Genomic DNA, 71905 nt, shown 5'->3' on the forward strand with positions numbered 1-71905 from the left:
TCTCATATCTAAAATATACTTGGAACTCAAAAAATTAAACCACCCAACAACAAATCCTCAAAGAAACAACTGCCCAATAAATAAGTGGGCGAAAGACTTAAAGAGAAGCTTCTCTGAAGAAGAAAGAAGGATGGCCAATAGACACATGAAGAAATGTTCAACATCCCTAGCCATAAAAGAAATGCAAATCAAAACAACATTGAGATATCACCTCCAGTTAGAACAGCAAAAATCAAGAACTCTAATAACAACAGATGCTGGAGGGGATGTGGACAGAAAGGAACCTTACTTCATTGTTGGTGGGAATGTAAACTTGTTCAACCACTTTGGAAAGCAGTATGGAGGTTCCTCAAAAGACTTCACATAGATCTCCCCTATGATCCAGCAATCCCACTTTTGGGCATTTACCCAAATGTTTACAAACAAGACCACACTAAAGCTACCAGCACAACTATGTTTATTGCAGCATTATTTACCATAGCTAAGATATGGAACCAACCCAGATGCCCCTCAGTAGATGAATGGATCAAGAAAATGTGGTATATATACACAATGGAATTCTATGCCTCCATCAGAAAGAATGACATTTCCCCATTTGTTAGGAAATGGAAAGGTTTGGAAAAAATTATATTAAGTGAAGTAAGCCAGGCCCAAAGAAGCATAGGTCCCATGGTTTCCCTTATTTGCAATATATAGTATAGGTATGAGTCAAGCAGAAAAGGCCAGCTAATGTGATGTTAGGAAAATGAACCCTTAAATATGTATTTTAATGTTTGCGTTTCTTTCATGCATGTGTTTCTAATGCATTTATAAGATTATTTCTTTGTTGCTTTGTATGTCCCTCCCCCACAGTGTAACCCCGCTTTCACTATATTTGATGTCAGTATATCATGTGGAGGAGATGGGGACAAACAAGTCGTTTAAGGATTCAGGTGGACCTGTTGCAACAATGAGAAGTACAAAATGTCATGTCAAAACCAGCTTTACAATTTCGGTGTGGGGGGGGGGGAGGGGGATATAATTGGGTGGGGGGAGGGGGGTAAAATTGGGTGGGGGGAGGGGGGAGGCAGGGAAGGGAAGTGAAGTGTAAACAAAGGAGGAGGCTGCAATGCTTGGTAAGAAATGTATGCATTATCCTGCCCATGTAATTGTAGCCCCTCTGTACAGTATGTTGTCAAATAAAATAAAATACAATTTAAAAAAAAAAAAATAAAACCAGTAGCAAGCAAGAAAAAAAAGTTGTGCCCCTATCTTGGGGTTCCTTTCACTTACCATCATCTTATCTGGTCATATGTACATAGCTTTTAACCTTTTCTGCTTGTCCTCAACTTATGCTAGTTATCACAAATAAGGGAAACCATGGGGCCTATGTTTCTTTGGGCCTGGCTTACTTCACTTAATATAATTTTTTCCAATCTTTCCATTTCCTAACAAATAGGGCAGTGTCATTCTTTCTGATGGAGGCATAGAATTCCATTATGTATGTATATATATATGTATATATATATACATATATATATACATATATATACATATATATGGCACATTTTCTTGATCCATTCATCTACTGAGGGGCATCTGGGTTGGTTCCATATCTTAACTGTGGAAAATAATGCTGCAGTAAACATAGTTGTGCTGGTAGCTTTAGTATAGCCTTGTTTGTAATAGTTTGGGTAAATGCCCAAAAGTGGGATTGCTGGGTCATAGGGGAGCTCTATGTGGAGTCTTTTGAGGAACCTACATATTGCTTTCCAAAGTGGTTGAACAGGTTTACACTCCCACCAACAATGCAATAGAGTTTCCTTTTGGCCATGTCCCCTCCAGCATCTGTTGTTACTGGATGTCTTGATTATAGCCATTCTAACTGGGGTGAGGTGGAATCTCAATGTTGTCTTGATTTGCTTTTCTTTTGTGGCTAGAGAAGTTGAGCATTTCTTCATGTGTCTATTGGCCATTCTTAGTTCCTCTTCAGAGAAGTTTCACTTTAAGACTTTAGCCTACTTATTTATTGGGCAGTTGTTTCTTTGAGGAATTTTTGTTGGTGGATTTAGTTTTTTGAGTTCTAAGTATATTTTAGATATGAGACTCTTGTCCATTGTGTGACTAGTGAAGATCTTCTCCCAATTCATGGATTTTCTATTGATCTTGCTAGCTATGCCCTTTGTCATGCAGAAACTATGCAATTTCATGCAATCCCATTTGTCAACTTTCCTTTGATTTGTTGTGTTTCTGGGTCTTTATTAAGAAAATTTTGGCCTGTGCCAAAGAGCCTTAGAATTTCTCCTATTCCTTCCTGTAATGTTTTCAGGGTGTCTGCTTTGACATAAAGTTCTTTGATCCATTTGAAGTTGATTCTGGTACAGGATGATATATGGGGATCTAGCTTTAGTTTTCTACAGGTGTTTAACCAATTTTGCCATCACCATTTACTAAAGAAATAGCCACATTTTTCTTTGGCCTAACATTACCTTTGCTTATTTTCTGGCCAAACTACACTACTACTACTACTTCACCTTGCTCTTTTTCTCCTTCTTATTTAAAAATATTTTTGACTTTAAATTTTTTATATATTTTTATTGTAAAGGTACTGTATAGAGAGTTACAGTTACATGAGTAGGGTAATGAGTAAATTTCCTATCGAGCATTGTTACCTCCTCCTTTGATTTTCCCCCACCATGACTTCCCTCCTCACCTCCCCAACTCCTCCCTGCCCCAACATTGTAAAGTTTGTTTTCAACATAGTATCTTGTATATCTCCTTGTCACAATGGGTCAACCTGCATCCCCAATTAAGCATTCACTATAACCCTTCCCCTCCTCAAATTACAAAAATGTATATACAAGATGCAGAACACCGGAATCAAATACAGTAAAAACAGGTCATACTGTGGGGGAAGAACTTACAAAAGCAACAAAAGAATCACATAGTGCATTATAAGTACATTAAAAACAAATAGCAAGAAATTAAAAAACCCCTTGTGTCCCTGTCTTGGGGTACATTTTGGTTAACATCATCTCATATGGTCATATATACATAGCCTTGGACCTTCTCTGCTTGTCGTAGACAAGTACTAGTTATTGCAAAGAAGGGAAACCATGGCACCTATGTTTCTTTGGGCCTGGCTTACTTCATTTAATATAATTTTTTTCCAAGTCTTTCCATTTCCTAACAAATAGGGCAGTGTCATTCTTTCTGATGGAGGCATAGAATTCCATTGTATATATATTATTATAAAAGTGTTGTACAAAGAGGTTACAGTTGTATAAGTCAAATAAAGAGTACATTTCTTTTTGAACAACGTCACTCCTTCCATTGTTCTAAGTTCTCCTTCCCATTCCCACTGACAAACAATATAGTTCATTTTCAACTTAGTGTCCAGTGAGTACTACTGCTGCATTTGTTCACTCATTATCCCTCCATTTCTGTGCCTCCCCTTGTACTCCCAAAGCCATATAAAATAACAAACAACAACAAACCCCCAAAAACAGCTAAAGGGAAAAAAACCTCTTGTTTTCAGTTCCTGGACTTCATTTCAATAAATATTATTTTGTATGATTAGATGCACCTAGGCATTGAGCCTTTCTGTTCCTCTCCTAAGAATTCCTCCTTTGATCTCACTGTGTATGAGTGCATTACTGTAAATTGGCCAGAAGCAGCTATGAGTGACCATGCCACAGATGGAACACTGGGCTTTCTTCTGATTTCCTTACCAGGTTTATCTGTCTATCTTGTGAAGTGGAAGGGAGGGCAGTCAATGGGGACTGGAGTGCAGTGACCAAGTGGAGAAGGAGAGAAGTTACCTTTGGCTTTTGAATCCTGGGTGGGGTTGGTGTGTGTTAGGCTTTGCTCTCAAGAGTTGAAGACAATAATTAATTGAAATCTGAAACACAAATGGTTCTTTTCTATATCATCATTTTTTCTATATCATCATTCACTGAGATCATGGTTGTGTCACCAGAGATGACAGTCTGAGGAGGTCTGTGAGAGTAAGAGATCCTGTTAGTGTCCAACTACTGGGTACTCGTGCCAGTTTTCCCCAGTCACTGATGCAGAAAAGAATTTCAGACCCAGACATGCAGTAAATATGCTAAGGCCCTAGCAGAGCTGTATTCTGCAAGCACAGGAGAAAGCAGACACATTTCTTGGCAAAGTGGCAGCACCGGACAGAATGCAATGAGCCTGCTAGCATCAGGGGTAAACGCTAACGTTGGGGAGTGGCTTAGCTTTAACATTCCTTTAGATAAGGAATGGTCCCTTATTTTGAGAAAAGGATAAGCATCTTGTTGTTACAATGCACCCATGTTGCCACTCTGGCGCCAACACATTAAGTCTTGGTCAGTTCCTACTAGATCTGGGTCTTTGGAACATACATGTCTGATTTTTCCTTTGCAAGCATTTCTTTCATAGAAGGAGACATTTTTCTAAAGGTTTGTCTCATGTGAAAGATGTGCTCATTCTAGGCCCAATAATGTTTTAAGCAAGTTCAGCAGTGTTGGTTTCCTACTATATGCTAGCACTCAATGCTTCTTGAGGACCAATGAGAAAGTTGTTACTGCTCCCATCACGTTATTCATTAATGTGTGTTTTGAAAAATATTGTTGCCATATATTACTTTTAAAAGCAATTTCACAATTGCATTTCCTTTTCTTTCTTTCTTTTCCTTTTGTGCTGGTACTGAGGATTGAACTCAGGGCCTGGACACTGACCCTGAGCTTTTTTGTTCTAGGCTAACATTCTATCATTTGAATCACAACTTCACTTCTAGCTTTTCTAGTTTTTAATTGGAAATAAGAGTCTCACGGACATTCCTGCCAGGGTTAGCTTTGAACTGTAATCCTCAGATCTCAGCCTTCTGAGTGTGTGGGATTACAGGTGGGAGTCACTAGCATACAGAACACAGTGGCATTTACACATATGCATATACTATACTTGATTATATTGTTCACTTTTATCACAATTTTTCACTTTCTACCCCAAAAAACATTTTAAATGGCTGTGTGTGTGTGTGTGTGTGTGTGTGTGTGTGTGTGTGTGTGTGTGTGTGTGTGTGTGTGTGTGTGTGTGTGTGTGTGTGTGTGTGTGTATGATCATGGGGCTTAAACATAGGACCCGGGTGCTATTCCTAAGCATTTTTTTTTGTTGAAGGCTAGTACTCTATCACTTGATCCAGAGCTCCACTTCTGGCTTTTTGGTAGTTTATTGGAGATAGGACTCTCCCAGACTTTCTCCTGTCAGGGCTGGCTTTGAGTTGCAATCCTCAGGCCTTAGCCTTCTGAGTAGCTAGGATTACAGGTATGAGCCACCAGCACCTGGCATCATTCTCCTATTAACAAAACTTCAGTTCACACCCACCATGTGACATGTGCTGTTGGAGGAACAAAGAAGGAAGTGATAGCAGGACATTCATGGCTCCTTTTCTTAAAAAGCCCCGTTTAGTGTGGGGGAGACAAGCAGTGAATCAGCAGGGCTAATGTTACATGTTGAGTCCTGCGATCCGGCAAGAGTGACATAGGATGATAAAACAGCATGGGGCCCTGCTACCTAAGCCTAATGGAGGACATGGAACCACTTTCCAAAGGAGGAGAACTCTCAACTAAGACTAAGATACCATCTCCAAGCAGCCTTCTTCTCCACCTCTCTTCTGACTCCAAGAATCGATTCCAAATCCCAAATACACAACTGAGCCAACAAAAAAGCCAAGTCCAGCATGGATAGCAGGAAAGGCTCACATCCCCTACTTCTTTCCTTGTTCTGATTGAGAAACACAGAGAGCCAGATGCTCTGTGCATCAGCAAACTGCAGCTTCACATTTTTCCTTTCACTGGAATCCAAGAAGTTCCCTTCATGAGTTCTAGGCACTGACTAACTATTTTAGGTTTAAACACTCAAAGAACAAACATGGAGATAAGGTTGTAGGAAGTGTTTTTGCCCCTGAGCCAATTCCCACAGCCCTCACTTAAAGCTCATAAAAGCAGTCCCCACTTGTGCACAAACCTGGGTAGACTCTCCTTTCTCTCTGTCTATCCTGAGGATACTGATGCCTTCCTTCTGTGAGGAATTTTCCCTAATGGATGCTTTGGCTAGATCCTTGGAATCTCAACCAGCTCCACACTGCAATCTCTTGTGAGGATTCCCTGCCTCCACTTCTGGGGCAGCTTCTTCTGATATTGGTTTGGATAAAAAAAATAGCCAAGATAAACCCTTTATTTTCTATTTATAAGCCTTTCACACTCCCCAAGCACATATGCCCATAGCTATGTCTTTATTCTCAAACACCTGCAATGCCTGTTTTCATTTGCATGGGACAGAGAGGGCTCCAGCTTAGCACCTAGGAACATGAGTCTTGGCTCTACAAGGCAGGAATCTTGCCATCTCCTAGACATCTTTGAGATGCTGTTGTCTCACCTGTACCTGTTATTGTCTCCTTGGTCTGTGAGAGCCAGGGAGGCTGTTCATGCAGCAGCTCTGGTCCTGGGCATGCAACAACCAGCAGAGGTTCATTCATAACTCTAGAGCTGCAAGGCAGCAACCTGTCTATGGATGGGGAATCTGAGGGCTCAAGTGAGATCAGACAGAACCTAGACTCAAATATGAGTGCTGACATTTGAGCTTTCAGAATCTCTCTGGGTCTCAACTCTTCTCCAAGAGTTCCCTGATCAGGTGAGGATGGGTCTCATTCAGGGCTTGGTACAGTTGATCTTTGCAGATCCAGTCCCAGGACCGGCTGAAGCTGAACAGCTTCCGCATCTGGTCTGGCCTGGTGGCCTGAGCCCGCACCTGCTCATACTGCTCCTCACTCAGCATGTGTCCATGCAGCAGGTCCAAGACAGGATCCACAGATGTCACTCGGGCCACCAGCTGCTCCCGATGCCTGTCCACAAAATGTGGCAAGGCCAGAGCATCTCGAGGTGAAGGTAAGTCTGGGAATGAGCAAAGAAAGACTAGTACAATAACCTCTGTCTGTGGTTCCTACATCTAACTTTTTAATTCATCTCATTTGTATCTATGGCAATCTTCTCCTGGAAGTAGTTGCACATCAGAAAACCACTACTGTCCTGACTTATAGCAGCAAACACCCTGGAATTTTTCCCAAGCAGGAGGTAGGGCTTAGGACAGGGCACTGAGACTGTGAGTGGTGGCATGCTAGGACCTTAAGATGAGCTCCCAACAATGAGCAGACAGTGCAACCAAGACTTTCACTGTCTTGGAGAACTGTTACTGACCTGCTGGAGGTGGTGTGACCACATTGGCTGCACCTCTGATGTCTCCTGGAGGGAAAGAGAGATGAAGACAAATTCATAACAGCTAGTTACACACAACACAGCACAAAACTTCCACCTTGTTGAGATTCTTAGATTTGGAGAAAAAATTACAGACAACTTGCGATCGAATCTGGATTAAGGACTGGGGGGCCTAAGACAAAATTCTGAGGGTTTCTTCTTTATGCACTTGTGAAAACTGAGGGACTGAAGCTGTGCTTGTAGGCTAGTAAAGACAAAGGATAAATCTAATGGGCAATGAGAAAATGGTCCTATAATATCTTATTTTGGGTTTTATCTTGTCAAAGCCTGAGCTGGATCTCTGGTGGAAAATTACTAAAGTCTCTTGGCAGATATCCTTAGCTATTTGAAATCCTTTTCTGAATAGAAATCTATTTCCTTGTCCTTCCTTGTCCTTCTATACTCACACCACATATACATATATTGACTTTGATGACAAAATCAAGCTCAAATGTAGCTTAGCATATTGGGAAATATCAATCAATTTTTTATATCAATCAATTTTATCACAACATGCACAAAAAAGCAAATGGATATGCATAGTGGTCACTGCTCCTCATGTAGACAAAAGCCTGAAAATGTGTTTAGTGTCATCTAACAGTGCAGGGGAAGTAGACACAAGGTCTCCTTCCTATGTGGTGCTGGGAGCCTTGGTTTCATTAAGGCAGAGGGATGGGCTGTTCTTCAAATTCTTCTTCATTAGACAATACTATCCAATTTCAATTCATCCACAGGCTAGAGCATCTAGTGACTGAGTGGCCTAGAATTTCAAAGTAAAAATAGGATAAACTGCAGATGACTCAGATGCTTATGGGACTGCATATGAAGGGTCATGATTCCAGTTTTGGGTATCTGTAGTCTTTCCAAAGAGGAAGGAAATAGACTTGGGGGAGCCCTGAGGGACAGAATGAAGACAGAGAAGGAAGAAGTTGGCTTAACACAAGGAACAAGAACAATATTGCTAGTAATTGTTAATGTGCTAGTGTTTATGAAGGGTCATTGCCTATGGTATGCATCAACAACATTTTATTTAACATTTTCAACAACCCTATCATACTTATTTTATAGACAAAGAATCCTATATTCATTGAGGTTTAGTAATTTTCCCAACATGATGTGGTGGGTTCAAACCCAGGTTGGATGAATCTGGCTGGTTATTTACCCACCTACCTGTGGCTACAAGCCAAGACTACAACTAGCCTATCTTCCTCTTACCACACAGTGAAGGATAAGCTTGCTGCAGCAGCTCAGGAGGGCTACCACTGTTTGACTGGGGGCAGGGGCTGGTTGTCCAGAGAAGCACTGAGTAGGAAATCTAGTGTTGTGGGTAAACTAAAAGATTAGATTTCTTTGCTTCTGAAAATTCATTATGGGATTTCCTTTTATCCTTGAAATCCCTGTCTGATCCAGGAGTGAGAATCTGATATTGGTAAAGTAGTTTAGCCCATAAACCACTGAACCATTCAGTACCTCCTTTTTCATTGCACAGCCTAGCCCATGTGAGAAATTGTGCCAAAGATCTTATGAATCTGTTCATTCAAGGCCAATGCGGAGACACCAGGCTACAAGGGAAGGAAAAGGGAGCTTAGAGCCAGATTGATTTGAGTTTAAACTCTGATTCTATCAGTTGTTTTATAACTCAAGACAATCATACAGATTCTCTGAGGTATTTCTTCTCATCAATGAATTGTAATCATGCACACAGCATCCTGGTACCTCCCATTCACTGACTTTATTTCTCCCGCTTCCGTGCTTTCTGGTCTTGTCTTGTCTTACCTGGCTTCACCTTGGCCTCCCATAGGACAGCTCCATCTTTCTTGTCACTTATTTGTAGCCTGATCCCAGGACCCAAGTGGGCAACAGAGATCTCAGAGAAGAGTTGAGATTCTTCAGGGCTCCGGTAGCAGAATTTCAGTTCCTGAGCAGAGAAAGGGTTGCCAGAAGAAAATCCACTGTTCATCCAAGCCCCTTCTTGGCCCTACAGGGACCCTGGATATCTCCTGTGCTGAATTCAGGCACCACCTCCAGACTACATGTCCTGACATACATAGCTGGATCTCCCACTGAAGAGTTGGGGCCCATCCTATTAACGGTACTCAAACACCCTAGACCAGATCTTTCCCCCTTCATCTTCAAATGATTCTTCTTCATTTCCCACATCTTGAAGAACCCTTGGTTCTTCACCTTCATAGTAACCTTCATTACTAAAGCGTTCTAACCTCTACACATTCCTAGTCAACAGAAAACTTACGTTCATTACTTTTCCCAAATCAAATCCAAGGCAGGAATCTTGATTCCCAAACATTCTCCTCTCTGCCTGATTCCTGAACCAAAGTGACAAAAGAAGATCTCAGAGAAGAGCTGGGATTTTTCAGAATCCCAATTCTTCACTTTCTTCAAACTCGGTCAATCCCAGTACCATCTCATGAACACGCAGGTTCCAAATCTTGGCATTATCTTTAACTCCTTCCTTCTTTTCTCTCCTGATAATGGCCAATCCACCAAGTCCTATTGCTCATACTTTCATGATAGCTTTGTAGAGCTGTTACAGAGAACTATAGTCCTTTGCTTTTGGTAATTGCGTGTGTTGTCTGGCAATTGCTTGTTGTTCAGAGTCCATCAACAGTCCTCCATCTCCACTGTACCTCCCCTGGTCAAGTCACCTTGAACTCTCCCCTGTGGTCTTGGAACAGCCATTTGTCTTGTTACTCTACTATCTTTTGTTGTAGCCAGAGACATCTTTATGAGAGAAAATCAGCTGCTGTATTACCATGTTTAAGATCCTCCAAGGACCTGGCTTATGCCTGTAATTCTAGTTACTCAGGAGGTTGAGATTTGAGGAACAATTTGAAACCAGCCTGGGCAGAAAAATCCATGAGACTCTCATTTCCAATTAACTACCAAAAAGCCAGAAATGGAGGTCTGGCCCTAGTGGTAGAATGCCAGCCTTGAGTGAAAAGGCCAAGTGAGAGCATGAGGCTTTGAGTTCAAGTCCAATACTGGCACAAAAAATTTTAAAAAAGACTCTCTAAGCACATATCGTTGGAATTAGAGCAAAATGCAAATTCTGCATCAAATCCAACTGGAACAATGAGTCTGGAGAAACTCTGTCACTGGTCTGACTCCACTTTTTGCTCCTTGTGCTAAGCTGTCATGCTGGCCTCCTTTGTCACCTAGAGTTATCAAACTTGCTCTCATCTCTGCCTCAGAGCACATTCCTTTTCTCTGGAACATTCCACTACAAATTTCCTTATGCTCAAACCCATTCCTGTGATTTAGGCCTCAACCCAAGTGGCATCTTCTCAGACACCTCTGACAAATCAGCCTATGTCAGTCACAGTACTATGTCACCTCAGGGCACTTAGCATTACTATGTTTTGTTAGTGTTTATTTGTCTGCAGATTCCACCTGGTATGATGCTAATTTCCCAAAGGAAGGGATCTACCCCTATGCCAGGTCCATGGCTCTCTCTTCACTGAAACCCGCCATTAGCACTGGACTAATGTCTGTGGAGTGACTGAATTGGGCCCTTCTCTCATTCCTTGTTATCAACTGACACCGCAGGGCAAATCCCAGATAGTCACCTGTGGATAGATGTGTCCCAACTAAAAAGGCAAACATGACTTGCTCCTAACTACTAGATGTAGATTTGATATGTTCTATCTGAGGAAAATAAATTGGATCATCAGAAATCCCTTAGAGGCATCAGCCCTCAAGAATGGATGGCTTCTGCCTGAGATGTTATAGCAAGGTTTATTTTTTCTGGTTGTTTAACACCATTTCTCACCCTTTTATTCTACTTTTCATCTTGGTCGAGTATTTCACTTCAAAGTCTTCTACGACACTGCTATGATCTCTTTTGATCTTCCTCCTGCTATCTGTGGTTACCTATGCTTTCCTTCTAGCATTAAAGAAAACATAAAACTCTCTGGTGTATTTCATCAGAGCTTCACGGCTCCATGATGACAACTAGCTGTTGGAGCTGTCTTCTTTGGAATTAAAATATCTAACAGCTAGTTACAGGGGAAGTTTCATTAGCATGAGTATTTCTTGTACTTATCCTTGTTGTAAGTGGAATAATTTATGGCTGGAGTGAGCAAAAATCAGGCTACTTGAGTTTCTTCAATAGACCTAGAGAGATTCTTGGAAATGATTTTATTGATCAATTTCATTAACTAGACCCCTAGTTTTGAGATCTATTACAAGACTACTAGTCCTTTTGGGTGGCCATTGCCTATGTTAACATTGTGGGATATGTCCTTCCTGAACCACTGTCATGTCAGGTGTGTCAGAATCCTCACAGCCATGTGCCCCATCCCCCCACCCCCACCCCGGTTCATACACAGATGACCATCTAGTGATGCTGCTCTTCCTAACCAGTAAACCCGAGCAATGTTGAAAATCTGGATATTATAAGCAAAAACTCAGCAGCCCAACCCCCATCTGTCTTTGTGCAAAGCAAGTACATGTCGGGAGAGATACTGAAAAAGAACAAAATGTACTCTCTCATGTCCAGGCATTAATCTGAGTTTCACAGCTTGACCTCAGTGCCAAGTGTGTCTGGATGCAGGTGAGGGAGAAGACCAGCCAGACCTGCTGTACACAGAACATCTATGACAGACAGGTCACCAGCAACCTAGAAAATGTCCATCCCCTCCCCCTCTCCACCACAGGCTCATGGGAGGCCATGTCTTTAACAAGCACAGCTTACTGCTTCAGTGTGCAGGATTTGCTAAGATGTTCCGTTTACTTTCTGAGAAACCTCAATCTAGAGCACAACGGTCTCATCAGAGCTTCTTCTACATTCCCCAGCCAAGGTCTAAATCCTGCAGTAGTTTCTAACACCCTCTGCCAAGAGGCCTGAGAGGTCCTTCTGCTATGTTTCCCTCTACTAAGGAGTACTAAACATAGTGTGGCCTAGTACAGGTGTGGGCTTGGTTCATTGACACCTTGTAGCCCCCAAACTTTCCAGTGTCCTCAAGACAAACACATCTGTTCTCTCATTTTTAAGTTTTCTTTTATCCTGATATTGGGACTTGAGCTCAGAGCCTGAGTGTTGTCCCTTGCTTGGCTTTTTTTGCTCAAGGCTAGTGCTCCACCACTTCGAGTGACAGTTCTACTTCCCATTTTTTATGCTGCTTCCTTGGTGATCAGAGTCTCTCAGACTTTCTGAGTTGGGTTGGCTTCAAACAGCTATCCTTTTATCCCAGCCTCCAGAGAAGCTGGAGGTGATCCTACCTGTTCTCTTATTCTTGAATGTGATCCTTCTGCACCCAGCACCCTTTTCTCCAATCTTTGAAGTATACATGCTTATTTCAATTGCCCCTCACTTTGACCCAGTTCCTGGGAGGCCCTGGGTCCTACCCCCAATGTTTGCCCAGGCATGCCTACAATCCTGGCAAGGTGTAGACCTCTCACTGCTCACCTGGGGGATGATTTCCAGCGACTCAGAACCAGACACAATATAGCGAGAGCTCAGGTAAAGGGGATCCAGTGGCGGGGGCTTGTGTATGTGCACAAACTGGAACTTTTCTTCTTTACCATCTATGGCCTAAGGAGCATAAGGAACAATGATGTCAGGAGATTCCTGCCCCACAGAATCTCCTGTGGATTACTCACTCACATCAGAGCTCCTAATTACAAGAAGCCCATTTTTATTCCCATTGAAGATACCCCTCCTGGTCTCTCTGTGAGCCCTTCCTGCCCAAGCTTTCAAGTTGTCAGTGTCACCTTCTGAATGGTGCAGTCATTGGGGATCAGGTAGAGGTGGAAGGTGAGGTCCTCAGGTTGGCAACGATAATAGAGCAAGGTTGTGGAGGTGATGCGGATGAGGCGCCGGGCCTTGGGGATAATCCTTAGCAGAAGTCCCACTGGAGAGAAGCTGGGGTTCTCTAGGACTGCACAATGCGACTCCACCCTGGCTGGCTTCTCCAGCAGCATCCCCTCCTCTTTAAAGTGGGCCACATGGAACCAGGAGATGTCCACATGTTCATCTGTCAAAAGAATGCATTTGAGAAGTATGGTTTCTGTGCCCCTTCTGACTCAGGTTCGTTTGGAGCAGTAGGACCCCAGGGTTAGGCTCAGAGACCTTCCTGGAGAGAAGCAGTGCTTGGTTCCGAATGGTCATGTCCTTACTAAATTCGTGTTGAAATGGTAAACCCTTGGTGCTGCTGTTAGGAGGTGAAGTTTTCTGGGACTTACTGGGGTGTGGTGCCACGCTGACTCCAGTGGAGTCTGCTTAGCATGGGAAACCATCTATCAGACCATGATAGGGGCTTCAGAGACCTATCTCCAAGTTTTGGGACTTCACCGAAGTCTACCTCGGAGAATAGGGCTTCTAAGAGGCCTACTCCTGGAAAAAGGCTGGCAAACCCCTGGGAAAAGATGTGTTTCTGTCTTTCTTCCCTCATAAGAGTGCCTGTTAATCTTTTACTGCTTCTACTGCTTTTTGTACTTGCTCATTGTCAATGTCCCCTTATTCAAAGCTCTTTCTTAAGAGTGTTGACGACTCCAATATCTGATGAGTGTCTTAAAAAATATGACGGACTCACCAGAGTTAAGTGCTAACCTGAAACCCCTCTTATGGAGGCTAGGAGATAAGTTATAAGTAAATATAAAAGTATTGGGGGTTTCACAAAGTCACTTCAGCAGAAGGAATTGTTTGTAAGGGACTTACAAGAAGCATTAGGCTCAGCTAAAACAGAAAGAATGTATGGCAATTGCTGAGATAATTATTTAGGAGAGAGAATTTCCTGCTATTTACTAAGAGAATTGCTAGGTCTCCTTAAAGTTTACTATTAAAGAAGAGACAGGAAAGATCTTATGGGAAAGTTAAGGCCTCTATAAAAATAGGTAATGGTTAATTGGTGACAAACATCGAAACCCAAACCCATTGTATTCCTTAGAGATAAGCCGGAGACAAATGCCTATCAGGTGCCCAGCTGGTGACCACCCAAGAATGAAGCCATGCAGCAAGATTGTGTAACCTTTTGCCCTTTCTCATGAGACTTCTGTTATAAAAGTTTGCTATCCTCTGCATTAAATCGCACTCAGCACTCAGCACTCAGCACTCAGCACTCAGCATTCACTCCTCTTGTGTGTGAGTTGTCTGTTTGCCATCTCCCCACCTATTCCAGGTTCCTCCCTTAGGTGTCCTCCGTCGCCCCGACAGAACCCGGTCCGCGGCAGTATGGGAGGTAGAATCCTCATGAAAGGGATGAGTGCTCTTACGAATGAAAGATGCAGAAAGAAGAAGGAAAAGCTGGTGGCCAATAGACACATGAAGAAATACTCAACCTCGCTAGCCATAAAAGAAATGCAAATCAAAACAACATTGAGATACCACCTCACTCCAGTTAGAATGGCTAAAATCAAGAACTCTGAAAACAACAGATGCTGGAGGGGATGTGGACAGAAGGGAACCCTACTGCATTGTTGGTGGGAGTGTAAACTTGTTCAACCACTTTGGAAAGTAGTATGGAGGTTCCTCAAAAGACTCCACATAAAGCTCCCCTATGACCCAGCAATCCCACTTTTGGGCATTTACCCAAAGGATCACAAACAAGGCCACACTAAAGCTACCAGCACGATTATGTTTATTGCAGCACTACTTACTATAGCTAAGATATGGAACCAACCCAGATGCCCCTCAGTAGATGAATGGATCAAGAAAATGTGGTATATATACACAATGGAATTCTATGCCTCCATCAGAAAGAATGACATTGCCCTATTTGTTAGGAATTGGAAAGGCTTGGAAAAAATTATATTAAGTGAAGTAAGCCAGGCCCAAAGAAACATAGGTCCCATGGTTTCCCTTATTTGCAATATCTAGTATATGTCTGAGACAAGCAGAAAAGATCAGATAAGTTGATGTTAGGGAAATGAACCCTAAGATATGTATTCAAATGTTTTTTTTCCTTTCATGCGATTGTTTATAACATTTATAAGATTATTTCTTTGTTGCTTTGTATGTCCCTCCCCCACAGTATAACCCCTGCTTTCACTGTATTTGATGTCGGTATAATTTGTGGAGGGGAAGGGGAAAAACAAATCGTTTAAATTGGGATACAGGTGGATCCATTGCAACAATGAAATGTACAAGTCGTTATGTCAAAAATGAACTTTACAACTTTGGTGGGGGGGGGGAAGCGGAGAGGTTGGGTGAGGGGTGGAGGGAAGGGATGGGAAGGGGAAACAAAGGAGGAGTCTACAATGCTTGATAAGAAATGTACTCATTATCTTGCCCATGTAATTGTAACCTCTCTGTACAGTATTTTCACAATAAAAATAAGTTAAAAAAAAGAAAAAATAAAAAAATGATAAAAAGGCGTAAAAAAAGGCAGAAGGAAAGAAAGAAGAGACCTATAGAGTTGCACTGAATGTGAGAAAGGAGATTCTTACTAAACAATCTCTAGGCACCTTCATCTGGGACCTCCTAGCTTCTAGAAGTATGAGAAAATAGTGTTCTTCATATACTATCCGGTCAGCATATTGTAATTTAGTAGCCCAAATAGACAAGGCATCAGCATAGGATAGAGGCCATGCAGGAGTGGGGTTTTATGAGCCCTGGACAATCAAGTCTCCAGAGTGGGAGGCCCACAGGAACCTTAAGCCTTGAGCAAACTGAGACCCATGACCAGAACCTGGCCATAGAACTTGGAAAGACACAGAACTTTTGACTAGTGTGCTGCTGTGGAGCCGAAAACTTGCTGGCAGGTTTGATTTCAGGTAGGTAGAGAACAAGCAGGAGAAAGGGGCTTTGGGAAAATGGAGTGACGAATGGCAGATTCCACTGGCCAAGGGTTTGGCCACCATTGAAACCTTCATATTGGGAAGAACCCAGGCCTCTCCCACTGTGTGGTCTGGGCAGAAGGTCAGATCTGTCCCCCTCTCAGGAAGCTTCTGCTCCCCACTGTGGCAACAGATGTGCAGTTCAGGCTTGACTAAGTGGGTCACCCCATACAAGACCTTGAGTCTAGAGTGGGGAAGCTCAGGTTAAGAGACAAATGGAGAAAATTTTGGCAGTGACCCAGGAATCATTTGACATCCTATAGTGAAAAGATCAATGTCTGTGTCTTCAGCAAGTCTCTCAGTCTCTCTCTGTCTCTCTGTCTCTCTGTCTCCTCCTGTCCCATCCCTCCCTCCCTCTCCCCCCCCCCCGTGGGTTATTGGGGCTTGATCTCAGGGCTTGGGTGCTATCCCTGTGCTCTTTTTGCTAGCACTCTATCACTTTAAACCACATCACCACTTCCAGTTTTCTGGTGGTTAATTGGAGATAAGAGTCTCACAGACTTTCCTGCCTGGACTGGCTTTGAACCACAATCTTCAGATCTCAATCTCCTAAGTAGTTAGGATGACAGGCATGAGTCACTGGTGCCCAGCTCTTTCTATCTTTCTATTGATGTGAACTTGGCTGCATCCTTGGGTATTAGCATCAGCATAATTAGTTCATGACCTCACTTTCCTCAAACTTGTTGTTAACCCTAGGACTAATGAGGATGCTTCCAATCCATTCCTTTTCTGCCTCATTCAGGAAAAACCAGGTTCTTTCATCTCAGCATCTGACCAGGGCACCTGGTGGGAACACTGATGCTACAAGAGAGGGAGGAGGAAGGCTTGTAGTGGTAGAGACACTGGCCCAGAGATCAGGAGTGGCTCTATCCCTGTGTTGCCTGGCAGCCAGTAGGCTGTTGGAGTGGGGGTTCCTCTCATAGCTGTGTGTTTAGGTTTCATCTGATCTCATCTGGGCCCGCACGACCTGGTGTTGGCAGCCTGAGTTCCAGCTCCACCCAACAATATGGTTTGTATTCCCTGTCCTACTGTCTGTCAGGCTTACACATTCAAGCCTTTCTTTGGCTAGTGCAGATCAATGTTATTGTCTTAGTCATTTCATTCATTGCCCACCGTATGCAGCCACAGTGGATCAGATCTAATTCTAGACAAGGGAGTTTTAGGAAAATGTTTGTTCTCAAAGCCAAAATGGCTTCAACCTAGAATAATCTATAATATATATTTTATGTTCTCATAACAATATAAGCTAACATTTTGGAGCTTAATTGGTTTATACCTTGCAAGATGGAGAGCATCATTTATTAGTAATATCCATATTCTGAAAAGTGATGTAATATGTAAATAGTTGGTGAATGCTGGAAATGCGTAGATGGAAATGATTGGTAAATGTGTGATTTTTGGAACACATTCAGATACTCTTTTTTTTTTAACAAGGGTTTTTCAAAGACTTTTAAAAGCCTAAGAGAAATTTACAAGTTTTTAAAAAAAGTCAGCTGGGTACCTGTGTGTAGCTCACAATTCTCAGTAAAGCTGAGCTCTGAGAATAAAGTTCATGAGACTCTTATCTCCAAGTAATCAAAAGAAAAGCCAGAAGTGAAGCTGTGGCTTAAATACTACCCTTGAGCAAAAATGCAAAGGGACAGCACCCAGGCCCCAAGTTTAAGCCCCAACACACACACACACACACACACACACACACACACACACACACACACACACACACACACACACACACCACATACACACATGCCAATCACAGATGCATCACCAATTATTCATCAAATCATTCTCTATCATCAATTAAATGAAACCTGTGCCTAGTCCATCATTCGTATGGAAAAACCACATCCAGTTTTCTTAACAGTCTCATTAAACTGGTAGACAGGAGGTGCCTGGTCTTTGGCAGTGGCAGAACTTCATCTGATGCCAGCTGTTTTGTGGAGCTCCTGCTGCCAACAATATGGCTTGGAGTCCTGCCTGCTTACCTCAGCCTGTTCACCCATGCTAGAGACTTAGGGTGCATTCTGTTGCTCTTCACATGGGACCTTTCCCTACAGCCAGCCTGATCTTTCTTCTTTTTTAATAAGTTTTTTTATTGTGAAAATACCATACAGAAGGGTTATAATTACATGAGCAAGGTAGTGAGTACATTTCTTATGAAGCATTGTTGCTTCCTCCTTTGTTTTTCAAGCCTGCTCTTTCATGCAGGAAAAGAAAGAGACTTTGATAGCTGCCCATGCGGCGTGTGTGTGTGTGTGTGTGTGTGTGTGTGTGTGTGTGTGTGTGTGTGTGTGTGTGTGCATGTGTGTGTGTGTGTGTGTGTGTGTGTGTGTGTGTGTACTGGAACTGAATCCATGACATCCCTCTGTTCACAGACCTTGGGCACTAAATATTTTTTGTTAGTTCACTCAGCCTTAATTTATACAGTCCTATATTCGGATATTTCTACTTAATACCACAGCTGAGCATTTTACATGTTTTCCAATGCGCTTCTAAGTGATGCTGTTTATACAAACAGCATTAGTAAATCCCAGATAATACTGTTATTGAAGTGATTACTTTCTATTTAGGGACCCATTAAGGTAAGCTAGGCAAAAGTAATAATAAGGCTGAGAGCTGTATGCTGCAAATGAGAAGAATATTAGTCTTGATTCTCACTTCCATAGCCCTCTGCACTTGCTCAGGAAGCCATGAAGCCTTTCCATATCACCAATTCAGGCCCCTTGTCACCACCTCCCTCCTCCCTGTCCTTCCCTCCTTTACCTTGGAGGGCCAAAAAATGAGGGAGGTGCACAGCAGCTACAGCTCCCTGCTCAGCTGTGATGTCAAACAGAGGCCCTGCCACCATCCAGGTGTGCTGCAGGGAAGTCTTGTCTAGGAACGTGTCCCAGGAACAGAATTCAATACTGATGGTCACTTCCCTGATTACTACAAAGCTGAGACCCATGTTGGGACAGTGGTAGAAGCCGGCCACAGGGAAGTGAACCCTGGAAAGAAGAGGGAGACAGATACCAAGTCACACAAAGTCAGGAGCACTTGCTGATACCAGACCCAGTGCAGGGGCTGTGGGTGCAGTGCATGGTCACACTTGATTCCAGTCAGAGATTTAGGGCTTGAGTGCTGGCTCCTTTGATTTCTGACTGTGGTCCCTTGAGCAAGTCATTTAACTCTTAAATTTCAGCTTCCTCATCTGTAACTAGGGGACATGCCATGCCCATCCCACGGAGTTGTGAGTGTAAGTGCAAACCTACAGGGTAATAAACACATGCCTGGGAGCTGTGGGCTGTTTCTACTATGATTACAGAGACAAGGAAAGAGGCAGTGTTCTTATTTTAAATGTCATGTGGTCAAAGAATATGCTTATAAGTTCCTAAAAATGGATTGATAGATGTCCTTTACAGGGGAAATAAACCAATATTAGATTAAGAAAACAAACAGCATATGTAATTAGTAAGAATAAACATGTATGTAAATGATAAACCCTTGGAGTGGAACATAGTGCTTTGGAGAGATAATAAGTGGTTTTTCTCAAGGATCTTCATTTGGTTTGTAGTGGGAGGGACAGGTGATGGTTCTGTTGTTTTGTTTTTTGATTTGGTAGCCTTTTATTTTTTGCATTTCTAGAAGTCAGTGGTGAACTATTCTTAAACAAATAATAGAAAAATAAATTTCAGGATAAAAAAACTGATCATGTTAAGTTGCTGACAATAACCTCATTCTAATTGTTTCAGATTTGATTATCAAGGCTAAGATGGACATGAAGAAAACCAATTCTGACTTTTTTTTCTTTCTTTTTTTGTTCTTTCTTTCTTTCTTTCTTTTGTTCTTTCTTTCTTTCTTTGTCTTTTTCTCTTTCTTTCTTTCTCTCTTCCTTCTCTTTCTTTCATGGTAATGGTGTGGACCTTGAGCTCAGGGCCTGAGAGCTGTCCCTGAGTTTTTTAAAATTATTATTATTTTTTTTATTGTGAAAATACCGTATAGAGGGGTTACAATTACATGGGCAAGGTAATGAGTACATTTCTTATCAAGCATTGTTGCCTCCTCCTTTGTTTCCCCTTCTCATCCCTTCCCATTTCCCACCCCCCTGTGACCCCTCTCTCCTCCCTGGTTTTTGTTTTTATGTGTTCATGTTTTTGCTAGTACTAAGGCTTAAATTCAGGACCAAGGTACTATCCTTCAGCTTTTTCATTCAAGTCTGGTACTCAGCCACTTGGACCACAGCACCACACTTCTGGCTTTATGGTGGGTAGTGGGTGGGTGTTGATTGTGGGGCCAGGTGTTGGGAGTGGATGGGTGGCAGCTTGAGTTGGTAGAACCCCTTGCTCATGGATACAGGCTTCAGGCAGAGCCTCACTCACCTGTAAAGGCTCTTCTGCTTCTCAACTGCTTGAATGGCCACAGGCCCCATGGGGCCCCAGAAGTCATATTTCTTCCCTACATGCTCCATTTTCAGGTCATCTAGAGAGATAGGAGAAACCACATGGAATTTTTTCATGTGCACTGCTTTTTCTTCTGAAAGAAGAGGACAGGGGCAGCTCTATGCTCTCAAGAAATGAGTAAATGAGAAAATCCAGCCCATAGATGGATCATGGTTGGGACCTTGCAGACTAAAGCCTACTTTGGTGTGTTCAGAGTATATCTTCAGCCCGTCTCTGCTCTTGGGCTACCTGTCTGATTTCTGAGGATACCTACTGCACTGCCCCTAACCTAGTCTCAGCCGTCCTCCCCTCCCACTCATCTAGAAATGCAGTTCTTCCCAGCCTGTCCTCCATGGACAGGTTAAGAGAGAAACCTTGCTGTAAAATGGAAGAGCCCCTGAATAAGGAAAATATTCCCAGGCCTCCACAACCCATAATGCAAGTCAAGGGCGTGGGGCAGAGTCTGATGGATGCCAGAGATATTGGAGTTAGAGAGGAAAGCAGAAATCCTTCCAGAGTCTAGGAGAGGACATGCCCTGTTTTACATCAGAGGAAAGGAGATAGATGGAAGCCCTCCCACCATGGCCACCCCCACCCACTATGTTTCTTTAAATACCTGGAGATTGTCTCTGCCACTTGAGTGAGCTGATGCTCTTACTCATCTCTCCTCTGTCTTGGCCTTCAGTAGGGCTCATCACACTTGGATTCCTAAACACAAAGATGCTCATCCTCCCACAGATGTCCACAGGACATCCCCCATTAAAGTTAAATGCACATGAGTCTGTTTTTATCTGAGCCTCTCTTGTTGGCCCTGTGTCTTTGAATGGCTCCCATCCATTCATGCATCCACACCAGCACAGGTTGCCATGCTGATTCCTTCCTCACTGCTGGGAATTGATTGTATCCCTAGTGTTCATGCATTGAAAATTTAGTTCCTCTGTAACTTGGGGGTGGGGGAGAGGGAGGTAGGTTGGGAGGGAAAAATCTGGAGAAAATGAGAGAAAGGGTGACACTGTTAAAAAGAAATGTGCTTAATACCTGAACAATGTAACTAATCCTCTGTACATCACTGTTAGAATAAAAAAATTAGTCCCAAATGGGACCTTTAAGAGGTGAAGAGAGAGTGAGGGCTCTACCGGCTTGAGCATATTGTTGTAAGAGTGGATTGATTATGGACAGAATGACTTGGGTATAAAATTGGGTTTGCATCCTCTCGCTCTCTCACATGTGCTCCTTAGCCTTTCTGTCTTTGCTCATGGATGACAGAGACACACAGAGCCAGGAAGAAACCAAGAAGCTACAACAACTAGAGAGAGGTAGGACAACATACTGTGCCTCCTGGTCCTCAAAGAAATTGAGCTTTCTCCTTTCTCATTGTACGTCCCAGATTCTAGAGCTATAAGACATAATTTATAATTACATTTTATAATTCTGTTAGAGCATCACAAAATGAACTAAAACAATCACTATTCCTGAGAACTGATCACCCGGACAGCCTCCATAGCAGCTTTCTTTCTTTTTTTTATTTTGGTCTGGTCGTGGGGCCTGAACTCTGGGCCTGGGCGCTGTCCCTCAGCTCTTCAGCTCAAGGCTAGCACTCTACCACTTGAGCCACAGCAGCACTGCTTTTCTGGTGGTTTACTGGAGACAAGAATCTCACTGATTTTCCTGCCTGGGATGGCTCTGCCTCGATCCTCAGATCTTAGCTTCCTGAGTAGCTAGAATTATAGGCATGGGACGTGTGTGTGTGTGTGTGTGTGTGTGTGTGTGTGTGTGTGTGTGTGTGTGTGTGTGTGTGTGTGTGTGTGTGTGTGGTGGGGCCTGAACTCTGGGCCTGGGCACTGTTCCCTCAACTCTTCAGCTCAAGGCTGGCGCTCTACCACTTGAGCCACAGCGCCACTTCCGGCTTTTTTCTTTTTGCTTATGTGGTGCTGAGGAATTGAACCCAGGGCCTCATGCATGCAAGGCAAGCACTCTACCACTGAGCCACTTTCCCAGCCCAGCAGCTTTCTTTTCTGTTCTGTACCCTTCTCCTCATTTTCCACCTTCATCCCAGACCTGGCATCTGTGACCTGATCCACTGCAGGATCCTCTAAAAAGTGTCTCTACTTCTAGTCTGGTCCTTCTACTTTCTGGAAAATAAGCTGATCTCATAATACAAGCACAATACACCATGTTGAGGCCTGTGATGCCTCTCCATTGCCTGAGGAGACAGAAAGTACTTCACATAGTCCAGAGCATCTTGCTGTGGCCCCTGTTTCCCTCCATACCCACCAGTACCTCAAGCTCAATGTACTAAAAAGTTACTTGGTTTCACCACAGAAGCCCTGCTTTGGTAGGTTGGTGAGGGGTCTGAGGAGATGGGTTTTTGTGGAGGGCCCAGTGATGGGGTGGCCACTGCTGGTTGGCATGGACTACTCTTCCAATAATACTGCCCTACACACTGGACTTTCCAACCCACAAAGGAACTGAGTTCTCTGATCCCTCATAGTCTCTACCGCTGCCTGGAGTCAAGTCTTTCTCTGTCCAAATAACCCTTCCCTTCTCCTGGAACTCTGCTTAGCTCCGCGCAGCGTCTTCAGGTGAAGTCAGATACATCAGTGGACTCCCCTTAACCCCACGTGTAACCATAGATCCTGGGAGACCTCATCCCTGTTCCCTGCTTGGCTGAGTTCCTGGCAGGTGAGCTGTGTGGATCTTGTTCAGTGCTGTGTCCTCAGTGCTGTGTCTTGCTGTGTGGGCTGCATGCTCAGTGGGTCTGCAGAGAATGTTCAGTGAATGGTGGACTCCCTTTCCCAAGCCTGGAAGCCCATTCACTTCCATTTTAGGTGAGGCATGGTAGCCTGGAGCTTGAGGACCAATGGGTTCCATGGTCATGAGCAGAAATAGGCCAGAGGGAGGACAAGGGGGTGTAGTGCATTTCCTCAGCATGGGAGAAGATTCTCCCGCCCTCAGGTACCTCTTGAACCCAGGGTGTTTGTGTGGGCATAATGATGATATATGTGCATGATGATCATGATGGTGATCTGTAACCCAAACATCTCTCTGTGTCTTATAGTGACTGCCTTCATTATCCTAGCTCTCTGTTCATTTGAAGGAATTTGTTCCAGTTGCCACTATCTACTGGATCCAGAGGCCTAAGTTACTCACTCACTTTTTCCCGGCAGGACATATGATTATCTTTTCACTAAATAACCCTAGTTTCTACCTCACTGTAGGTGCTATGGTCTCTTGTTTTCTTCCTGGATATTTGTCCCTTACACCACCCCCAGGACCCTCGCCTCATCTTTGGTTTGGCCAGTGGCTCACCCTTGTAGGAACTGAGTGGGCCAGATGGAGTTTCATTTCTTCTCCTTACCATCTGCTGGAGATGATTAATTCAGGTCTTTCTTGCTTCAGGGCCCTCAGCTCCCCCTTCACCAGTTCACTCAGCGAGTCCTGGTCCAGACTGCAAGCACAGGGAAGCCTGGTTCTCCTGGATCCGCCACAGGACCTTCAGGACCTCAGGGTCTTGGGTCCTAGATTCTGCCACCTACTGAAGGCACCTGTTCCAGTCACTCTGAGGTGGACCTGGAATGAGGAGGCTGACGAGGGAGGGAGTGTTCTTGGGCTAAGGCTAACATGAAGGAAAGGAAATCAGTTGGACTGGGCAGGGAAGACTCTGGCTGTGAAGCTGTCCCAGTGGAGGATTTTGCCAGGTCCCAGGAGGACCCTTGGAGTTCAGAGGAGGGGTTGGGACTTCATAGTCCAACAGGGATCAGTCACTGGCTGAGGGCAATGTTTGAACCTTGGGCTCTCATTGATACAGGGCTGCTGTGTCTGCGGTTTGCTCTTCATTCCTGAAGAGAACGTGAGTGACTGTTGATAGTGTCTACCATAGAACAGCTGTTTAAAGTGTAAGGAAAGAGTCCCGAGATTTCCTTTCCAAGAAAAGGAATGCCTACGAATGGGGAGTCCTGGTTCTCTTCTCTCAGGGCACATGCTCAGAGGTTTCTGTTGGCTCTGTAATAGTTACTGCCTGATCTGGGCCTATGGGTTGTCAATCTCTGACCTGCCACAGATGATTCCTGCTCTGCTGCTGTGAGGCAGCACAAGGCAGGAGATGAACGGATCGTTTGCCTATAAAAGGCCATTCTCTGTCATTGTTCTCTGTCAGAACTCTTCTACCCCAGGAGGGGGATGAAGGCTCAGAATTCAGAGCTCTCCCCTGTCCCTGGGACAAGAACTCTTGTCTCTGGGAAGGAAGGAAGCAGAAAGCATCACAAGATTTCAGGTCTCTTCTGAGTAATCTAAAGTTTGACAAGTTGCTGTTGAACTAGGGCCTGAATCTAGATCTGCTGGCAGCGGCTATCTCAGGAGAACATGCTACTGGAAGAGGCTATCTCAAGAGAATGTGATTGTTGAACTGGGGTGCAAAGCTAGACCAGGCAGAAGAGTCCTCCAGATTCTAGCTTCAATTAGTTGGCCCTAGTCATGTGGTATTAGATTCATGGTCCAGCGGGATAAGATTGTAGGAAGATCTATCCCTGCCCCCCAGCCCCCGCCTTGTATGGCTCTGTGGCACCCCACCTCAACCCCCTCCCCTGCCTCCTGCCCTGAAGAGACCCACAGTGTCCTACCACAGGAACTTGAGGTGACAGGGAGGATGCCTGAGCCCCTCATAGAGCAGCTTCACACCGTGGTCACCCAGGTTGTTCTGACGCAGGTCGAGATTCTTCAGGCTGGAGCTGGTGCTGAGCACAGAGGCCAGGTCCTTGCAGCAAGTGGGGGTGAGGCCACAGTGGACCAGCCTGCAGGAGAGATGCACATGCTTATTGTCCCAAGGACCTGCTCATGTAGGAGCAAGGAGTCTGCTCTCTCTTTCCAGTAACTGTGACTCTTTGGGATCTTGAGTGACATTAAAGGAAGACAAAGACTTTCCAGGCCAGCCCAATACCCATACCAGTACTAGGAGTTTTCTACCCAGCAGGGTCGTCAACCAGAAGCCTCCTCCAGTGGCTGGGGAGCAGCAGCCCTGTGCTATTAAAGGCCAGGCTGACCCATAGTTCCCTCATGCTGGATCCACCATTCCCTCTGAGGATCCCCTAATGGGTCTGATGGATCCCAGGCCTGGTGGCAGAGGGCCCTGTGGGGATGGAGCATCTCTGTAAATTGTCCATGACACTGGATGCCTTCAACATGGCTGTTTCTCGTCTGCCACTGTGTGAATCTGGTAATGGAGTGCCATAAGCCCTCTTCTGCCTTTGTCTAGCCATGAGCGAGGTCAGTCAGTCCTGTCCCTCCTTTTCTAGGGCCCAGGTAAATAATGGACATTTCTCAGGCCAGGACCAACAGGGGCTTTTCTGAGCCTATTTTTCATGCAGTGATACGTACAATTATTTTTTTAAAGGTACTTGGATAATAAAGGAATAATAGTTTTTGAACCTTAAAAAACTGTCTTAAAACCTGTCCAAATTGGCAGTGATGTGACTGCTTTTTATTTTCTCTTGCAGCCAGCCAAGGAGCACCTCAGTAGGAGGAAACTGCTCTTTCTCATTCCTGGCGGAACTCACAGAAATCCTGTCCCCCACCACACTGGAGGAATGATTTACTTGGTGTCCCATTTGTACACCTACCTGAGTTTGTTAACCACAACGGATCCTGCCAAGTACTCCAACTCCATGGGCACAGGACGATTGTGAATGTTAAGGGAATCTTTAGTATATGAGAAAATCAGAGAGCTCCTTATTCAAGAACCAAAATTGAGGGAGCACGACAGATTCAATGGAATGACAGCCCATCCTGAGCTGTGTAGTATACATGGAGATGTAAAATGTAAGCTGTCCCAGCTTAGGGGCAGCTGCCTGTTTGATCTGCAGAGCTAATCCCATAGCTGAGCTACTGCAGGAACAATGCAGTAGAGGAATAGGTGTCCTAGCTTGCTTCTGCTAGACACAGGGGAGGGCCTGCCTTAATGACATGATATCCAGAGCAGAATGAGAATTGTTCATAGGCCAGGAACTATAAAGAGGTTGTAAGATGGCTCATTTGGGAGGCGAATCAAGGATGGAAGAGAAAGCAAATCTACTAGATCCTTCCTGATAGAGCTTCTTTCCCTTGAACCTTGCTTGTCCCTGGCCCATGCTGCAGTGTGAGTAGCTACAGAAGTTCACAGGCAGAGGCTGACACTGTATTGAGGACATTTTTTTCCAGCCCATTTCATCTTAAGATGCACTGTCCCCTTGAATAGTACAATTTCTTTTTGTGTGTGAAGGTCTCCTGAGGCTTGAACTCAGGCTTTTTTGTTCTACCACTCGAGCCACATTTCCACCTCCAGCTTTTTGGTAGTTAATTGGAGATAAGACAGTCTAGGCTGGCTTTGAACTGTGATGCTCAGATCTCAGCCTCTTGAATAGCTAGGATTTATAGGTATGGGCCATAAGTACCTAGTCTGGTGTAACTTCTCTAGAGAACATATTTAGCAATGCATAGTCTTTATTCAGAAATTCTCAGAATGTAGGTACAAATCTTATTCTATGATTCAGGGTGCCTGGAGGAGGAGGTTAATGGCAGTTCTCTTTAGAGTGCAAAATGTAGGGGTTGGAGGCATGGCTCAGTAAACTTAAGTACCGAGTTTGAGTCCCAGACTCAGAACTGGGATAAAAAGAATGGAGTGCAAAATATGTTAACCGAATACCATAATAGCAGAATGATTAAAATCTAATGGTGAATCCATGTAGTAAACATCTATCTGCCTCTAGAAAGAATAAGGCAACTTCATAGTATGTTTTGGTGTGGGAACATCTCCAAGATCTATTTTAAGTGATAAAGTTGTGGTACAGTGTTCATTGACTGTAGAGTATGACTAATATAAGACAAGGACTGAGCATGCGTTGTGTGACTCATGGCTATGAATTCTCTGGGGAGTGCTGCCTGGGATCACCTGGGAGGCTGAGAGTCTGGACTGAGTATGCACTGTGTGACACATGGTCATGAATTCTCTGTGGGGTGTCCTGCCTGGGTGTGCTGCTCTACAGCTGGATATGTTCAATTCCCAATAGAGTACTCAGGACCAAGGCATCTGCATATCTGTAATGAGAGGTTTGGGCTAAGAAAGAGCACAGAGCAAGGAGATATCTCAGCTTATTAGATCTAACTGGCCAACATGTGGGAGACACAGCTACTATCTTGAGTTTGTTCAACAAATACCTAGAAGGAACTATGGAGGGCCTACTATGGGCTATACCTGTGGTTAGGTAGGGGTTGATAAGACCTTCTGTCAGCTCTCTAAAAATGTTCTGTTTACTATGGAGATAGACAAAAAAAACACTTATCTCTTATCATCCTAGCTACTCTGGAGACTGAGATCTGAGAATTACAGATTCTCTTATCTCCAATTAACTACTAAAAAGCTGGAAGTACAGGTGTGACTCAAGTGGTAGCATAAAAGCTAAGTGACAGTGCCCAGGTCCTGAGTTCAAGTCCCAGTACCAGCAATAAATAAATAAATAAACAAACAAACAAACAAAATCACCACTCTAATGTTTCCTCACATCACTGAGTAAAATTCTAGCTCCTCATCTTGGACATCAGGACTCAAGCAACCTGGATTCTTGTCATCTCTGACCCAATGTCTTTTTAAAAAATATCCATCTTCACTTGTAAAGCTATACCCAGAATATGTAAAGATGTCAGGAATATTAAACACAAAAAGCAAATAATCCAGTTACTAAATGGGCTAATGAACTAAACACACAGGTCTCAAAAAAAGTACAAATAGCTAATGTGTACATAAGGAAATGTCCAACAACCTTAGACAAAAGGGAAGTGAAATTTGACCTGTGAGATTCCATATCAACTTAGCCAGAATATTAACCATGAAGAAAACAACAGCAGATGCTGATGTGAAAGCAGAGAATAGAGACCCTCAAACACTTTTGGTGAGAATGTAAATCAGTCTGGACCATATCAAAATCAGTATGGATGTTCCTCAAAAACTGAGTACTATCATATAATCCTACTGTACCACTCATGGCTATCTATCTAAAGAACGAAAATCAAATACAACACAGATACCTGTACACACATTTATTGTAGCACTATTCATAATAGCAAGCTACAAAATCAACATTTGTGTCCAAAAGCTTATGAATAGATAAAAAAAATGTGGCTCTCAAACACATTATTCAGCTATAAAAAGAAATGAAGTTATTTTGCTCCCAATAAAATCTATGGAACTGGTGATGATAATAAAGAGCAAGACAAGCCAACTCAGAAAAAAATACTGAAAAATGTTTACATATGTGAAATTTACATGTATACAAATCATATGTATAATAATAGTAATCATATTACTAAGTTAGCTGAGTACTGGTGATTAATGCCTATAATCCTAGCTATTCAGAAGGCTGAGATCTGAGGATCACAGTTTGAAACCACTCCAAACATGAAAATCTTTGAGATTTTTATCTTCAATTAGCCAGCAAAAAGTTGAGCTGTGGCTCAAGTGGTAAAGAATCAACCTTGAGTGAAAAAACTAAGAGAGAGTGCCCAGGTCCTGAGTTCAAGCCTCAGTACTGTCACCTAATAAAGTCTTTTATAATTATGATTAGCAAAAACCATCTATACAGAGAACCTCGAAAGGAGGAACGGGGAAAGAACAGGAGGATGCATGTGAAAGTATTACATTATGGGTGTGTGTCTGTGTAGCTGAAAATAAATAAAGCCAAGCAGTGAGAACTTGGGTAAAATAAGTATAAGGGTTAAGAAATAGTAATCGAGGGAATGAATTTGACCAAAGTACATTATATGTATCTATCTATGTTAATGTCACAAAGAAACTTCTCTGTATAGATGGTTTGTGCTAATCATAATTATAAAAGACTTTATTAGGTGAATGAATACAGAGTTGCAAGCACAGGATGAAGGAGAGGAAGATGCACACTAAGAGTTCACAGTGCAGGTACAGAGGTGGAGGTGCAGTTTGTTGCCTGTCCATTGGATGCCTATATTAGCAAAGGTATTCCCACCAGATAATGTGATTTTGTTGTATTAGGCTGTTGGTAACTTTCAGTCCTTTTACACTGTTTTGGTGTTATCACTCAAAAATGGAGACAATGGGTCTGGAATAAAATTATTAATCAAATGGTGACATGGGTGCCTATTTCCTGCAACTTCTATGAGCATTCTAAAAAATTGTTGTGCCAGTCATTGTTCATTGCTTGGACACAGTATTCATTTGTGATAAAGTCCTTGGCTGGCAGGGAAAAATGTGAAACCACAGTAACTTTTCGTTAATTCATGTTGGCATAAACCTAGAAAAGATTAGGAGAGTGGTCCATTTTAGATGTCATTAGAAGACATTTTTTTTTTTGGTCGGCCGTGGGGCTTGAACTCTGGGCCTGGGCGCTGTCCTTCAGCTCTTCAGCTCAAGGCGGCGCTCTACCACTTGAGCCATAGCGCCACTTCCTAGAAGACATTTGGAGCCTGTTGAGGTGGCATTGATGAGTGCCAGCAAGATCCTGGACACTGTGTGAGAGGATCTTGGTATTAACTGAAAAGATTTCTGACTGTGAGTAGAGGATCCTGGATGGAGCAAAGGAGAAAGCAGGTGCTTCTGGTGGGAGAATGAACACAAAGTTGGAACCATAGCTGTGTGTGGATGACCCTGGAGACCACTGCACTAAATGAGCCTGTAAGTGTGGAAGCAAGGGAATCTTTTAGACTGGATACAGAGTTGAAGCTTCTGCCACTTACTGAGAGAGAATGCATGAGAAGAGGAGGATCATCTTTATGGATCTTTATGGCCTGTACAATCATTGCACAGGGGCTGGTGCTAAGAAGGTCCTGTGATTGTGGCTTAATGTCTGGAGTCTGCCATCTTTGACAGCCATGTTTACATTTTTGTTTTGACATCAAAGTTCAAAGGGACAGTGGGACCTCTGGTCCTGTGTGATCCTCTCTCTGGGTAGCTCCTTTCCTTCCCTATGTGGAAAGAGCTCCTAGCCATTACTTTCCTGAATCCTGGTGTCACAGGGTCCCAGCCAGCCTTCTGTAATGCTAACACTGTTGCTAAGGTGCCTACTACGGCCCAGGGTCAGGATAGGGCAGCCATTTTGTATCAGGTGGGGCAGCCATCACTGTGACACACTTGGTGGCTGGTGAAGGCAGGTCTCTCTCTAGTGCTATTACAGGCAGAACCATGTGTGCACCCTGGACATACTCTGTGATGGATCCGCACATGCTGTGACTAAACTCTGGGAAATGGGAACTATCAGCATGATTTCTCCATCCACTCTGGGGCACAGTGTATAGGTCTGTAACTGCCTTTGCGGGCAGATGTGATGTTTCAAGTGTTATGAGTTACAGCAGGGCTCTAAACACATGAGTTTTTGTACTTGCCCTCTGACACCCTGAGGAAATTAAACATTAAAAAGAGAATTTGGGGCTGGGAAGGTGGCTTAGTGGTAGAGTGCTTGCCTAGCATGTATGAAGCCCTGTATGTATGAAGCACCACATAAACAGAAAAAGCCAGAAGTGGTGCTGTGGTTCAAGTTGTAGAGTGCTAGCCTTGGGCAAAAGAAGCTCAGGGACAGAGCCCAGACCATGAGTTCAAGCCCCTGGACTGGCAAAATCAAAACAACAACAACAAAAACAACAACAAAACAGATTTTTTAAAAAAACATACCTTAATCAGTTGGATGGAAGAAAAATAGTTTTACCTTAGCAACTGAATGCACTTGATTCTGATCAATGAACAAAGACACGATAACCTATTATTATCCTGAGTCTTGTCTAGTAATGATGCAGTTGGCCCTAAGAAAAAGCTGACATGGAGGGTTCTCCTGTGGCTGCCTGCTGCAGTCCACTCCCTTCCTGGGTCACTGGGTCGACCAACCGGCTCCTCTGAAGCCTGACTGCTGACACTCCTGTTTTCACTAAGTATGTTTCTGCCCAAAGCTCGGGTTTATTCATCTGAAAAGACTCATCATTGCAAGATGAGTGTGGATATCCCTTCCTCAAATCCAGTTTCTTCTCAGCCCCACGGAAGATACCTGAACTTCAGTAAGGAGACAGAGGAGAGTTGACCAGGGTGGTGGCATGGGCTGGTTAACAGCTCTGGAAGCAGACAGACTTGGGTTCAGGTATTGCTTCTGTTGATTATTAGGCAAAGACTAGAGGCAGATTTCCTTATTTTCTGTTGTCATTTACTCACTTATAACATAGATTCAGCACAGTGTGGTGCAAAGGTCAGAGCAGACAGAGTGTGCCATGTTCCTAGGGCAGTGCCAAGTGCAAGGTTAACTGTGCACCTGCAGAACACAAAGCCTTGTCTTCATACACTCATGCATGCTCTGTTCCTTTGTCCCAGAGTGCTCCCAGGTGTCTGTGATTCCATGTCTTCTTATCTGTCCCTCATCTTTGCCTTTTCTGCCTCTTTCAGATCCCTACCTTGCTGGATACCAGTGGTTCACACCTGTAGTCCTAGCTACTCAGGAGGCTGAGATATGAGGATCACAGTTCAAAGACAGCCTGTCAGGAAAGTCCATGAGTCTCTTATCTCCAATGAGCCACCAAAAAACCAGAAGTGGTGCTGTGGCTCAAAGTGGTGGAGGGTAGCCTTGAGTGAAAAAGCTCAGGGACTTTGCTTAGGTCCTGAATTCAAGCCCCACATTAAAAAAAAAAAAAAGATCTCTTCCCTTCCTCTACTGTTTTTATAACTCACTCAGTTTTACATATTCATTAAATAAAACCTCCAGAGTTCTTGATTTCAGCCTATGCAATATTTTTCAAGAGCAATCCAAAAGTGAATTAAAGATGAAGATGTATACTGACTGATCTCACTTGTATGTGAAATCTTAAAAAACAAAGAACACAGAAATGAAGAGTAGAATGGTAGGGATGAGGGCAGGCAGGGGAGGCAAGATGGAGAGGTCATTCTCTTGCCTGCCTCACTTAATCAAAACCTTTCTTAATGAATGTGCTCCGGTGGAGTCTTCTTTGGGTTTATTGCTCATTGGTTGGGATAGCTCTTGTCTACTGCCAGTATCTTCCAAACTCCTCGAGAAAACTCTTTTGTCTTTGTTAAGCATAGTAGGCCTGCATCTGTCACAGTGCACTAACAGAGTAGGGATCAATGCAGGTTTGTTCAATATGCTGAAAAAAGCAGTATTTTTTAAATCAAACCCAAATGTTTCTATTGTGTAACCCATCACCCTTGTATACTAATATTTCCTGGAATTATTTTCTTCTTGACTTTAAACTGTAACAGCCAGGGGTGTTGCTTGTAGCCAGCCAGCTATGTCAAGAGTACAAATCTCCATCAATTGAGTTTAAAAATAGACTCTCTTGAGTGGGAAGTTTCTGCTCACTTTACCAACCTCCTCAAAACTGTTATTGCTCCTGTTTTTAGCTCTGTTCCCAGCCAGCCCTGATGAGATTGACTTTCATTGAGTGAAAACATTTTATTGAAGGTTAGGATGCTTTCTAACTACTTTATACTAACCTATCACCCTAACAACTGATTGTAAATAGGGCATGAGGCTGACTCTTTACCGACAAAGAGCATGATCAGTGTCACAGTTTGGGTTAGAATAAAAACCTGAGCAGACCAGCGCTCCTCAATATAGGGAGACAGACAGTGCACCCCTCTGTGCAGAAGTAAAGAGCCTAAAGGAAATCTCCTTCAACTCATGTATGTCTGTTTTTCCTTCCACCAATACTGAGATGAGGTCTTACTCTCAGCCTTTGCTTTCAATAGTCCTCCTTCAGGGAGAACCCAGCCACATCCTGACTCACCTCAAAGTCTGTAGGTGGCAATGTGGGTGTCTCAGTGTGTCACAAAGACTCTGCACTGCAGAGTAACTCAACAGGTTTCCACTTAGGTCCAGCTCCATCAACCCTTCGCTGTCCTTGAGAGTAGAGAAGAATACTTTCCAAGATGTGTCAGTGAGGGGGACCCGTGTAGACCTAAGGGAAAGAGAAGAACAGGAGAGACATAAGCTGCATGCAGGGTGTGAGGTCCACAGCCCTGCACAACAGAGAGGGCTCTGTTCCGCTGAGCACTAGGCCTCCTGGGCAGTGCCATCACCAGGACTGACCAGGCCTTCCACTTTCCCTTCTGTCCCCTGTTCCTCATCCCCTCCTCTGTCCAGGTCCTTGGTCTACACCTCTTAACATGGCGTCCCGATGTGCTCATTTGGTGTTTGCTTTGGCCACAGTCTGATGTTGTCATCTGTTTTTATCTGTAGTGGCCCACACAGGATCTGACAGAGAGGGGGAGCTTGGTAATTAGGACCACCTTCCTGCCTTCCGTGCAGGTACACCTGTCTTTATTGGCATAGAATACTAGAGCTTCAGTAGCTAGAAAGAAAAGGAAAAGATGGAAGAGTTGCTCTGAGGATGACTGTGTGATGGTATCTTGGAGCTGATTTTATATACTGCTGTCCATGCTGGATTGCCTGGACCCTTCCCTTCCCAGGATGGTAAGGTCACAGAGATGACCTCAGGAGAGAGCTGGCAAAGGGGAAGGTGTAGGAGCAATGTTTGCATCCCCAACTGGAGAGGATGAAGGCTATACCTGAGAGTGATAGACTCTGCTATGTGTGACTTCCATCCATTTACACACAAGGTTATAATCTTAATGTGTTTCAGACTTCAACCATTGAAGTTCTATTCCAAGTTGCAGAACGAATTTTCTATTTTATTTTATTTATTTATTTTGCCAGATATTTCTACTTTGACATCTCAATAGCTGTCTCTTTGACCCAATATATCCCAATATGTTCCAGATACAAAGAAGAGCAGAGAGTAGGGGATAAAATTCTAGAGCAAACACTTTGTCACTTGGACTTAGTCTCTTCTGCTTCCAAAATAAGAAGTGCTCCTGTCACTGTGGAGCTTCTGTAAAGGGAATATTTCAGAATCATCAAAATTCCTAATGTAGTTTGAAGCTGTCGGAAGTATAAACGTCTGCATTATACTCCTATAGTCTCAAAAAATCAAGAGGCAGGAATGGGAAGATAATGGTTAAGAAGTTAGCAAGAGGAAGTGGCGCTGTAGCTCAAGTGGTAGAGCACTGGCCTTGAGCTGAAGGGCTGAAGGACAGTGCCAGGCCCAGAGGTCAAGCCCCATGACTGACCAAAACAACAACAACAAACCCTAAACCCCAAAACATTGTTTCTTGGGGAGGGTAAGAGAAATAACAAAATGTTGAAATAAGGATACAGGTTGATCCATTGTAGCAATGAGATATGCAAGACACTGTGTTGAAGATGAACATTACAGGGGGGGAGGAGGGGCCAAGATGGAGATGTAACAGTAGGGAAACACCTGAAGCTCTCTTCAACCAAATAGAGGTCGGGTTTCAACGCTGCATTTCTTCAAAAGACCGACAACAACAAAAAGGCAATTACTCAGAAAGACACAGGAAGTGGAAAAAAAAAAGAAAAAGGAAAAACTCCAGACCCTACACAAAGACAATAAAGTAGGAAGACCCTTCCCCCACCCCTTGCTGCCGGCGGGGCTCTGAGCTGAGCCTCCTAAGTGACCCGGCTCGGGACCCACCAGGGACCACAGAGCCGCAAGCATCCCAAGGCTCCTGGAGGATTCCCAAGAGCCAGTGCCGACCTGGAGAAAACACACAAAAAACTCGGACGGCAGAACCCGCACAGAGACCTCTCCATGGCGCATCGCCTAGGCCAGGCCTGCGTAAACAGCGCAGCCCAGCCCTGAGTGGCAGCTGGTGACCACCCCAGATAGGCAGCACACCGCCTCTCCACGTCGGCCTGTGGGAACAGCACAGCCCAGCCCTGCTCTGGACCAGGAACGTCTCCAATCTCTGCACCAGCCCGTGGGAACAGCCCAGCCCAGCCCGGGGTGGCAGTGGCAGCTGTAATGGGGCAGCGGTGGCAGCAGCAATGGCGAGCAATACTAGACTCCCGGCCCTGCATCTCCCTCTCCCAGCCCCCAGAAGCAACCCAACCCAATTCGGGGCTGCAGTGACTGCAACGGTGGTAGCAAAGGATCCCAGACTTGCAACCCCAAACTCGCTGCGAGGCCCAGCGCCTCCCTGCACTGGCTTGCATAAGTGGCCCAGCCCAGCCCTGGGGTGGTGGCCATGGCAGCTGTGGTGGGGTGGTGGCAAATGATCCTAGGTCCCTGGTGCCTCTCCCCGCCTCCCCCACCCCTAGTCCGTGGAAGCAACCCAACCCAGCTGGGGATGGCGGTGACTGTGATGGGGACAGCAGACGTGCAGTGCCATGTGGTGCCTCTCTACACAGGCTCGTGTAAGCAACGCAGCCTGGAACAGCAGCGGCAGCAGAGATGGTGGCAGCAGTAGCAAAGGACCCCAGACTCGCAGTGCAACCCTGCCCCTCCCTGGCTGGCCTGTGCAAGCAGTCCAGCCCATAGCGGGGCAGCAGCGGAGAGGAACCCCAGACCCATAACACCAAACGGAGCAGCATAAACAGTGGTAAAGGCTGTGAAACACAGACCCAGCCTGCACCACCACCCAGAGTAGCCCACCCTCATCTCAACGAACAGGGAACACAATGTTGAACAGCAACCTACAGTGCACAAGACCAGCGATCTGCCACAGCACCGCTGGACAGTGCCTAACCAATACCAGGATAAGCAGGAACCCTAGTCATCTTCACTGCCTGCCTCTGACTGGTCAGGATCTGAGAGCACACCCCAGCAGAGGGCAGAGTGTGTCTGCCCACCACAGACTAACAGGAGTAAGCCCTGCATGAGTCAGACCAGCAGCTGGAAAGCAACTCCTCCCACAACAGAACCTCCAACCAGGTAAAATGCTCTCAACCAGCCCAGTGCCCAGAGCAAGCTACATCAATTGATCCAAGAACAAATCCAGAACCAAGCAAAGGTAGCCACCTAGTGACCAAAACAATCAGGGCCTGTAATTGGTCTCCAACAATTCCTGAATCCATATGCAAAAATCCCAGTGAAAAATTACAAAATTCTTCAACAGCCAAGATAGTAAACCAGACTCAAAGGCCAGCAAACACCCAGGGGAGAATGCCAGTGGAAGCAAAAAAGAAATGCTACATCCCAGAGGTGATAGAGGGAATGACTCAAGAATTAAAATGAGAAATAAATCAGAAATTTAAAGAACAAAGGAACGAGCTATCAAAAGAGATCCAGGGCTTCAAAGAAGAAATGCACTCAAAAATAGATGCAGTACGCACCTTGCTAAAAGATGAGATTAGTATTCTATAAATTATAAATGGCTCAATCTCTTCCATGCAAAATTCAATTTCCTCCATGCAAACCACAATGGAAGCCACAGTTAATAGAATAAATGAAATGGAAAATAGAATATCAGATACTGAAGACAAAATGCAGGCACTGGAAAAAGAAGTTACAGATATGGAAAAACCATTCAAAACATGCCAAAGGGAAGCCCAAGAACAAGCAGATAGTGCCAAGAAATTTAACCTTTGTGTACTTGGGGTGGACAAAGGGGAGGAATACTAGAATAAAGGAGTGCAACACTTATTCAATAAGATCATCACTGAAAACTTCCCCAGTCTTTTTTTTTTTTGGGGGGGGGTCCAGTTGTGGGGCCTGAACTCTGGGCCTGGGCGCTGTCCCTCAGCTCTTCAGCTCAAGGCTAGTGCTCTACCACTTGAGCCACAGCGCCACTTCTGGCTTTTTTCTTTTTGCTTATATGGTGCTGAGGAATCGAACCCAGGGCCTCAGGCTTGCAAGGCAAGCGCTCTACCACTGAGCCACCTTCCCAGCCCCTTCCCCAGTCTTAAGAAGAGAAAATCTTACCTATATAACAGAGGCCTACAGAACACCTAACAAGCAAGATCCCAGGAAGAACACTGCAAGGCACATTATAGTAAAAATGCTAGGTTTTAGCAATAAAGAAACAATCTTGCACGCAATAAAAGCAAAGAAGAAGCTATACTACAATGGAAAAAAAAGTAGAATCACTGCAGATCTTTCCACACAGACACTGAATGCAAGGAAAGCCTGGAAAAGTACCATCTGAGCCCTGAGAACCAACAACAGCCAGCCTAGACGGGTATATCCAGAAAAGCTAGCATTCACATTCGAGGGAGAAACTAAAATTTTTAATAGTAAAGAAAAATTAAATGAATTCATAAACAATGAGCCAGCATTACAAAGAATATTGAGTGGGAATACAATCCAAAGAAAGCATTCAAGAACAGGGATCCAGACCAGATAGATGTTGTTAGGAGACCAACTTAGTAAACACAGGAGGAAAGGAAAGAAGAAAAACTTAGGAAAGTATAAAATGACAGGAAATACAATATACCTCTCTATAATAACCATAAATATTAATGGACTCTGTTCACCAATCAAAAGAAAAAGAACAGCAGATTGGATCAGAAAACAAGATCCATCAATTTGCTGTCTTCTAGAGACTCACATCATAGCCAAAGATAAAAGCTAACTCCGAGTGAAGGGATGGAGAAAGATCTACCATGCAAATGCTCCCAGCAAGAAGGCAGGAGTTGCCATTACGATATCTGATAAAATAAACTTTACACTAAAATCACTATGAAAAGACAAAGAAGGTCACTATATAATAATACAGGGAACAATCCAAGAAGAGGACATCACCATTGTAAATCTGTATGCCCCAAACATTGGTGCACCCAAATATGTTAAGCAACTACTCTCAGATTTACAGGAAATACAATAATACTAGGAGACTTTTTTTTTTGTCGGTCATGGGGCTTGAACTCTGGGCTTGGGTGCTAGCTATCCCTGTGCTCTTCAGCTCAAGGTGAGCACTCTACTGCTTGAGCCACAGTGCCACTTCCCATTTTTTTTAGTGGTTTATTGGAGATAAGAGTCTCACGGACTTTAATGTCCAGGCTGGCTTTGAACCATGATCCTCAGATCTCAGCCTCCTGAGTAGCTAGGATTACAGGCATGAGCCACCAGCGCCCGGCATTAGGAGACTTTAATACTCCACTGCCACCAAAGGACAGGTCCACCAACCAAAGAATTGGCAAAGAAGTCTCTGAATTAAATAATGTCATTTCTCAAATAGACTTAACTGACATACCAGGTTTTCCACCCAACAACAACCCAGTAGACATTCTTCTCAGCAGCCCATGGAACTTATTCTAAAATAGATTATATCTTAGCTCATACAAATAATTTAAGCAAATATAAGGAGATTAAAGCTGGGCGACGGTGGCTCACCCTTGTAATTCTAGCTACTCAGGAGGCTGAGATCTGAGGATCTGAGGATCTCAGGATCTGAGGATCAAAGCCAGCCTGGACAGAAAAGTCTGTGAGACTCTTATCTCCAATAAACCACCAGAAAACCGGAAGTGGTGCTGTAGCTCAAGTGGTAGAGTGCTAGTCTTGAGCTGAAGAGCTGAGAGACAGCATTCAGGTCCAGAGTTCAAGCCCCATAACCGACAACAACAACAACAAAGAAGATCGACATAATCCCCTGTATTTTATCTGACCATAGTGGAATCAAACTAGTTCTCAACAACAAGGCATACAGTAGAAAAAAATCAAACACATGGAAATTAAACAGCACACTGCTGAGCAACACAAGGGTCACAGAAGACATTAAAGAAGAAATTAAAAAGTTCCTACAATTCAATGAAAATGAAGACATATCACAAAGAAAACTATGGGACATAGCGAAAGCATGCCTGAGGGGCAAGGTTATTGCTCTCAGTGCACACAACAAGAAAACAGAGACAGACCAAATAAACAATCTCATAATGCAACTAAAACTGCTAGAGACACAAGAAAAAGTTGCACCTAAAGTCGCTAGATGGAGTGAGATAACCAAAATAATAGCTGAAGATAGAGACTAAGAAAACTATAAATAAAATTAATAAAACAAAAAGGTGTTTTCAAAAAAAATCAATAAAATTGATGGACTACTAGCAAGATTAACTAAAAAAAGAAGAAAGGAGACCCAAATCAATAAGATTAAAGATGCCAGAGGAAAAATTACAACAAACATTCAAGACATCCAAACAATTATAAAGAAATATTTCCAGACTCTATACTCACAAAGGAAGGAAAACCTAGCAGAAATGGATGAATTTCTAGAGAAATACAAATTGCCCAAACTGAACCAAGAAGAAATAACTAACTATGCAATAACCTACAATGAGATAGTGAGATAAAGGAAGCAATAAGAAACCTTCCCACAAGGAAAAGCCCAGGACCAGATGGATTCACTACGGAATTCTGTAAGATCTTTAAAGAGGAACTAATACCTATACTGCTCAAGCTCTTCAGAGAAATAAATGCAGAGGGTGTAATCCCAGACTCATTCTATGAAGACAATATCATACTCATCCCCAAACCAGGCAAAGACCCAACCATAAAAGAGAACTACAGACCAATCTCTTTGATGAACACAGATGCAAAGCTCCTCAATAAATTTTTAGCCAACAGAATCCAGTAACATATCAAAAAATCATACATTATGACCAAATAGGCTTCATCCCAGAGATACAGGGATGGTTTATATCACATCAACAGATCCAAGGTGAGGAACCACGTGATTATCTCCATCGACGCAAAAAAGGCTTTTGATCAAATACAACATTCATTCATGTTAAAAGTTCTGAAAAAAATTGTAATAGAAAGAACATTCCTTAAAACAAGAAAAGCCTTGGGGCTGGGAAGGTGGCTCAGTGGTAGAGTGCTTGCCTTGCATGCATGAGGCCTGACGCAAAAAAGGCTTTTGATCAAATACAACATTCATTCATGTTAAAAGTTCTGAAAAAAATGTAATAGAAAGAACATTCCTTAAAACAAGAAAAGCCTTGGGGCTGGGAAGGTGGCTCAGTGGTAGAGTGCTTGCCTTGCATGCATGAGGCCCTGGGTTCGATTCCTCAGCACCACATAAGCAAAAAGAAAAAAGCTGGAAATTGTGCTGTGGCTCAAGTGGTAGAGTGCTAGCCTTGAGCTGAAGAGCTGAAGGACAGCGCCCAGGCCCAGAGTTCAGGCCCCACGACCGGACCCCCCCCCCCAAAAAAAATAAAGCCTTATATGACAGATCAATAGCCAATATCATACTTAATGGGGAAAACCTACAACCAATTCCCCTAAAAACAGGAACAAGGCAAGGATGCCCACTCTCTCCTCTCCTATTCAATATAGTTCTGGAATCCTTAGCCAGAGCAATAAGGCAGGAAAAAGACATTAAAGGGATCTGCATAGGGGAGGAAGAAGTTAGCCTATCTCTTTTTGCAGATGACATGATTATACCTTAATGATCCCAAAGGTTCCACCCCCAAATGCTTAGAACTTATAAATCACTTTGACAAAGTAGCAGGATACAAAACTAACCCACAAAAATCAGTCGCCTTTCTGTACACCAACAATGTACAAGCAGAAAGGGAAATCAAGAAAACAACCCATTCACAATAACCTCAAAAAAATAAAGTAGGAATTAACCTAACCAAAGACATAAAGGATCTATTTCATGAAAACTATAAAAGCCTTAAAAAAGGAATAATAGAGGATACCAGGAAATGGAAAGATCTCCCATGTTCCTGGATAGGTAGAATTAACATCGTGAAAATGGCTATAGTGCCAAGATTGATATACACATTCAATGCAATTCCCATTAAAATCCCAATGACATACTTTACTGAAATAGAGAAAACAGTCCAAAAGTTCTTATGGAACAACAAAAGACCTAGAATAGCCAAAGCAATGCTAGGTAAAAGAAACAACACAGGAGGGATCACGATACCAAATTTCAAGCTCTACTATAGAGCCATAATAACAAAGACAGCTTGGTACTGGTACAAAAAGAGACCCGAAGACCAATGGAACAGGATAGAGGACCCAGATATAAATCCACATATGTACAGTCAGTTGATATTTGACAAAGGAGCCAAAGAAGAATCATAACCTCTTCAACTATTGGTGCTGGGAAAACTGGGTGGCCACATATAGAAAAATGAAAGTGGACCCTAGCCTATCATTATGCATTAACATCAACTCAAAATGGATTAAAGACCTTAACATCAAACCCGATGCTCTGAAACTACTGCAGGACAGAGTAGGAGAGACACTTGAACTTATAGGCATAGGCAGGAACTTCCTGAACAGAGTCCCAGGGTCACAGCAAATTGGAGAGAGACTGGACAAAAAAGTGGTAAAGAAATACATGAGGAAATGTTCATCATCCCTGGCTGTAAAGGAAATGCAGGAGTATTATGGTTCAAAGTCAGTGTGAGCAAAAGTTGCAAATTCCATTGAAAAATTAAAAGGTGTAGGGTTCTGAGCACCTTAGTGCTGTCATAAAGGGATAAACTTCAGAAGTATATGCACTCTACATGCATTAAAAATGATTGAACAGTTGAACATGATGGCATCTGCTTGGAATTCGAGCTACTGGGAAGATGGAGGTAGGAAGATCACATACCAAGGTCAGTCTGTACGAAGTTAGTAGGATCCAATAAAAACAAACAAACAAAGAACAAAAAGGGCTGGGATTGTAGCTCAAATGTAGAGGACTTGCCCAGTAAGTATGTGGGCTTGAGTTTAGTCCCTAAAGAAAAGATGAAAAGTGGCCAGTGCTGAATAAAATAAAAGTGAAAAACAAACTATTCACACTTCAGAAAACTAAAGAGTGTGAAAGAAACCAAACAAGCTTTCCTGGAATAGCTTGTTTTGAAGAGTGTATAGCATTTATACAACTGGAAAAAAAAATTAACCAAAATGCATGAGGCTTAATTATGAGTCCCACATTGGGAAGGCTTTCTTCCTGCCATCTCCATCATTTTGCATATCTGGTGAAAATTAGCAGTACCCTCCTCCCTAAAAAGTAGTTGAATGTGGTGAACATCTTCTACTCACAGCCCAGGATGAGTTTTCATCCTTCCTCCCTGGCCTCCCTGGTCTGTGTTCAGCAGTCTCCTCCCTGCTCCCTGCCCTGCCTGGCTGACTCTGGCCTCTCAGATTGGCCTCCCTCAGCAGCAAAAGCTTTGTTGTACTCTGGATCCTCTCCAATCTCCATGAGCCACTGTCCATTCCAAACTCTCTGGATCCGGCCTGGTGTCTCTTGTCCCCTCTTACTCTCTATTGCCCCAGCGGTGTCTGATAAGCACTCTTTCAAAGGCCTCATAACAGGGGCCGCTGGCAGCACCTGCATCCAGGACCTACAGGGTCAAGTTCTGTGTATTATCATGAACAACTTAGCATGGTAGAGAACAGGGCATTGGTGAAATCAGCCATGGAGCTCTTCCCAGCTAACATCACAGGGCCACTGAGAATGGCACTGTGTCAGACTTCTCAGTACCAGCATTGATATGCTAAGAAAATAAATCTGATTATAAGATAAAATGTAAAAGCTAGCTCAATTTCCCCATAGAAATGTATAGGAAAAACAGTAGATAGATATGTTTCAAATCCTTCATGATAGAATTTTAGGTGACATTAACTTTCACCTTGTGCTTATTTATATAAGAAATATCTATATCTATATCTTGTGCTTATTTATATATTCTTATTATCTACAAGGAACATTTTGTTATATAAAATAGCCTTAACAATCTAAAAACAAAGCCAGATGCTGGCAGCTCATCCCTATAACTTTAGTTACTTCAGAGGCTGGGATTTGAGAATCACAGTTCAAGGATAGGCTGAGCAGGAAAGTCTCAGACTGGAGGGACAGCAGTACAAGGCAGGGCCAGTCCCATGGCCCCACAATCAGAGGACCTCAGGAAAGACAATGGGAGTTACCTTGAACAGTTAGAAGCCACTGGTAGCCGGGCATTGGTGGCTCACACCTGTACTCCTAGCTACTCAGGAGGCTGAGATCTGAGGATCGCAGTTCAAAGGCAGCCCAGGCAGGAAAGTCCCTGAGACTCTTAATTCCAATAAACCACTAAAAAACTTGAAGTGGCACTATGGCTCAAGTGGTAGAGTGTTTGCCTTGAGCTGAAGAGCTGAGGGACAGGGCCCAGGCCCAGAGTTCAAGCCCCATGACCAACAAAAAAAAAAAAAAAAAAAAGAAAAAGAAGGAAAAAAAAAAAGAATCCACTGGTGACCTCCATCCTTAGACACTGGGATCAGGCTGAGAGAGTCCTCACTGCTTTGGAAACATATGGGACCCACAGAGGAACAGGAGAGCAGGGCTGGCTTGGATACTCACAGAACTACCCCAGAAGGCCTCCCTGCATCTCCTGGCCATCCACCTTCACTCAGCTGAAGCCTCTTCACATGTCTGCAGAGCTTAAGGCAGAAAGTGACCACCAAGAGCTCCACATCTGTCTGGATATACATCCTTGTTTCATTAACCCATCTTAGTGCAGATGATAGGATTCGCTCATTCTGAGACTCATATAGAAAGTGAAACATCTCCACAGAATATGGCTGCTGTAGTGCATTCTCCACTTGGATCCAATCCCACATGTGCAACAACCTCAATCGACGAAACTTGCAGGTGAAGATCTTCTCCAGCACATCTACCACTGGTTCACTTAAAAGACCAAATAGGAAGTTTATGGTTGGTGCCACCAACAGATAACTTCTGTCCCCTTGTGTTAATCTTATTATATCTGTGAAAAAGTCAGGCAAGTCAATGCCCCCCTCCTCATCCCACAAGATGAAAGACATTGCTGCAAAGAATGCCTGGAAACAAGAATGACGGAAGCTGTAGAACTGAGACTGGCTGTGTTTTTGAAGAACACTGATCTCTGAGAAAGTGATAATGATGGTGCTATCTACTCCACACTTGCTGAGGTCATCTACACTAAACAAAGTCTTGCTTTGCCAGATGCCCATAGTAGCCAGAGTGCAGATCTTCCTGATCTGGGTTCCCAGGAGCTGAGCTGGGAGAGTCTGGACAAGGTAGTGCAGACAGAGGGCTGTGGTGGTCTGGGAGGTGAGTGGAAGCTCCTCCCCCCGCTCCATCTGCTGCTTGAGGCATGTGCAGACCAGCCACGACACCCAGGGCACCAGACAGAGAGTCAGTAGTGCAGGGTTTGATTCAACCAAGCTAAAGGCTTTGAGTGCTTGGCTCTCCTCTGAGAAATACTTGTAGAAATACTCCTTCCTACTGGACTCAGAGAAGCCCAGGACTTCCACACAACGTGGCTGCTTTAAGAAAGGGATAAGGTTCTGTAGAGCTGTGGTCTGAGCTGTGATGAGCAAGGAAGCTTCAGGAAGCATGATTCTCCTCAGCAAACTGCACACCAGCGTGTGAACCAGCTGAGGCTGGCTCCCGTGCAGACAGAGATATGATTCCATCCCCTCTGCAACCAATGGTAGTTCATCCACACCATCGATGATGAAGAGCAGCTGCTCTGGCCTAGTGAGAATCTCCTTGAGGTGGACAGATGAGTCTTTCATGATGATCTCTTCCAGACTCAGCATCTTGTGTTGGTCTAGCTCCTTGCAGCTGATGCAGAAGATGTGCTGGAAGCGGTCCCTGTAGAGCTGCCCTGCCTCCCAGGCTACCTTCACCTGCCTGGCCAGAGTTGACTTTCCAATTCCAGCAGGTCCATACAATATAACTGTTTGAGGTTCTTCCTGGGTACCTGGTCCTGGGCCAAATAAATCTCCAATGTCAATTAAATGTCCTACTTCCTCCATTTCATTCTGATGCCAGTTTTCCTTCGGGAGGAGTTCCTGGCCTCTGAGATGAGTTTTTTCTAAAAGTAACAGCTGGGTGAACTTTTGTTGCAAATCCTCATTTTTCCAGAAATATGCTGGGCTGGGCTCCTCTGTCTTCAGATTCTGGAACTTTTCTTTGGTTCCTAAGTAAAAGAGGAAACAAAGATATATGTTATAATTGATTTCATTCATTAAACAGCAGAATGAATTTAGGCACTATTCCAACCACATCATTTGCTGGCTGCAGAAATTGGGGGAAATGACAGAAGACAAGTGACTAGAGTAAGCAACTTTTTCCTCACACATACATTTTGAACTCTGTTATTCTCTGTTGCTATGAGAAACACCTAAAAGAGACACTCTGAAAGAATGACAGCCTTCTTTTGAATCATAGTCTCTGACATTTCGGGTTAGATGTCCTTGTTGTGTTGGGCTTAGGTGAGACCAAATATGACAGCAGCAAGAATGTATGGTCTAGGAGCATGCTCTACTTATTTCAGCCAGGGAGCAGAGAAAGACAGGAAGGGGGCGAGAGTTTAACTTTCAAAGGCATGGCCTTATGTTCTGCCACTTCCACCCAAGACCCACCCCCTTTATTTGTACCACCTGCCAAGAATGCCATCAGGTTACAAAGCCATCAGTGGTTGAATCTACTGGTAAGGTAGGAGCTCTGATGACAAAATCACCTATGTGGCAGGGAAGGTGGTATCTTTAGTGCTGGGCACCATGCTTCAAGGCACTGGACCTTAGGCTGTGCAAACTGTGGGCCGAGCAGAATTATTCTGTGTTTTAAAGAAAAGCCTGTGATGTTGGGTATTGCAGAGAGCAAGGGAGAGAAGAGTGCCATTGGGGTGTAAGGAGAGGTGAGCAGCTTAAGCCCTCTGATGATACCTCAATAGAATCTTTATTCAGATCTTTATGCAAGGGGATTTTTGCGTAGAACCTGAAGGGTACCAATTTTGTACCATGGAGTGGAGGTGACTGCCACGCCTACTCTGGTGGAGTCTGCTTAGCATGGGAAACCTGCTTTCAGACCTGAGAATGGGGCTTCACAGAGACCTATCTCTGAGAATGGACTTCACTGAAGTCTACCTCAGAGAATGGGGCTTCAAAGAGGCCTACCTCCTGGAAAGGCTGGCAAGCCCCTGGGAAAGATGTGTTTCTGTCCCTGCTTTTCTTTTTCTCACTGTATAAGAGTGCCTATTAATCTTTTACTGTTCCTGCTGCTCATTGTACTTACTCATGCTCAACGTTCCCTTATTCAAGGCTCTTTGTTAAGAGTGTTGACTCCAATATCTGATGAGTGTCTTAAAAATATGACTAACTCACCAGAGTTAAGTGCTACCCTGAAAGCCCCTCTTATGGAGGCTAGTAGACAAGTCACAAGTAAATATAAAAGTATTGGGGGTTTCACGACGTCATTTCAGCAGAAGGAATTGTTTGTAAGAGATTTACAAGAAGCTGTAGGCACGGCTAGAACAGAAAGAATGTATGGCAATTGCTGGGATAACTACTTAGGAGAAAGAACTTCCTGTTACTCTCTTTCATTTACTAAGAGACTTGCTAGATCTAGGTCTCCTTGGTGCTTACTATTAAAGAAGGAACAGGAAAGATCTTATGGGACAGTTAAGGCCTCTATAGAAAAAGGTAATGGTTAATTGGTGATAAACATCGAAACCCACTGTATTTCTTAAAAATAGAGGTAAAGCCGGAAACAAGTGCCTATCAGGCGACCAGCTGGTGACCACCCAAGAATGAAGCCCTGCAGCAAGATTGTGTAACCTTTTGCCCTTTCTCATGGAGACTTTTGCTATAAAAGTTTGTTATCCTCTGCATTAAATCGCACTCAGCATCCACTCCTCTTGTGTGTGAGTTGTCTGTTTGCCATCTCCCCACCTATTCCAGTTCCTCCACTAGGTGTCCTCCGTCGTCCCGACAGAGCCGGTCTGCAGCAGGTGACCTGTAAAGGGATAGCTCCTAGGAAAGAAGGTTTAGATGTGGATCCTGAGACACAGGGGAAGAAAGATTTATTCCTGGGCCCTGCATCCGTCCTCTTCAGTTTCCAACCCCAGGTCTCCAGGTGTACTTTTGGGGATGCAAAAAGTATACTTTTTGGCATGACTCTCAATCCAGGGGTCTCAGCCCAGCCTAGAAGGTCTCAGCCTTCTAGTTAAGCTCAGATGTGTCAGGCAGCCTTGTTAAATTCCTCTGTCTCATTTCTGGGGATGTCTGAGGGCTTCAGGGTTCAGGTACTCAATATTGCTGAGCCAGGTGGGAGTGGAGAGTGGGCTATGGCAAGGAGACATGGCAGCAGGGAGAAGGAAGTAGAGGAAAGGGACTGAAGATGGGGTTTTTCATAGTATTTAGGCCTCAGCTGAGACCAGCCTCCACTTCCTCGCTGACAGCCTCATGCAGAGTGATGGTCTCAGATGTTTCTGGGAGTCCCCACACTGGTTCTGCATGGCTCCTCTGTGTCATTTCTATCCCTCTCTGAGTCTTATCTCTTCCATGAGGGGCTATGAGCTTCCATCTTCCAGTAATGCAAATCATAATAAGAGCTTCGTTAAATGCTTATATTTTGTTACCTCTTGAGATTTTTTTTTTTGTCGGTCGTGGGGCTTGAACTCTGGGCCTGAGTGCTGTCCCTCAGCTCTTCAGCTCAAGGCTAGCACTCTACCACTTGAGCTACAGCACCACTTCCAGTTTTCTGGTGGTTTATTGGAGACAAGGGTTTCACGGACTTTCCTGACTGGGCTGGCTTTGAACAGCGATCCTCAGATCTCAGCCTCCTGAGTAACTAGGATTACAGGCGTGAGCCACTGGCACCCAGAGAGATTTTTTTTTTGGTTAATGTCTGCACACAGAAGCCAGTTCTGAGGCTTGCAATTAGTGCCTCATGCTCTTTCTTAGTTGTTACTGAAGGCTGGTGTTCTACCACTTGAGCCACTTCTAGATTTTTGGTGCTTAATTCAGGTAAGAGTCTCATAGACTTTGCTGTCCAGGATGACTTCAAACCATAGTCCTCAAAGACCAATTATAGGCAGCAAGATTTTTAATTAGTTTTTTTAAAAAAATCAATAGTAGCAATCACAGTGCACACACACACACATACACACCCATATATGCACACACCAAACACATCCCTGTAACCAATGCTTGAGATAATGAGCTTAAAAAAGAGAAAATGTTTCTTTTGGCTCATGGTTTTGAAATTTTGAGTCTATAACAGACAGGCTCATTGCTTTTGGGGGCTCTCCTGAGACAGCACATCATGGCAGCAGTGTATGGTAAAGCAAAAAGTGCTCCTCTTGAGAGCTGCACTTGAACCCAGGGCATTCCCACTCAGTGCTCTTCAGAATGGCAGCCTCTCCCCTCTGAGATCCATATTTTGGGGTATCACATGGAGTTTGGGATCTATTAAGGTGAAAGGCCCCCTCCCTAACCAACCAGGCCCTGAGCCTCCTTTTTTTTAGGGGAACAGAGTTTTGTATCTAACCAAGCTATTTCTGGCTTCTGTAACATGCTTTGCTAAGAAAATTATATTACCCCCACACTCCCCCTTTGATAACTAACCTCACCAGTTAATCAATAAGCCCACACCCTACTAACTAATCCCACCCCGCAGTCAGCCCCCTGGTGTGAGTGAATGAGCGAACGATAGGCGCTGACTCGGACAAAGGTCACTTCCTCATACCAAGGGCCGGAGACACACAACTCCGCACATACACCGAGGGACCCCCTCGAACAGTGATTGGCCAAAACATATGATTTGTTTTAAAAGGATTGGCTGCCTACGTGCAGACCAGGTTGTAGCACTTTAAATTTACTGGCTGAAAAAGCGCGGGCTCTACTGTAACGGACTGAGGGGTCCCATAAAAGGACTATCCCCGGGACTGCTCGGGGTTCCCAGCCACTGACCCGAACCTTGCGGATCTCGAGGTCACGTGCACCTGGGAACCTGGGCATGCCCAAATAAAACCCTCTTGCTTTTGCATCTGGTGTCGTCTGACTGGTGCTTGGGGCAGGGAGGTCCTGATTTGGGGGACACCCGGGGGGTCTTTCAAAGGGTCCTGCAGTCAGCCTGCTAAATCCTGCATAGGGTCGTGACTCACTGCTCCCTTGAAAGAGCAGTCTATATCACTGCCTGAGAAGTGCCTGGTAGGAGAGGTCTGTGTTGCTTTGGGGGGAAACAGCGGGAATGAATGGGGGCTTTTTTTTCTTATTGACAGGGACAGTGAATTGATGATGGCTCTGCCTGGGCTTGGGTGCACTACAATATCTGGCTCATTTGATGGAGAAGTGATGGACCAGGTCCTGGTCTGCCGATCGCCAACCTGGGTCACCAGGACACTTTTGTGCCACTCACCACTCATGAAGCCAGGCAGGGATCCCACGTTCTCTTCAGGAATGCTAAGTTGGGCAGCTGAAGATGAAATAGCCCCAACAAAAACTCCTCCTCCTCCTCCTCCTCTTCTTTCATCTCCTCCAACTCCTCCCATGTTTTCTTCTTCTTTAGTAATATCAGGGGATATAGTAGAAAAGTGATAGGCTTTGAAAGCCATGTGTGCTCCTGTCAGGGAATATTTGAGAATATTCATGGGGAGTTAATAGTGAAGAGAAAAGGAAATCAGAGGATCCAAGTGTGCCTGTTTTCCACTCTGTATGATCACTCACTGCAAGGCTCTCACTGACATCATTTCTCTTAGCCTGGTAAACTCCTCTTCATCATTCTAAACCCAGCATTGTCAACTCCAGAGCATCAGCCAATTGATGGTATTGGAAGAAGGGAAGGGACAGGGATTAAGTTGGCATGTGGGAATGGGTAAAAATATGGAAAAGGAGTAAGCAGAGAGAATTCCTGTGCTTAGGAAGGATAATGGGAAAAGAGGATTGGAAGGGGCATCACAGGATGGAAGAAAGAAAGGATGGAATAATAGGAAAATGGAGGGATGAGAAAATATGGATGAGAGGATGAAGCATGGAGTCCACAGAAGACATAAGGATGGCCACATGGGTGGAGGAAAGAATGGTTTGAAGGATGAGGGGTTGAGGTAAGGAGAGTTGCTATCAGGAGGATGGAGTGATAGAAATGTAGAGCTAGGAGAATGGAGGAAAGGGAATGAGGAGCACTCCTCTATACTACTCAGATTCCTTCTTCTTTTTCAGTAGGATTGCTGGGAAAATGGGAACAGCAGTGCTGACAGGAGGAGAGGTATAGGAGAAGCAACACTGAACATGGTCTCAGAACCCAGGAGAAAGCCCAGTACTGCCCATTGCATGCTCCTCTGAACTCTCTTGTTCTGGGGCCAAGATATTCAAAACAGGAAAGTCAAGCCATCCAGAGGAAACAGAAATCAATGGCCAGTGAAGGGGTGGGGTCAGGACAGGCTTGTAGAGCAGCAGGGGCACACAGCCAGCACACTACAGCATCACCATCACTCAGAACCTGCAGAGAGAGCCAGGGCATGGATACTACAGCAAGGGAGGGTGGCAAGGCCCTGGTTCTCAGGATGGAAGGTCCTGCCTGTGTCTGCCAGGGCAGTTCCTTGGTGGCACACATTGGGATAGGTTTGATATCAACTGTGCATGAATTGTGCCTTTGCCTGGGCTTGGACACACAACCACATCTACCGAATGTGTAAGAAGTCTGGGTCTAAGTCTGCTGATGACCATCCTGAGCCACCAGGCATGAGGACACATTCGTACCACTTACCTTTTCTTGCTGAACAGGGCAGAAACCAGGCAATGTCTTCAGGAATGCTTGATTGAGCAGCTGAAATTGAAAATGTGTCATTTTCTCCTCCTCCTTTGTCTTTTACTGTAAGATCATGCGATAGAGCCGTGATACAGATCATTCTGCCAGCCATGTCTGCTCCTAGAAGGGTGGATTTGAGGATATGAATGGGGATTCCATAGTGAAGGAAAAAGGGAATCAGAGGACCTGAGTGTTGCTGTTTTCTTCTCTCTCTCTAATCAGTCACTGCAAAGCTGTCACTGAGATCATTTCTCTTGGCCTGCTAAACTCTTATTTATCATTCAAAACCCAGCATTTACTTCTGCAATGAACGTGGTTGTGCTGGTGACTTCAATGTGGCCTAGTGTGTGGTCAATTGGATAAATGCCCAGGAGTGCGATTTCTGGCCTTAGAGAAGCTCTATATTTATTTTTTTAAATTTTATTTTGTTGCAAAGATGCTGTACAGAGAGGGATTACACTTACATGAGTAAGGCAATGAGTACATTACTTGTCACACATTACTTGTTACCCCTTCCCTTGTTGTCCCACTATCCCTTCCTACCTCTACTTCCCCCCCACCTGAAGTTGTAAAGTTCATTTCCAATATACTATCTTGTGAGTATCCTTGTTGCAATGGGTTATCTGTGTCTTTGTTTCAGTGTTTTGTTATTCCCCTGCCCCTCCCCAGATTAGACAAGTGTATATACAAGATGCAGGGGACCAAAATCAAGTACAGTGACAACAGGGGATATGCCATAGGGGAAAGAACACATACAAAGGAAATAGCAACAACAGAAAAATCACATAGTACATTTAAAACAGTAAGAATAAAGACATACCTCTTGTGTCCATATCTTGGGGTTCATTTCACTTAGCAACACCTTATATGGTCATATGTGCATGGCTTTTGAGCTCTTCAGCTCAAAAGATTATCCTATATGTATACTAGTTATTGCAAATAACAGAAACCTTGGTACTTAAATTTCTTTGGGACTGGGTTACTTCACTTAATATGATTTTTTTTGTCTTTTCATTTCCTAACAAGTGGGGCAATGTCGTTCTTTCTGATGGAAGCATAGAATTCCACTATATGTGTGTTTGTGTATGTGTGTGTATATGTATGCATGTATGTATATATATGTATGTGTATATATATATATATATATATATATATCTCACATTTTCTTGATCCACTCATCTACTGAGTGGCATCTGGGTTGGTTCTATATCTTAGCTATGGCGAATAATACTGTGATAAACATAGTTGTGCTGGTAGCTTTAATATGGCCTTATTTGTGATCATTTGGGTAAATGCCCAAAAGTGGGATTGCTGGGTCATAGAGGAACTCTTTGTGTAGTCTTTTGAGGAACCTCTATACTGCTTTCCAGAGTGGTTGAACAAGTTTACACTTCACACTGCTTTCCAAAGTGGTTGAACAAGTTCACATCTCCACCAACAGTGTAGTAACGTTCCATTTTGGCCACATCCCTGCCAGCATCTGTTAATGTTAGTTTTCTTGATAATGGCCATTCTAACTAAGGTGAGGTGGAATCTCAATGTTGTTTTGATTTGCATTTCTTTCATGGCCAGATGTTGAACATCTCTTCATGTGTCTATTGACCATTCTTACTATTTCTTCTGAGAAGTTTCTCTTTTAGTTTTTAGCCTATTTACTAATTGAGTTTTTTTGAGGTTTTGTTTGGGGGGATGGCTTAATTTTTGAGCTCTAAGTACATTTTATATATGAGGCACTTGTCTGATGCATAGCTAGTAAAGACCTTCTACCAAGAATGTGCCTATAAATCTATAAGTACACATAATGGATGGTGAAAAAACAAAAAATTACACTTGGGCATTAAGCAGAACTCCCAACATTCACACGGTGAAACCAAAGAAGGATATTTGTAGGAGAGTATCACAGGAGCTTAATGTTTATGTATATAGGATTATATAAAATGATGTTTATCAAATGAATTCCAAGAAATGGAAACAAGAGGTGTTTTTCCTTCTGTTTTTCCCCTTTTGTCACTGCTTTTGATTTCTTTACCCTTTGTCTTGTATGTAAGTTTATCTAATTTGGAAAGGGTTAAAGGGAAGCACAGAAATGATGGGACAAAGGATGAACTAATTCAGCAATGATACTTATTAGACAATGAACTATACAACTTGTAGGGGATGGGGAAGTGAGGGAAAACTGGGAGAAAACAAGAGAAAAGATGACACTGTTCAAAAAGAATGTACTCACTACCTGACTTATGTAACTGTAGCCCCTCTGCACATCATCTTTATAATAACAATAAAATAAATTTAAAAACTCAGCATTGTCAGCTCCAAAGCATCAGCCAATTGATGATGTGGGGAAAAAGGAAGGGAAAGGTATTAGGTGGGAGAAAAAGCCAAGATTTTGAGGTGTGGAAATGGGTAAAAATATGGGAAGGAGGGAGCAGAGAGAATGCTTGTGCTTAGGAAGGATAATGGAAGAAGAATGGGATAAAAGAAGCTGGAAGAATGGTGGGACAGAAGGATGAGAATAGGAAGATGGAGGGACAAGAAAACGTGGATGAAAGGATGAGATATGGGGACCATGGAAGACATGAGGATGACAACTTGGGAGGCAAAGGATGGACTGGAGGATGAGGGGTTGAGGTGAGGGGGGATGGCATCAGGAGGATGGAAAGACAGAAAGAAAGAGCAAGGTGAATGCTGGAAAGGGTGATGAGGCATATCATTCTTCTGACTGCTCAGATTCTTCCTTCTCTTTCCATAGGACTCGGGATATTGGGAGCCACAACACTGACAGGAGGAGAGTTGTGAGAGAAGCAACACTGAGCGTGGCCTAAGAGCCCAGGTGAGAGCCCAGGACTGCACATTGCGGGTTTTCTCAGCACTCTGGCTCTGAGACACAGATATTTGAATACAGGAAGGTCAAACTCTAGAGGAAACAGGAGATTACTGGCCAGGGAAGGGAGGGGTCAGGACAGCCTGTAGAGCAGCAGGGCACACAGCTAGCACACCACTTCCTGCCCTGTCTCACGAACCACACAGAGTCTGCAGAGAGATCCAGGGCACAGACTCTGCAGCAAGGGAGGGCTAGTTCTCGGGATGTGAAGGCTCTGTGTCTGCTAGGGCAGCTCTTTGGTGGAACACATTGGGATAGGTGCCTTGGTTTTCTTGTTTGATATCAATTGTGCATGAATTGTGTCTCTGCCTGGGCTTGGACATATAACCACATCTACCCAATGTGTAAGGAGTCTGGGTCTAAGTCTGCTGATGACCATCCTGAGCCACCAGGCATAAGGACACATTTGTACCACTCACCTTCTCTCACTGAGCTGAGCTGGGGGCAGATGCTCTCTTCACCCATGCTGGCTCGAGCAGCTAAAACTGAAGCTGTTCCATTTTCTCCTTCTTCTATTTCTTCTTCATCTTCTGACGGATCAAGTAATGGAACAGAGCTACGATAGGATCTACCTGCCATGTCTGCTCCTGGAAGGATGGATTTGAGGATATGAATGGGGATTCCATAGTGAAGAGAAATTAGACTATCCGAGTGTTGCTGATTTCTTCTCTCTCCAGTCACTCACTGCAAGGTTCTCACTGAGATTGTTTCTCTTGGCCTGGTAAACTCCTACGCACCATTCACAACCCAGAGTTGTTAACTCCAGAACATTAGTCAATTGATGGTATTGGAAGAAGGTAAGGGAAAGGGATTAGGTGGTAGATAAAGCCCAGGAGAGAAAGTTTGAGATGTGAAAATGGGTAAAATAAGAAAAAAGAAGTGAGCAGAGATAATTTCTGTGCTTAGGAAGGATAATGGGAAAAGAGGGATGGGATTACAGAAGATGGAAGACGGGTCTGAAGGAAGGATGACAGAGTCAGAAGATGGAGAGACAAGAGAATGGGGATGAGAGAATGAGGCATGGAAGATATGAGGATGACAACATGGGAGGAGGAAAGGAAGGATTGGAGGATGAGGGGTTGAGGTAAGAGGGATTGCTATTACAAGGAAGGAGTGATAGAAAGAGCAAGGCGAATGCAGGAATAGGGATGAGTGGTACTCACTCCTCTATACTGCTTAGATTCTTTTTCCTCTTTCAGTAGGACTCCTGAGACATCTGAAGCTGCAGAGCTGACAGGAGGAAAGGAGTAGAAGTAACGTGGAGTGTGGACAGAGCCCAGGACTGTAGATTGCTCGTTTCCTCAGACCTCTCTGGCTCTGAGGTGCAGATATTCGAAAACAGGAAGCAAAGACCTCTAGAGGAAACGAGATTATTGGCCAGGAAGTGGGTGGGTTCAGGATAGGCCTGTAGAGCAGCAGGGGCACACAGCCTGCACCACCTCCTGCCCTGCATCACTAACCACACAGAGCATGCAGAGAGAGCCAGGGTACAGACTCTACAGCAAGGGAGGGTAGCTGTGCCCTGTCTCTCAGCATGGAAGGCTCTGCGTCTGCTCTGGCAGCTCTTTAGTAGAACACATTGAAGCTGGGACAGAAAACATCTTTCCTAGTTCCCATGGTTAGGAAACAATCCCAACCCCCTTGCTTAGGCTGCCATACTAAGAGGGCCACTGATGTGAGCCACCGATGGCATATAGAACAGGATTGGCTGCTGGACATGTGCACAGAAAGTGAAGCATCCCCTAGTAATAATCTCAGGAAAATGCCTGAGCTACACTGAACAGACACATCATTACATATGAGCACAGCTAACTTCATTTCACTTCTTTGTAGTGTGGTTTCCTTTCTGTGTTCTGCCTTGCTTTGCTTCGATGAAACCACATCATCTCCATAGACAGTAGCTCATGCTGGGAACTCAGCTTACAATGTGAGCCTAGCGTTGACAGTTTGTTTTCAATTCATCACATTTTGTCCATGGCCTCAAAGGGTCGTGTCTGTGTAATAATCCAAAATGCATTTAATCCATCTCTAAGCATCTCTGAAGTCTTCCTAGATCCAATGGTGTTCAAATGTCGAAGCACAAAGACGCTTCAAGCACTGGGGCATACTTGTAGCTTAGAGTTTCTAAGAAGTAAAAAGTAACCTACTTTCAAGATCGAAGGATACAGAGTATATATTCTCATTCCTGAAGGGAGGAGTTGAGATACAGAAAGGGATGACAAAGCAAGGCTGGAATCCAGCAGGGAAACATTTGATCCTGTGTCTACATACCAGCAGGGGTGCATGAGGTGAGGCTCAATGGCCTTGGGCAGTCCTCTCTCCGTGGCCTTATCCAGCATCATACAGCATCACTCCTCGGGGTCCCTCTCCTTGCTGCTTGTGGCTTTCTTGCCAAGAATTTCATATTACTGACATCTCCAACTTCCTTGTCTCTCTAACTGCCTCTTGTGCAGTGTGCTCTACCCTCTCATTAATTCCATCTCCCTGGTACGTATTATTGCCTGTGTTTCCTTGCCTTCATGATCCTGTAACTTGCTTTCAGCATGCCTGCAAAACCAGGATCCCATGACCAACACCACCTAGGCCTGCCGTTAGCCAGAGCTATAGTCACACCTGTTGGAGCCACAGCTGCTGTGGCTTCTGAGCGCTTGGGCAAATGAACATGGAAAGCCTGATGAGGCTACGGGGCCCCAGCAATGCCCTGTTCTCAAGGGAAAGTCCTTCAATGTGTTTATACTTGGATGACCCTTGGGTGGAGTGTGGCCCATTCCTGAGTGGCCTCAAGGGCAGTCCTGGCTTCTGAGTGGCCTCAAGGGTTGTTTTGGCTGCTGCTGCTATTCTTTATTGTTGTCGTCGCTGACATCCTCCTTTACCTCCTCCTCCTCCTCTTCTCCTCCTCCTCCTCCTCTCCTTCCCATCTTCCTTCTTTGTCTATCCAAAGGCTTGCACTCAGGGCCTGGGCCCTGTCTCTGAGCTTTTGTGCTAGAGCCTCTTGTACATAATCTTCACCATCCATCACTCATCAGTATTCTGGTTTGATCTCTAATAAGAATAATCCATGAAGCTCTGCTTATTTCATTTCAGAATTTCTTAGTCTGGTTATCCAGATGTTTATAAATCATTCCTGTACATCAGTACTCAAGTCTGAAAAGCTGCCTGTCAGGTTAGTCACCGTAATGACTTCACTTTTCTATCTTACTATTTTTCTGTCTTACTCAGATTTTGCCTTGCTATGACAAAAAAAAAAAAATCTGACATAAGCCACTGAAGGGGTGACAGATTTATTTTGGCTCATGTTTGTACATGTGTGAGTACAAAATCTACTCATTTCCAATCAACAGATATAAACCATTCAAGGGATGATGGATTTATTTTAGCTTATGTTTTTTTTTATTTTAGCTTATGTTTGTAGATGTGTGAGTACAAAATCTACCCATTTCCAATCAACAGAGTAATTTTATCCATTCTCTTTCCTCAGTCAAGTCCAAGCAAAAACCCCAATTCTTACATATCTTCCAAACTTGCTCCTTCCCCAAACTCCTCTAACTCAGTAATAGCACCATTATCTCCTGAGAAGTTAGGTTTCAAGTCTCTGCCTCATCCATAAGTCCTTCATTTCTTCCCTGATAATGGCCAACCTACCAAGTTTCATCAACTCTCCCTGTTACAAAGGCTGGTCGTCCTTTCGGTTTGCCCGTATTTGAGTATTCCCAAATTCACCAACCATGCTCCCTTTCCATTGCTACTTCCCTGGCCAAGTCATGAATTCTCACCGTGGTACTTCTGCTTGGTTGTCATCGATTTTTAACAACCAGAGACAATGTTATAAAAGTAGCTTAGGTTCCACATTCCCATGTTTAAGAATACCTAAGGCCTACGGGCCTTTAGAACAAAATGAGGGGCACCTGGAGATGTGCCCTGGAGAACTCTGCCTCGGATCTGATCCCGTCTTTTCTACATGTGCTGAGTCTGCCACACTGGCCTCCTTTTGAAGGAGTTACCAAGTTTGCTCCCTGTCTGTGCCTTTGAACACATTTCATTATTGCTGTTTACTGCTGCATTTCTCTGTAACTCTGTACAAAAATCCACTTGTGTTTGAGCTTTTCCTGTTACAAAAATCTCAAATAAAGCATCATCTTCTCAGAGACAATCAGTCCAAGTCTTCATGATACCATATTTGCTTCAGAGGACATGTCACGACAAACACTTGTTTAGTATTTGTTGACCTATTTGCAGGTCCCCACTGGGGATGCCAGCGTCTTGAAGGAAGGGATCTACCCATAGGCCAGGCCAGCCACACTCTCTCTACACCAAATCACATCCTTGTCTCTGGGTTCATGTCTTTTGAGTAACAATCAGATCTTCTTTCATCCAGTGTCAAAAACTGACACTATAGAACAACCCACAAATATGCACCTGTGGATTCAAGCCCCCCAGCTGAAAATACAAACACCACCTGCTGCTAACTACTGCCCATATTGTCCACCTGGAGACATCAGAATAGGATCATCAAGAGCCCTTCAGAGGCTGCAGCCTCCACTATCAGAGAACTTCAGTGTGAGATGTTAGATCAAGACTAACTTTCTTATCATTCAACACTCTTTGTATTCTACTACAACTCTTTTATTTCTCAAGAGTGATTATTTCCTGAAAGTCATAAAATGATGCATTTATCAAATGTCTGCTACTAATTATTGTGTATTATTTAACTTTTAATCCTTTAGAATATCAGTCTTATCTCTCTTGTGTTCATCCTGTTATCTTGATTACCTGTGTATAGTGCTTCTTCTACCAGTTAACAACAACACACAAAAGCCTCTTGTACAGGGCTGGGAAGATGTCTCAGTGGTAGAGTGCTTGCCTTGTATGCATGAGGCCCTGAGTTTGATTCCTCAGCACCACATAAGCAGAAAAAGCTGGAAGTGGTGCTATGGCTCAAGTGGTAGAGTGCTAGCCTTGAGCTGAAGAGCTGAGGGATAGCACCCAGGCCCAGAGTTCAGGCCCATGACCAAAACAAAACAAAACAAAAAAACCCCAAAAACCTCTTGTACATTTCCATTGGAGCGTGGATGCTGTTCTGATATTAATCAATTGTTGAATCTCACATCTTCCACACCACCTTTTAAATAAAAACTGAATGGGTCAGGCACTGGTGCCTCACGCCTTTAATCCTAGCTACTCAGGAGGCTGAGATCTGAGAATCATGGTTTGAAGCTGGCCCAGATAGAAAAGTCCCCATGAGACTTAGCTCCAATTAACCACTCAAAGAAAAAAACGAACAAAAGCAAAAACAAAACCCCAGAAGTGAGGCTGTGATTCAAGTGGTAGAGTACTGGCCTTGAGCAAAAGAGCTCAGGGACAGTGCCCAAGAACTGAGTTCAAGCTCCACACAGAAAACACACAGACACAGACACAGACACAGACACAGACACAGACACACACACACACACACACACACACACACACACACACACACACACACACACACACACAAATGGATAGGCAAGGTGGATTTTTCACTATGGGAAATAACTCTTTGTATTTATACTTGTTGCAAATGTGACCATAGGTGACCTGGAGGAAGTGGAATCATTAGACCATCTCGCTATCTGCTAAGACTTACAGGGATTCTGAACATACGTGTATTGTGTTTAGTTCATAATCTGGGTCTTGGTTTTGAGATCTGATATGGACTGACAGAACGTGTGCTTTGGCTGTTGCCCATGGTATAGATGTGTGCTGTGTTCTGGGCTAAGTCTCAGATGTGCAGCCACTGCCACGTCAGTTGCCTCAGATGCCTCATACCCTGGCTCACGTACAGACTGCCCTCAGTGAGCCTTCTCTGATCCTAGGCAGAAGACTTGGACAAGGAGGAATTTTTGCATTTAAAGTCCAGAGGTGCAATCTCACCTGCCTTTGAGCAAAGGGAGCATTGGGGGACATACTGAGAAAGAGACAAAAGCATCCTCTGGTGTCCCAGAAGTAGAGGCTCACAGCTACACCTCAGGGTCAGTACAAACTCTCCTGAGGCTGCTGGATGTTCAAAGAACAACAACTCCATACTTACTTTGCAGACAGCCAGCAGAATGCCCAGCACATGTCAAATGAACCATTGCTTTTGAGTGACAGCTTGATATTTGATTTACTGCGTCCTCCCTAAACGTAAAGTTTATAGAAATTTCTAGTCTTGACAGCACTCAGTCTAGAGCACAACCAATTCCTCAATCATGACCTAATCCTGTAGTCGTTTCTAGCATCCTTACATTGGAAGCCCCAAGGTTCTCCACAGCATATATGCCCTGGTGTAATGAGGAATGAACCCAGTGTGTTTAAGTACAAGTGTGTTCCTCGGTACATCATGATAGAAAGGCACTGACATCCCATAAGTTAAAGCCCTCCTGTGGCCACCAAGCCAGTGCCATCATCCTGCCTTCTCCATGCTCTTCTCTTGTACTGAGGTTTTGAACTCAGAGCCTGGTGCTTACTAGTCTGGTACTCTACTATTTGGGTCACACCTCCAGTCTGGTTTCTGTTGGTTATTTTTGAGATTGGGTCTCAGTTTCCACCTGGCACAAGCCTGTGTTATGCTGTGCCAACATGATTTGCATCATGGCCAGGATCAAGGCATGGCCACCATGCCCAGCTTCCTTCTGGAGATGGACTGTTATAGGTCTTTTCTGTTTGGGCTGGCTTTGAATGGAGATTCTTCCAATTTCCTCCTCATTTTGAATATGATCCTCCATCCGTATTTCTTTCCTCCAATCATTGAAAAATGCATGCTCATCCTCTGTCCCTCATTTACTGTCCTCCTTTCCCAACCCTGTGAAAACTGGCCTAGAGATTTCCCCCAAGCATGCCTGTGGCCTGACAAGGGCTGACCCAGCTGTTCCCCTGGGGATGATTTCCAGCTTTCCTGAACCAGACACAGTACAGCAGCAACCCAGGTAGAGGGGTTCACCAGGGGTAGTTTGTGCACTCGCCCAAACTGGAACTTTCCTCCTCATCATCCATGGCCTGAGGAGCATATAGAACTATGATTTGAGGAGATTTCTACCTCACTGAATCTCTCAGATTGAGCAGAGGCAAAATTATTAACCTACATCAATGTTCCTGTTTATAGGAAGCCAAACTTCATTACCAAATGAGGATACCTCTTACAGCCTTCCTGCTCCTCAAGGTGGAGGTGGGGGTGGAGCAATGTGGTGGAGGTGATGGAGATAAAGTGGCAGGGATCCACTCAAGCAGAACCCTGATGGGGAGAAGCTAGGGATCTCCAGGACTATGTCATGTGGCTCCATCCTAATGGGCTTCTCCAGGAACATTCCCTCCTCTTCACATTGGGCCATATTTTAAAGGGAGATGTCCACATGCCCTTCTGTCAAAGAACACATTTGAGAGATGTTTACTTCCTGTCCTCACCAAGTCAGGCTCAACAGGATCAGCAGCACCACAGGGCATAGACCAGAGACCTCCCTGGGGTCAGTGCTGTGGTCTGAATAGACATTCTGCATCTTCTCCAAATCCTTATGTCAAAATCCAGGTGAGGTCAAGTATTTGGGGACTTGATGAAGTTTTGGGATTAGAAACATCACCATCAGGTTCTTAGAAAAACAAAGACAAAGAAAGAAAAAATGGAGGAGGGTAGAGAAAAGTTTCAGAAAAATGGAAGAAAGATAGAAGAAAAGACAGTGTCTGAGGTGGATGCATTTCTGGGTGGATGTAGCTAGAAGGGACCACTGTGAAAAAAGGACACTTGATAGGCATTTGGTCTGCTAGCATCCAAGGTGGTGAGAAATTCATGTCTTATTTGTTTATTTGCTACCCTGCATATGACAGTATCCCCAAAGGACTGAGACATCAATATGGGGAGGGAGGCTGAGCCTGTTGAAGGGCTGAATGGGCTTCACAGGTTCAGGACAACACAGTCTCTAGAGAGGGAGCACTCTAGGAACCCTAGGCATTGAGGCAAGCTCAGACACAAGCCAGCCCCGGGGCCTGGAGCTGGGAAAGACACAGAACCCATGGTTATCTGTGCTGCCCTGGACCTTGTAATTCTGAGCAATGCTGGCAGATTAACTCTCTGTAGCTGGAGAACAGGATGAGGGAAAATGTAGTGACTAAAGGCAGACTCCGTTGGTTGAGGATTTGAGCACCATTGAAACCCTTCATTGTTTGGTCTTGGCCCCTTCAGTCCCAGGAAGCTGCTGCTCCCTACTCATGGCACAGGTATGCAGCCAACTTAAACTGGGTGATGCCAACCAGATCATTGAGTCTAGAGGGGACAACGCTCAGGTTTGGAGACAACTGGAGATAATTTGGGCAGAGCAATGGGGTCAAGTGCCCAGGGACATCCACACTGGAGGATCTCACAGTGGATCAACAGATCTCTCTGTGTGTGTGTCTCTCTCTGTGTTTCTGCCTCTGTCTGTCTGTCTGTCTGTTTCTCTGCTGGTGTAAACTTGGCTGTATCCTTCGTTATCAGCATCATTAGTTCATAGCCTCCTTCTCCTCCAATTGCTGCATGACCTTAGGTTAGCTCTATGACTTGACTCTTCCCATCCAGGTCTGGCTATGAATCCCATGCTGCCTAGGACCAGGCTACATTGCACAAGCCTACAGCCTCACATACTTCTGCCTTAGTCTTCTGTGTGCTAGGCTTACAGGTGTTTGACAAAGCTGAGTCTTCTTTGTAAGATTTTGGCCTTTGAGCTTATATTTCTTGGGATTTTTGTGAAGATTCTTTGGAGATGACTGACATTGAATACTTTGACTCCTGTCCTCTCTTAGGAAGCCCCTCTTCTCTCATTACAGTTCTCGTGGAACCTGGGGAATGCAGGGTATTTTCCCTGTAGTATCTGCAGTGGGCCCTGGTTAGGGTGAGCTTACTCAGCAATACTTTATGCATGGTCCTGCGTTTAAAAAGGTCTTCAAGTATCACAGCTGACAAGGTCACCTGTTTCCTTCTGGGTCTATAAATGATCTAGTCTATGGGAAAACATTAATAAATACTAGATACTATTATTGTTGAGGAGATCGTTTTCCATTTAGGGAAACTTTCAGGAAGTCAAAATAATTTATTGTAAACTGAAGAGACATATGCTTCAAAACAGATACATTCACAAAAAAGTGGGACCAGGAAAAATGCTGATCTCCATCAACATAACCCTCTCCACCTTGCTCAGCGAGCTGAGCTTCTGCTCACTCTCTAACATGCTATACTATATATTTCAGGCCCCTTTTCACTACCTGCTCTTCCTTACTCTGACCCCTTTTGCCTAGGAGAGCTATGAAGTAAGGAGGTGTACAGCAGCCATAGCCCCTTGCTTAGTGGTGATGTTAGACAGAAACCCTGCCACCATCCAGCTGTTCTGCGTGCTACTCCTGTCCAGGACTGATTCCAGGTGCAGAATTCAATGTTGATGGTCATTGCCTTACTCACCACAAAGCCCAGACCCATGTTTCTGAGACCCAGGAAAGAAAAGGGAGAGTTAGACATGAAATCCCCAGACTCATGAGCACCTGCTGGATGCCAGACCCGGTGCAGGGGCTGTGGGTGCAGTGCGTGGTCACACCTGATTACAGTCAGAGGCCTTGAGCTTGAGTGCTGTTTCTTCTGATATCTGACTGTGGTTCCATGAGCAGGTCACTAATCCCACTAATCTCAGCTTCCTCCTCTGTGACTAGGAAAAATCTACACCCCACTCTTAGCATTGGGAGAGATGAGGAATCTAATGCAATTCCACAGCATAGCACATGGCTGGAGCTGAGTTATTCCTACTATGGAGACAATGGCCATGAAACAGGCAAGTGTTCCTATTTAAACAGCATAAGTACCAATAGTTAATACGAGTCTCTCTGTCAATGTTGATAATCAGCTCCTGGAAATGAACAGTGCTTGGCAGGAATGATAAGTGGTTTTTCTCAAGAATCCCCATTTAAGCTGGGTATCAGTGGCTCACACCTGTTTCCTAGCTACTCAGGAGGCTGAGATCTGAGGATCACAGTTCAAAGCCAGCCCAGGCTGTGAGACTCTTATCTCCAATAAACCACTCAGAAAACTGGAAGTGGCGCTGTGGCTCAAGCGGCAGAGCGCTCATCTTGAGCTGAAGAGTGCAGGGACAGCGTTCAAGCTCCATGACTAACAAAATTAAAAAAAAAAAGAGAATCTCCATTTGATGCTTAGAGGGATGGACAGAGGAGAGTTTCTGTCGTGGTCCAGGAGTGCCAGGGTCTCCTGGGTGAAGCCATGGTGAGGACAGTATATGAGGAGCCACAACATGTAATGGAAGAGCTCAACAATGACTGAGCCATTTGTTATGAGTGAGAGCAGAAGCTCCTGCAGGGCAGGGCCACACATCCCAGAGGGGGCTTTGCACATCGATAGGGGGAACAAGGCAGGAGCCTGTGGTCCACAGGAGACAGTGGTGAGAGGCACGACAAAGCAATGCCAGCAGCTAACTTTGTTCGGATCCTGGTTTAGAACACATCACCAGCAAGAACCCATTCCTGACAATGGAGTAAATGGGTTCACAGACTGGGTTTAGCTGACAGGAAATGTGGGATGATGCATTGAGATGTATAAAGGTAGTAGGAAAAGGTGTTGTGATATCTTGAATTTCACATGTAATAATAGGGAAAGAGGAAGGAAGAAGATGGTTGAAATGCATTGGACTGAGTGAGTAAGGAACATGCCACAGCATGTCCCCCCGTTCCTGAGCAGGTGTTCTGAGGACATGACACCACTGCTCTCTCACCCAGCCTTTCCTCCCCTTCCCCCTGGGCCAGAAGTGACACATCCTTGGCAGGCATATTGAGTGAGAAACCTACCTCAAAATATGGGTGTGCAGGGACAGGGAGGCAATTCCTATGTCCTAGGAGCAGAGAACAGGAGACATGGCCCTGGTGTGGAGCCCAACACAGGCCATAGACACTGAAGGAAGACAGCTCCAGCCCGAGAGCCTATGAGAGAGGTACACCAAGCCCTTCCAGGTTCTACGGGATGATGGTTGCGTGATCACGCCTTCAAGGTGGAGAACTCTGCTGTCTCCTATCAGATGCAGGGTATGGCAAGGATGTAACTCTCACAGCTGCGCCCACTGCTCCTGATGCCCTTCCTTCCTTCCTTCCTTCCTTCCTTCCTTCCTTCCTTCCTTCCTTCCTTCCTTCCTTCCTTCCTTCCTTTCTTTCCTTCTTTCCTTCTTTCTTTCTTTCTTTCTTTCTTTCTTTCTTTCTTTCTTTCTTTCTTTCATTCATTTTTTTGGTCTGATTTCATTACGTCTTCCACCTTACATTACTCTCTCTGGGGCAATCTCAGGCTTCTTCCCCAAATGAAGTGTGGGTGGGGAAAAGAGGCCGTACCTCCACCAGTTCCTCCTAGGAGAGTAAACTGGTGGGTGGTTCTCCAAGGCAGAAAGTGTCTTTTTTACCCATCAGATCTTACGAATGGAAATCAAATGGAAAATTTTCAATTAGGGGGTCACCTGAACTGGGGTGGTAGTGCTAGAAGGGAACAGGAAAGAGGTGACTGCCTCCTTCTCTCCACCATGACTCCAGTGGTGGTAACAGTGTTAGCGCAGGGCAGTGAAGGGTTAAAGGTCTGGGCCGTGGGGGTGGGGGCTGCCCCCAGGAGCTGTGAATCACCTTCCTGGTTTATCTATCATCAAGGTCTTTCTCTCCCTTTTTGGGGGTCTTTGAGCAGTGGTCCCCTAGCTCCCCTAGGGTGAAGGTCCTGTCCCCAAAGAGCCAAGATGAAGAAGGGATTGGAATCTGTGTCATTCAGTTTTCTTCACATAAGCCCACTTTGGACTTTAGCTCTTGGCTCCTCCTTAAAGATGAATCAGAGGGAACTTCATCCCAACCTTTTAGATGATCAAAGATCACTGTCATTGAAGTCTCTCTGTCACCCACAACCTTAAAAAGCAGGAACCAATCTGAGAGTCAAAGTATTCCCTGTAAGCCTGCCATTTGGCCACGCCCCACCTCTCCCAGATGCTGTCCTCCTGAGTTCTTCCGGACTGGCCCTCCAGGCTTTGAGGATGGAGGTGGAGGAGTTCAGGGACAGTGGGTCCCCCAGTTTGCCACATGCCCCTTCTTACCCTGACTGTGGTCTCTGCTGCCTGGTGAAGTGCTGCTGTGACTCTTCTCTCCTCCACATGGGTTCTCAGCAGGGCTGATCATGTGTGACTTCCTACACACAGAGATGCGCACTCCAGATGTGGGGAGGGGGGGTGGAAAGGGGAGCCACACCTATCCGGTGTCATCTCCACTTAAAGGCCATCTCATCTGAACTTGAACTCAGTCTGTAGCTCTCCTCTAGGCCCTGTCTGTACCCCCACCCACTCATCCCAAGGCACTGGAAAGTTAATTCCTGAGGGAAACTTTAAGAGAGGAAGAGGCTATGAGGATGCCCTCTTTAGGTAGAGATGGACCTCTTTATTACAGGAAGGGAATTTATTGTGACCAGAGTGAGTTTGCTTAAAGGAAAGAGTAAGTTTGCACACGGTCTTCTGACCTCTGCCTTTTGTCATGGATGACAGAGACAAATAGATTCAGAAAGAAATCCAGAAACTACATCTGCCAGAGTGAAGCAGGCCCCACACTGGGTCTTCTAGTTCTTAAAGGGTCTGGGATCTCTCTTCTCTCCCTTGTGCATTCTAGTCTCTAGATCTGCAAGAAATAATCCCTGCTCCCATAAATTATCTTAGGCATTCTGTTACTGAAGTATAATACAAACTGAGGTACTCCCCTTCTCTGAGGGCAGATCACCTTGTCCATTCCTCTCAAACAGCTCTCATTTCTTTTTTGTTTTGTTTTTGTTTTGTTTTGTTTTGGATCGGTCATGGGGCCTGAACTCTGGGCCTGGGCGCTGTCCCTCAGCTCTTCAGCTCAAGGCTAGTGCTCTACCACTTGAGCCACAGCGCCACTTCCGGCTTTTTCCTTTTTGCTTATGTGGTGCTGAGGAATCGAACCCAGGGCCTCAGGCATGCAAGGCAAGCACTCTACCACTGAGCCACCTTCCCATCCCACAGCTCTCATTTCTATTTGTCTCTCTTCACTGCCAATGGCTTCCATCCTAGTCCCACATCCTGGCATCTGTGGTCTAAACCACTGCAGAGTTCACCCAGTGCTTTCCCCACCTCTGCTGCGGTCCTCTTCACACTGCTTTCTAAACTGCAGCTGATCTGGTAATATAAACCCAACACCTCACTTCCTGGCAGAAGCCCTGTGAGATCTCTCCACTGCTTTTGGAGAAATAGAAGATCCTTAACACGTGGTGTCTGACTACCTCCATTCCGGCCTATGCTGCTCTATCCAAACTCACTGACATTTAGACAAGTGGGCCACAAAATGATCGTGCTTCACTTTATACACAAATAGCTCAATAACACAGGTGGTTTTGAAGGAAGTTTCCCCCTCCCTAGATATTGGGAATCATCAGGTTTGGAGTGGGGACTAAGAAGCTGCATTTATACAAAGGGGCCTGGTAACACTGTTGAAGTGATAGCATGGAACCCACTTGGTGCATCACTGACCACACATTGGCTTTCTAGTCCTCCAAGGGACTGTGCTGTGTCTGCCCTCAGAGCCTCCAGCTCTGCCTGCAGCCAAACCTTCCCTGGCCCACTTTGCCTTCCCTTCCTTCAGTGCTCAGCTCAGCTCCCTAGGGTGACATTGGACAATCAGTGGGCTCCCCCTGTCTCCAAGGGCTACCACAGGCCCCATGGGAGACGTGTCCTGTCTTCCTGATGTATGGTGTCTGCCTTGTTCCATGTGCTGTCCTCAGATAACCACTCATAGTGCCTGATGCACAGTGAGTCTGCAGGAAAGTTTGCTCAGTGAATGGATGGCTGTCATAAACCCAAGAGGAGCTTGTTCCCCTCCATTTTAGGTAAGGCACAGCAGCCAGATGTTGGGTGGATTTTATGATCATTGGTGGAAATGTGCAAAAGTGGGAAAACACAGAGCGTCAGCACATTCTCTAAGAGTGGGAAAAAAGTTGTCAACTCAGGTCCCCTGAGGTCAGAGCAGGTGGTCTGTATTTCAAAAGTTTCTCTGTGTCTTTGTCTCCCTCTTGTGGTGATGGCTTTCATTGTTCCAATCTCTGCTCACAGAAGGCACAGCTGGTTATCATGCTGTGGGGGCCCAGAGGCCTGGCTCAGTCACTCCTTTGCGTTCACATCTCTTGATTTCTCTAATGGAAAGGTCGAAGCTGGCAGTTGATTTAATTCTACTTTTATTAAATAACCAAAACCTCTCTTACTCCAGGTCAGGTGGGTTCTTGGCTTCTTCCTGGCTCTGTTTGCCTCTTCTGCTACCCCAGGACCCTTTCCTCTTCCTGACTCTGGACCAGACACCAAGGGCTCAGGTTAGTTCCTGGGTTGGCCAGAGGGAGTTCTGCATCCACCACTTACCTGATGCTTGAGAGATAGTGCTGATGGTTTTCTTGCTCCAGGGCCCTCAGCTCCTCCTTTACCTGGTCCAAGCTGTGAGCTGGGATCTACCACGGGACCTTCGATTCTGCCACCTACTGGAGGCATCTGTCTTAGGGTCAAGGCCCTGGAATTCAGGCTCCATGTAGAGCTAGAGAAGGAGGCTAACTAGGTTGTCTTTGGGCCAACAGTGGGACACAATGAGCAGGCTGAGAGAAGACCCTGACTCCACAGCCAGGTCAACATGGATTGAATGAGATGCCCAGGATTTCATGGTTCAGCATGGGAAATGAAGCCCTGGCATGGGGTCTGATTCAGACTATGGAGGCTGGAGAGAGCAGCAATGACCCCCAAGACTGAGAGAGAGAGGGAGGCAGCAGTGGGTCCAGGCTCTAGGAGAAGATGATGTAACCGTGGATGGGGACCTTTTGAGTGGTAGCCAGTCCTGGCTATACCAGGACTGGAGAGGGCCCTCCCACAGCTGTTCCATCCCCTCCACCTCCTCCAATAGGTGGCTATGGTCTCTGCTACTTGAGTGAAGACCTGCTGATACCCATCTCTCTTCCTGAGCCCTCAGTGAGGTTCACCACATGCAGCTTCCTATGCACATAGATGATCTTCTCCCCCAGATGCTGGGGACGCAAGGGCTATCTGCAGGACTTCTCTATTTAACCTGACATCCCATTTAAAACTGGAGGTGAAGGGTAAACAAAGGAGGAGGCTGCAATGCTTGGTAAGAAATGTATGCATTATCCTGCCCATGTAATTGTAACCCCTCTGTACAGTATGTTCTCAAATAAAATAAAATAAAATTTATAAAAAATAAAACTTACATTGCCAAGTGCTGGTAGCACCAGCCTGAAATCCTAGCTACTCCAGCTAGAAGTGATCAGAGGATAGCAGTTTGAAACTGGCAGGAGACTCTTATCTCCAATTCACCAGACAAAACCTGGAAACAAAGCTGTGGCTCATGCAGTACAGTGCCAGCCTGGAGCCAAGAAGGCAAATGAGAGCACAAGATTTCAGTTTTCAAGCCTTAGTACCAGCACAAAACAAACAACACAAACAACACATAAAAGTCAGCTCATCTGCATTTTATTCTGATTGTGCCTAGGCCGGTCTTCTCTCTGAGTGGCCCCATCCACCCTTGCTTCCTCTTCAGAAAGAGGTCCCTCGGATCCCTGCACTACTGTGCTTTGTTTGTGTCCATGTTGCCCACACATTAGAAAGTTTGTTTGCAATGGGAACCGGAAGAGGTAAAGAGGTGGGAGGGCTCTGTCCTCCTGAACAGATTCACATCATCTTTGGGGAGGGAAGTCATTATAGCCAGATGGGGGTGATTCTAAGAGCATGTTGGCGCTCTCTCTCTCTCTCTCTCTCTCTCTCTCTCTCTCTCTCTCTCTCTCTCTCTCTCTCTCTCTCTCTCTCTCTCTCTCACACACACACACACACACACACACACACACACACACACAAGAGTTCTCTGACCTTCTGCCTTTTGCATGGGATGGCAGATAAATAGCCAGAAAAAAAACCAAGAAACTACAAGAGCCACAGTGAGATTGCCTCCACACACTGAGTTTTGTCGTCCTTAGAGGACTCCAGTTCTCCACTTCCCTCCCTCACATGTCCTCCCAGACTCTAGAGCTGTGAGAAGTCATTTCTACTCTTTATCATCTTCTACTCTCAGGCCCTGTGTTGCAGCAGCACCACAGGAACTGAGACATTTGCCCTCCTTGATGGCAATTCTCTGACCACTCTCACTTCTGTTCTCCGCTCTTCCACCTCCAATGACCTCCATCCTAGCTCCCAGCCTGGCATCTGTGTCCTGAACCAATGCTGTGTCCTCCACAAGTTTCCTTGCTTTGCTGTGGATGTCCCCAGGTCATTTTCTACACAGTAGCTGATCTTAGAATAAAAATCCAGTACATGTTTTCATGGCTGAAGCCCTGTGATGTCTCCATTGCTTCTGAAACAAAGAGAAATCATGATCTAAGGAGGAGACCTTCTGGCTCTGGTCTCTGTCTCTGTCTCTCTGTCTTTACCTTGTTCCCTTTGTTCTCTGTGTCTCTGTTTCTCTCTTTCTCTCTATCTCTCTTCCCTCTCTCTTCCTCTCTCTCTTTTTTTTCTTTCTCTATCTCCCTCCCTCCCTCTCTGCTTACTGATCTTTAGATCAGTGGCTCCCAAATTTCATGTTTAAAAATCTTCTGGACAGCTTTAAAAAACAGATGACCTTGGAAAACCTGGGTGCTTCAAAGAGGTCCTGATCTGTTGTGGGGCCTGGGAAGCTGCATTTCCTGAAGCCTCCAGCTGATAACAAAGTAGATGCTGCTGCTCCATGGAGTACAGGTTTGTAGTTCCACCCACACACTGCGCTTTCTAGTTCTCAGAGGAAGTGAGGTCTATCCATCCCCAGGCCCTCCACCTGTGCCAGGAGCACCTTCCTTCTTGGCCTAGCTCATCCTTCTCATCCCTCAGAGTTCACTCAGACCCCTTGGATGAAGTTTGAAAATCATTCGTGCATTCTCTGTGGCCACAGTTATAACCACAGATGTGTGTGAGAAGACCTTCCCGCTGGAGCTCCCAGAAGCTGGGCTGAGCTTCTTATTCTTCAGATCTCTACCAGTGCCTGGCACACAGGGTCTACCAGGCAAGCTTATCCATTCTCCTGCATGGTGGAGTCCATTTTCTTCTAGTTCTGCTGAGACACAGCACCCAAGAGCCTGAGAGAAGATGGGCTCCATGATCACGGGAGGAAATATGCTGAACTCCTATGCAGTCACAGATACAGACAAGCTCAGGATACAGGTGTACACGGTTCCCTACATTCATTACATAGAGACAGCAGGGCCAGGGTTAACCCGCACCAGGTGGGACTGGGTCTGGCTTTCAGGATGTATGAGGAACTCTGTGTCTGGTAGGACAGCAAGTTATTGAAAAACACTAGAGCTGCTTCAGGGAGCATCTCTTCTGTATGCCAATGGTTTAGTAAACATTTTAAACTCCTTTGCCTCTCCTGAATGCCATGGATCTAATGATTGGTGTGTCCCAGGCCTAGAGGGGAGTGTGGGTGGTGCAGGACTTAACTGGTAAATGTGCACAGAAAGCAGAGTTGCCCGCCAGATTCCCACAGAGCCAGGCCCCAAGGATACCAGTGCAGAGGTTCTTCCTGCTTTGTCAAGTTAGCAAAACCCAGAGGCACCTTTGCTATTGTAAAATCACTCTAGGAGCCCCTGACAGTGCTGGGATTTGCCCTGGGCTGCAAGAACACAGGGCTGAAGGGCTGCTGGCCATAGCTTGTTTAGACCAATTTCCTTGAATAGTGGATGTATTTCCTGAGCCTCAGTCTGCTCATGTAATAAATAGGACATGATAGGTTTACCACGAGGCTATAATTCTGCAAGGGGTCCTGGAATTACTCACATCTGGCTCCAGGACCACTGACAGGAGCACACTGCCCGCTTCTTGTTGTCACACCTGTGTCCTGCTGCTCAACTCTCTTCATGGGCTCTGCCAGGCACTTCCCTGAGCGGACCCTGTCCTTCCTGTGTGACCTTCTGTACCCAGTCATGCAGCGTGGCCACATAGAACCTTGATATCACCCCTCTATGTGTCTTCTGGTACCCAGAGAGGTTTGGCTCCTAATCACAACATCCCGTATAAGATGAGGTCTTGTGAAATGCTCTGAGCATCTAAACAGAGCAATGGGGTTTCTTCTCCAGTGGAGGCTTGCTGGGCAGGCGGGGTCACTGCCCCAG

At 44.7% G+C, this 71905-nt stretch overlaps 1 protein-coding gene across 3 annotated transcripts; it reads right to left on the reverse strand.

The window, feature by feature from the left end:
* Positions 1 to 5012: 5012 nt before the first annotated feature.
* On the reverse strand, positions 5013 to 55015 carry LOC138813313 (NACHT, LRR and PYD domains-containing protein 1-like). 3 transcript variants are annotated; one of them, XM_070001705.1, is made up of 16 exons: positions 54882 to 55015; positions 54138 to 54305; positions 50796 to 50957; positions 49449 to 49652; positions 43620 to 45225; positions 33269 to 33439; positions 25111 to 25281; positions 23850 to 23939; positions 21108 to 21199; positions 20432 to 20531; positions 18837 to 19060; positions 13011 to 13273; positions 12706 to 12831; positions 9057 to 9198; positions 7224 to 7268; positions 5013 to 6920 (listed from the first exon to the last, which is right to left on the reverse strand). In XM_070001705.1, the coding sequence occupies exons 2-16, from the start codon at positions 54295 to 54297 to the stop codon at positions 6631 to 6633; spliced, it is 3846 nt and encodes a 1281-aa protein (XP_069857806.1). In that variant the 5' UTR covers positions 54298 to 54305; positions 54882 to 55015; the 3' UTR covers positions 5013 to 6630. The 3 variants fall into 3 exon arrangements, with proteins under 3 accessions (XP_069857806.1, XP_069857808.1, XP_069857809.1); XM_070001707.1 differs by lacking the exon at positions 54138 to 54305; XM_070001708.1 differs by lacking the exons at positions 5013 to 6920; positions 7224 to 7268 and adding an exon at positions 9532 to 9604 and having other exon boundaries at positions 9113 to 9198.
* Positions 55016 to 71905: the final 16890 nt, after the last annotated feature.

The sequence above is a fragment of the Dipodomys merriami genome, unplaced genomic scaffold (genome assembly GCF_024711535.1).
Source record: "Dipodomys merriami isolate MVZ:Mamm:240054 unplaced genomic scaffold, mDipMer1.0.p SCAF_59, whole genome shotgun sequence".
NCBI lineage: Eukaryota > Metazoa > Chordata > Mammalia > Rodentia > Heteromyidae > Dipodomys > Dipodomys merriami.

Excerpts from the sequence above, each read along its gene's own strand:
- LOC138813313 (XM_070001705.1), bottom strand. The coding sequence starts at position 54,297 with ATGGCAGGTAGATCCTATCGTAGCTCTGTTCCATTACTTGATCCGTCA. Across the intron at positions 25,282-33,268 it reads TGCCACCTACAGACTTTGAG|GCTGGTCCACTGTGGCCTCA; the intron begins GTGAGTCAGGAT and ends TCTCTCCTGCAG. Across the intron at positions 19,061-20,431 it reads AAGCAGAAGAGCCTTTACAG|GGTTCACTTCCCTGTGGCCG; the intron begins GTGAGTGAGGCT and ends TCTTCTTTCCAG.